This window comes from Mus musculus, chromosome 7, assembly GCF_000001635.26.
Source record: "Mus musculus strain C57BL/6J chromosome 7, GRCm38.p6 C57BL/6J".
In the NCBI taxonomy this organism is placed as follows: Eukaryota; Metazoa; Chordata; class Mammalia; order Rodentia; family Muridae; genus Mus; species Mus musculus.
Window position 1 is genome coordinate 47,331,629 of NC_000073.6, and position 72,089 is coordinate 47,403,717.

At 41.3% G+C, this 72,089-nt stretch overlaps 1 protein-coding gene across 1 annotated transcript; it reads right to left on the reverse strand.

Moving 5' to 3' along the window:
* Window positions 1-3,246: 3,246 nt before the first annotated feature.
* Mrgpra1 (MAS-related GPR, member A1) lies at window positions 3,247-22,612 on the reverse strand. Its single transcript, NM_153095.2, has 2 exons — window positions 22,569-22,612; window positions 3,247-4,290 (listed from the first exon to the last, which is right to left on the reverse strand). The coding sequence occupies exons 1-2, from the start codon at window positions 22,577-22,579 to the stop codon at window positions 3,306-3,308; spliced, it is 996 nt and encodes a 331-aa protein (NP_694735.2). The 5' UTR covers window positions 22,580-22,612; the 3' UTR covers window positions 3,247-3,305.
* Between the last annotated feature and the right edge of the window lie 49,477 nt (window positions 22,613-72,089).

Consider the following 72,089-nt stretch of genomic DNA (forward strand, 5'->3'; position numbering starts at 1 on the left):
GTCTGCACTCTCACCTGCACAGACTAGTCTCTGAGGGATCCGGGACCCAAGTTGGCTCCTCTACCTGCTCTGGCAGAGCCCTCCCGGGTGGACTCCTCTCCTCTGGTGGGGAAGGTTCCCTGATATCTGGAGCCTGAAACGGGGTCTGTCCCAGAAGCTGTGTCGATTCTGCCTATCCCAGAAGCTGTGTCAATTCTGTAGTCTGTACTCTCACCTGTGCAGACTAGTCTCTGAGGGACCTGAGACCCAAGATGGCTCCCCCAACTTGCTTTGGCAGAACCCTCCTGGGCAGACACTTCTCCTCTGGAGGAGAAGGTATGCGGATGTCTGGAGCCTGAGACAGGGTCTGTCCCAGAAGCTGTGTAGCTTCTGCCTGTCCCAGAAGCTGTGTAGCTTCTGCCTGTCCCAGAAGCTGTGTTGTTTCTCCAGTCCACACTCTCATCTGTGTAGACTAGTCTCTGAGGGATCCTGGACCCCAGGTGGTTTCCCCACCTGCTCTGGCAGAGCCCTCCCAGGCAGACACCTCTCCTCTGGCAGGGAAGGTGCCCAGATGTCTGGAGCCTGAAACGGGCTCTGTCCCAGAAGCTGTATCGCTTCTGCCTGTCCCAAAACTGTGTAGCTTCTGTAGTCCACACTCTCACCTGTGCAGACTAGTCTCTGAGGGGTCTGGGACCCAAGATGGCTTCCCCACCTGCTCTCGCAGAGCCCTCCTGGGCAGACACCTCTCCTCTGGCGGGGAAGGTGCCTGGATGTCTGGAGCCTGAAATGGGGTCTGTCCCAGAAGCTGTGTCCCTTCTGTAGTCTGCACTCTCACCTGTGCAGACTAGTCTCTCAGGGATCCAGGACCCAAGATGGCTCCTCCACCTGCTCCAGCACAGCTATTCTTTTGTTTTAGGATGAAATGTTGTATAGATATCTGTTCAATACATTTGGTCCATAACTTCTGTTAGTTTCAAGATGTCTCTGTTTGTGTTTCCATGATCTGTCCATTGCTGAGAATGGGGTCTTTAAGTCTCCCACTATCATTTTGTGAAGTGTAATGTGTGCTTTGAGCTTTAGTAATGTTTCTTTTATGAATGTGAGTGCCCTTGCTTTTGGAGCATAGATGTTCAGATTTGAGACTTCTTCTTGGTAGATTTTTCCTTTGATGAGTATGAAGTGTCCTTCCTTATCCTTTTTGATAACTTTTGATTGAGTGATGGCTTTATTTGATATTAGAATGGCTACTTCAGTTTGTTTCCTTGGACCATTTTCTTGGAAAACTGTTTTCCAGCCTTTTACTCTTTGGTAGTGTCTGTCTTTGACATTGGGGTGTACTTCCTGTATGCACAAAATGTTGGGTCCTGTTTACTTATCTAGTCTGTTAGACTTTGTCTTTTAATTTGGGATTTGAGTCTTAGTTGATGTTAAGAGATATTATATTACAGAATTGTGATTGTTGCTTCTTTTGATTTTTGATGTTATTTTTGCATTTGTGTGGCTATCTTCCTTTGTGTTTGTTGAAAGATGATCCCTTTCTTGCTTTTTCTTGGGTGTACTTTTCCTCCTTGTGTTGATGCTTGCCATCTATTATCCTTTGTAAGGCTTGATTTATGGAACTATATTGTGTAAATTTGGTTTTGTCATAGAATATCTTGGTTTCTCCATCTACAGTAATTGACAGTTTTGCTGAGTATAGTAGCCTGATCCGGCTCTGTGTTCTCTTAGCATCTGTATGGTATCTGTGTAGTTTCCTCTAGCTTTCATTGTCTCTGGTGAGAAGTCTGGTGTAATTATGATAGGTTTGCCTTTATACGCCACTTGACCTTGTCCCCTTAATGCTTAATATTCTTTCTTTTGTTTTGTGTATTTGGTGTTTTGACTGTTATGTGGTGGGAGGAATTTATTTTCTGGTCCAATGTCCTTGGATTTCTGTAGGTTTCTTATATGTTTATGGGCATCTCTTTCTTTAAGTTTAGGGAAGTTTATTATTTTTTTCTAAAATTTTGTTGAAAATAATTATTGACCCTTTAAGTTGGGAATCTTCACTCTCTTCTATACCTATTATCCTTAGGTTTGGTTTCCTCATTGTATCCTGGATTTCCTGAATGTTTTGGATTATGACATTTTTGCTTTTTCCATTTTCTTTGACTGTTATGTCAATGTTTTCTATGGTATCTTCTGCACCTGAGATTCTCTCTTCTATCTCGTGTATTCTGTTGGTGATGTTTGCATCTATTACTCTTGATCTCTTTTTAATGCATTCTAATTCCTCCGTTGTCTCCCTTTGTGATTTCTTTATTGTTTCTATTTCCATTTTTAGGTCCTGGATAGTTTTGTTCAATTTCTTCTCCTGTTTGATTGTGGTTTCCTATAATTTTTAAAGGGATTTTTTTTTGTTTCTTCTTTAAGGGCTTCTACCTGTTTACCTGTGTTTACCTCTATTTCTTTAAGGGAGTTATTTCTTTCTTAAAATCCTTTACAATCATCCTCATGAGATGTAACTTTAAATCAGAGTCTTGCTTTTCCTGTGTGTTGGAGTATCCAGGGTTCACTGTGTTGGGAAAACTCAGTTCTTTTGATGCCAAGTAGTCTTGGTTTCCATTGCTTATGTTTTTGCCCTTGCCTCTTGCCATCTGGTTATCTCTGTTGTTAGCTGGTCTTGCTGTCTCTGACTGTGGCTTGTCCCTCCTGGAAGCCTATATGTCAGTACTCCTGGTAGACCAGTTCTTTCTGGGAGGAATTTGAGTATGGAGAGCTGTAGCACAGGGTTAGCTCCAGGATGTAGATGGAAACTGGAGGGATCCTGTCCCAGGTCGCTCCTTTGTTCCTGTGTCCTGAGGGTTCCAGGCATGTCCCTTTGAGCAGAAGTGGTGGTCTTACCTGTGGTCACAGGCTTGTCTTCACTGCTGGGAGACAAGCTCTCTCTTGGTGTTTGGGTATGGAGCGCTGTGGCACAGAATAATCTTCTGGCTCCTTTGTCTTTACATCCAGGTACAGAACAATCACAGACAAAAGAGTCTTGTTTCTGGACTTGGACTATTTCCATGGCAACAAAAGTTCCAAAGAAATAGCAAGAAAACTTCAGAGGAATTTAGCATGAGAATTTGATTAATATCAAGAAGGATGCAGACATGATACTTTCTGATTAATGCTATTACCCAGGAGATGGAGAAAAAACAAGTTAGGGAAGAGTTGTTGAAGATGTTGGTGGACCACTGAGGCATGCCAAGTCGGTAAGCTGAGAGGAAAGTGGACATTGGTCAAGTGCAGCAGGGCAATGCTCACCCCAAAGCCACCTCTAAGGGCCAGGCAAAGGCTCTTCATCATGGCTCTGATTTGCTTCTTGACATCTCCACCATGATTTTGGCTGTCTCAGGAGTGTCTTGCAGTGCATTCTGGAGAACCATTTTGAGGGTCTGGTGCTTCAACCGATGCCTGAAGGATCCCACGAAGAAGTAAATGATGGGGTTGGCACAGCTATTAATAGCAGTCAGGACAACTGATGCCAGATAAAATCCAAGATCAAATACATGAAAATCATCCTTAATCTTGAATAACAGAAACCAGTGGATGCCAAAGGGCAATCCGCAAAGGAGAAAAACCAAAATGCTCAGAATAATGGTTACATACAATCTGGTAAGCTTTATCTGCCCAGTACCACAGAACAACCTGGCCACCAGAGCCAGGCTGGACAGACAGAGGACCACAAACAAAAACATCAGGTATGCAGCAGTAAAGAAGCTCAATGCCAGACACCCATTTTCATTTTTATATTGGGTATTTAAGAAACCGCAGAAATAACTATTCAGAATGCAGATCAACAGGGACAGGACCCAGATGACAGCACACATGACAGTTGATGTGTGTTCTGGGCGGTGACAGTGATACCAGATGGGGCACAGTACAGACAGGCAGCGCTCAGTGCTGATGGCACTGAGCATGCTCAGGCCTGCGATATAGAGAACCATCATGATCGTGTAAAAGCACAAGAGAAAGGTAATTGGGTAGAAAACATTGAGAAGAAGCAGTATGGAATCTATGATGTGACCTAGGAGGAAGAAGAAGTCAGCTAGAGCTAAGTTTAGGATGTAGACTGAGAAGGCGTTCCTGTGCAAACAGAAGCCCAGGAGCCAGAACACAATGCCATTTCCTGTCAGCCCGACCAGTCCGAAGATGATGATCATCAAGTTTGGGATCAGAATCGTGATGTTGATACCTCCAGGGATGGTATTGTCCATTGGATTAGTTGTTGTGGGTGCTGTTGGCGAGGCCGATGTGTTTAGGGCTAGAAACCCTGCACAGGTGCTGCTGGGAACACAAAGAAGAAATGAGGTCTTTCATATGAACTCACCTTTTGTTTTCCTTTTTTGTTGGATTTAAAAAAATTTCCTATTGCATATTTTCTTTATTTAAATTTCAAAGGTTATTTGCTTTCCCGCTTTCCCTCTTTTCCTCAATCCCCCTATCCCACCCTCCCTCTCTCAGCTTCTATTGAGGGTGTTCTTCGACCCAGCTACCCACTCCCACCTCTCTGCCCTTGATTCACCTCCACTGGGGTATCTACTGAGCCTTCATAGATCCAAGGATCTCTTCTTCCATTGATGCATGACATGGCTACCCTCTGCTACATATGCAGCTGGAGCCATGTGTGCTCCTTTGTTGATAGCTTGTTCCTGGGAGCTGGGGGATTGGTCTGGTTGGTTGATATTGCTGTTCTTCCTCTGTGGTTGCAAACCCTTTCAACTCCCTCAGTTCTTTTTCTACCTCCTATATTAGGGTCCCTGTGCTCAGTCTAATGGTTAGCTGCTAACATCTGCCTCTGTATTTGTAAGGCTCTGAAAGGGCCTCTCAAGAAATAGCCACATCAGACTCCTGTCAGCATGCACTTCTTGGAATCCACAATAGTATCTGGATTTGGTAACTGTATATGGGATGAATCCCCAGGTGGAACAGTCTCTGGGTGACCTCTCCTTTAGTCTCTGCTCTATACTTTATCTCCATATTTGCTCCTGTGAATATTTTGTTCTTCTAAGAAGCACTGAAGCACCCACACTTATGTCTTCCTTCTTCTTGGACTTCATGTGGTCTGTGAATTTTATCCTGGTTATTTGCAGTTTTTGAGCTCGTATCCTCTTAACAGAGAGTGCATACCATGTGTGTTCTTTTGTGATTGAGTTACCTTACTCAGGATGATATTTTCTAGTTCTATCCCTTTGCCTAAGAATTTCATGCATTCCTCATTTTTAATAGCTGTGTAGTGCTCCATTGTGTAAATGTACCACATTTTCTGTATCAATTCCTCTTTTTAGGAAAATCTAAGTTATTTCCAGCTCCTGGCTATTATAAATAAGGCTGCTATGAACAAATTAAGGCATGTGTCCTTATTACATGTTGGAGCATTTTCTGGGGATATGTCCAGAAGTGGTATTGCTGGATCCTCCAGTAGTACTGTGTCCAATTTTCTGAGGAACCACCAACCTGATTTCTAGAGTAGTTGTGCCAGCAGGAATTTCCACCAGCATTGGAGGAGTGTTCCTCTTTCTCCACATCCTTGTAAGCATCTGCTGTCACTCATCTGCTGCTGAGTTTTTGATTTTAGCCATTTTGACTAAATGTGAAACAACTAAATGTTGTGAGGTGGAATCTCAGGGTTGTTTTGATTGAACACACCTTTTGTTAAAGACATATTTTATTAATACATATTTGTTGGGAACAAGCAAAAGAAACCTATTCCAAGAACTACCATTTCATTTTCAAATTCCATTTAATCATAGAAACTAAATCCAAGGTCCCAGGACCCAGTGGGAGCTGGGGACTTCCAAATAGTGGAACAACTTCTACTATAAGGAAATAGTTGTCAGAGTCCAGATATCTCAGGGGCAACTTCTCCATCTTGCTGGCAGGGTCCAACTAAGTTTCTCTTCCCAGGCCTAGGAACTTACTCCTAATCTGATTGCTGAAAACTCCCTTGCTCAACTCCTCATGTCAAATCATGATTGGACAATGCTACAGCCCATTCTTCTCCCCTATCACTAAGGTTCCATTCTTTAAATAATCTGTACAACATTCCTTCAAGGTTGTAGTTTAGCTCTTGGGTCTATTCTGCAGCCCCATGGACCAGAATCAGCTTGATAACAATAAATTTTTGTCTTCTGCACTGCCATAATATTTGAGTTATGTTGGATTTATGTTGGATTCAAGCAGACCCCACGATAGACTAACTGCATAAGTTGATTAGTTTTATTATGAGATTTTCAGGTGTTGATAATGCACATTTTATGATAATTAATTAATTGTCAGGCTTAGCTTGCCTGTTAGGAATAATGAATTTTGTCTTTCAGGGGAGGTGATACAGGCTAGAGGAAGACAACTTATTAAGAAACTCAAAGCTCTGGAACCCAAGCCTTTACTTTGAGCAGTTTCTTAGAATCATCAGCTTGGTGTATTGTTTATATGTGGATGGAAAAAAGCCAGAGAAGAAATATCCAAATAAACAAAATACAGAAAGAGTGATGAGAAGAAGTTGACAAGATGAAAGGCAAATACAGTTGTCTAAGAAGAAAAATCAGAGTCTGGAAGATTTCTTTTCAGTTCAGGAATTCATATAGGGCCTCCAGGCCAAAGGAGAATGCAGACAGGCACCCACGAATGAATGCACAGCTTATTCCTTGTCCTCTTTTAAGAGACACCAGCGACTATGATCCCAACAGAATAGAAAAGGAAGTAAGTAGAAACCCAGTAATTTTTTTACTTCCAATTAGGGGTCTTAGAAATGTTCAACGCTAATTTTAGGGCCTGAGGTATTTGTCTATTATATTGATCCAGTAACCCAAGAGGAACAAGTTATATGTAGATTGTTGACTTGCATACTTGGGTTTGTAGAACCCTCATTTAACATGGCTGAATAAAACTAAGAGTTAATCAGACAGAGGAGTAATTTTCTGATCATGCCATGTCAGCTATTTTAATATTCATCCCTGATCTCTTGCACTGCTGCTCAAGGCTCTGTGTCCTCACATCTTGACAAGACCCAACTATGATGCCCTTTACCACTACATACTCTCCCCATGCTGCCTGCATCACTACACACTCCTCCTTTGGTGCTAATCATCATGACATACTCCCATTGTGATAAAATACTACAATACTTCACTCACCAACATGGAACTCTACCTCTCTACACAATCCCACCATGATGCCCTTCATCACTACACATTCGTAACATGATGCTATATATAACTACAGACTCCTAACATGATGCTAAAATAATTACAGACTTCCACTGTGATGCTCTACAACACTATACACACCAACACGGTGCTCAACATCCTTACAGAGTTCCACCATGATGCTCTCTACATCACATGGGGAACCACAGTTAACTAGATTACTACTCAAGGATTCCTCAGCCCACAGCGTGTGTGGCCCTGTTGCATCAATCATTAGTGAAGAAAATGCCTACAGACTTGCTTGCCATCTAATCTGATGGAGACATTTTCTCAATTCTCTCTTGGTTTGCTAGGTTTGTGTTGCATTGACAAAAAAACCAACAAACCCAACCATACCAAATCAATGAAACAAGATATACCATGGCCAATAAAGAGAAATATTTCTGAGGGCATTTCAAGATTCTCTGGCCAGACTCTATCCATTGCATGTTCAAGGGTGTAAACTAGAACAGTAATTTGAAAGACTTTCCTGTGAGATAAATGGCACCCAAAGATATTTTTACACTAGTGAAAATGCTTTCTCAGGTTTATTTGCTGAGATTCTCAGAGGCTATTGAAGTCATGACCCATGGGAGTCCAGGTAATGCTTGTGTTGGTATGAGATGTAGCCATTGTTCTTGTTGTGCAGACAGAATACAAAAGTTACTTGATCGTGTAATTTTCCACTGGAATTCCAAAAGAAATCTAGGAAGTGTGGGAGTGTGTATCAGAGTGGCATTCTTTACAGAGGACCATCCCCCAGAATGTGATAAGTGAACATTCAAGGTAAACCCTAAACTGCAATGTCAAGCCAAGGATGTTTGAGATGCCACAGATAGATATTTCTGCAAAGGAAAGGCATAGATACCAAGTGGAACAAGCTTCAGACGGAGGTCAAGTGGGCAACGAATGGCAAGTCTCAAGGAACTTAGCTGTCCAAGCCTGTTGGCGCTTAGATCTTGATACCATATGCCCTAGATATTGAACATGGACCACAGTGTGCTCCCTGCTTGGTTTTGTTCTTGCTGTGTTGTGATCTTTTCTCTTCATTTCTCCATTTATCCCTGTTGGAATGGCGATGTTTACTCTGTGCCACAGGTTGATGGGATTATATAATTTTTATATTTTTATAGGTAATCATGGCTGAAAGTGCATTTTCAGTTTCAGGAGCGTCTGAATTTATAATGTTGGGTCTGATAAAACTTTGGGGACTTTTGAAGTGGAATTGGGCAGTGGACTGCATGGAATTTTCGTTGTGAGAGAGACAGAAATCTTTTGAGGATCAATCATAAAACTTTGTGGTTAAAAGAGATGTTTTGGGGGTGTGGGTTTGGGAAAGAGTGGACTTTGTCACAGTTCATCTTGACTTTAAATTTGATTAGGTTGAGAAACACGCAGGAGATCCATGAAGCATAACTTTGTATATGTGTGTAAGGTCACCTCCAGAGATCAGATGATGAGAATGGATGCAATAAATATATTAAACCATTGGTGGACTTCATATGATGGTTGTGTTGCTGGGCTTTGGGGCCTCTATGGATGAAATAGGTCAGTGGCGGTGTGTTCCTTGGGTCACAGCTTTCTCTAGCATCCTGACTGTATGCTGATGTCGTTTATTTTTTCTAGTGGCCTTTGGCGGATTTAAAGCTGTTAATATAAGTCAGAGCTTGTCACCTGAAAAAGTCAGGACTGGATCTTCTCACTCTTAATTAATATTTAAATCTTTTATCTTGCCTGAACTCACCAGCAAGGTCTTTTAGTACTGTGATGGTTTGTATATGCTTGGCCCAGGATGTGAAATGATTAGGTGTGGTCATGTACATGTGTCTTTGGGGTGTGACTTATAAGACACTCAGCTGTATGGAAGTCACTACTCTGCCATCTGCATTCAGATGAAGATGTAGAACTCTCAGCTTCTCCTGCACCATGAATGCCTGCCTGGATGCTGCCATACTCCTGCCTTGATAATAATGGACTGAACCTCTGAACCTGTAAACCCACCACCAATTAAATATTGTTCTTATAAGAGTTGCCTTGGTCATGGTGTCTGTTCACAGCAACAAAACCCTAACTAAGACAACTACTAAGTTTAATAATACAGTAATAGCCCTCTTTGACTTTTCTTGTTTTATTTGAGATCTTAGGGAAAAGGCTTTCAATTTTTCCTATGATATCAGCTGGGCCTCACTGAGTATGGTGTTTATTATGTTGAGACACACTCCTTTTGGACCTATCCATTAAGTTTCATCTTTGGCATTTTGTAAGGAATAAATGTTAAGAAATGTCATTTTTTGCATCTTTTTGGATGATTGTACTTGAGTTTTGTTTTTGTGTGTGTATGTGTGGCAGCGTGTGTGTGTGTGTTTCTCTCTCTGTCTGTCTCTGTCTGTCTCTGTCTCTCTCTCTGTGAGCATTGGGGAAGGGCAGAGTCTGATGTCCATTGTTGTTTTTCTCAATTGCTTGATAGCTTAGTTTTTATGACAGAGCATCTCACTGAGCCTACAGCCTACTAATTTAGCAACAAAACCCTAACTAAGACAACTACTAAGTTTAATAATACAGTAATAGCCCTCTTTGACTTTTCTTGTTTTATTTGAGATCTTAGGGAAAAGGCTTTCAATTTTTCCTATGATATCAACTGGGCACCTAGAGATTCTAAGCAGCCTGCTCATTTACTCTAAGCTCTCAAACTTGAGGTTTGTGGTGATCTTGCTGTTGGGGGTTGTAGTCACTCTCTCACCACTAGACGGTGCACCAAGCCCAGGTTTGTCCTAAGTTGAAAGGGAAGTTTGCCTTAAAAAGAGTAATTGGCCTGCAAGCCCCAAAGGACTCTCCTGTCTTAGCTTTCTTTACTGGTATGTGCCACGCCTGGCTTTTATGTGAGATGCCAGGTGTTTTAGTTTTGGGCCTCATGCTCGTGCAGAAAGCAGTTTACCACCTGAATAATTTCCCCAAAACTCCCTTCCTTTATTTTGTTCATTAGTGAAAGTCATGATTTTTTTTTCTTCTAGTGGTGAGGACTGAAGCTGAGGCTTGTGTGTGCTAAATACACATACCACCCTCAGGCCTCCTTGAAATATCTTGAGCGTGTTGGCAAGCATACCATCTATGTATTCAAGGTATGGGCTATAGATTAGTGCTCACAATCTGACTGTGTGCACCTAGAGATTCTAAGCAGCCTGCTCATTTACTCTAAGCTCTCAAACTTGAGGTTTGTGGTGATCTTGCTGTTGGGGGTTGTAGTCACTCTCTCACCACTAGACGGTGCACCAAGCCCAGGTTTGTCCTAAGTTGAAAGGGAAGTTTGCCTTAAGAAGTCTCAGGCTGGCTCTGTGTTATATTTAGATTGTTTACTTGTATACTTGGGTTTGTAGCATCCTCATTTAACATGGCTGAAAAAAACTAAGACCTAATTGTACAAACGAGTAATTTTCTGATCATGCCATGTCAGCTATTTTAATACTGATCTCTTGCTGTGCTGCTCAAGGCTCTGTGTCCTCACATTGATACAGACCTGACTATGATGCTGTTGACCACTACACACTCTCCCCGTGGTGCCTGCATCACTACACATTCCTCTATTGGTGGTAATCATCATGACATACTCCTATTGTGATGCTCTACAACACTTCACACACCAACATGGAATTCTACCCCGTACACAATCCCACCATGATGCCCTTGATCACTAAAGACTCCTAAGATGATGCTATAAATAACTACAGACTCCTAACATGATGGTATAAATAACCACACACTCCCACTCTGATGCTCTACAACAATATACACACCAACACGGTGCTCACCATCCCTACAGAGTTCCACCATGATGCTCTACATCACATGGGGAATGACATTTAACTAGATCACTACTCAAGGATTGCTCAGCCCACAGTGTGTGTGGCCCTTTTGCATCAATCATTAGTGAAGAAAATGCCTACAGACTTGCCTGCCATCCAATTTGTTGGAGACATATTCTCAATTCTCTCCTGGTTTGTCTATGTTTGTGTTGAACTGAAAAAACTCACCCCAACACAACCAACCCAACCCAACCCAACCAAATAAGGAATCCTATGGCCAATAAGAGAAATATTTTTGAAGGCACTTCAAGATTTTCTGGCTAGACTCTTTCCATTGCTTGCTCAAGTGTGTAAACTAGAACAGTAATTTGAAAGAATTTCCTGTGAGACAAATGGCACCCAAGGACATTGTTACACCAGTGGAAATGTTTTTCAGGTTCATTTGCTGAGGTTCTCAGAGGCTATTGAAGTCATGACACTTTGAAGTTCAGATACTGCTTGAGTTGGTAGTAGACATAGCCATTGTTCTTGTGGTGCATTCAGAACACAAAAGTTACTTGATTGTGGAATTTTTCACTGAATTTCAAAGGAAAGCTAGGAAGTCTGGCAGTGTGTAGCAGGGTGCATTCTTTACAGAGTACAGCCCCAAGAGTATGATAAGTGAACCTTCAGGGCAAAGCCCAAACTGCAATGGCAATCCCAGGATGTTGGCCATGCCACAGATAGATAATTCTGCAGAGGAAATGCACAGATACCAAGTGGAACCAGCTTCAGAGTGAGGCCAAGTGGGCAATAAATGGCAAGTCTCAAGGAGCTTAGCTGTCCAAGCCTGTTGGTGCTTAGATCATGATACCATATTCCATAGATATTGGACATGGGCCGCAAAACCTGCTGGGTTTTGTTCTTGCTGTGATGCTATCCTTTCTCCCCATTCCTCCATTTATCCCGGTAGGGATGGCGATGTTTACTCTGTGTCACAGGTTGATGGGATTATATATATTTTATATATTTATAGGTAATCATGGCTGAAAGTACATCCTGCGTCTCCGGAGAGTCTGAATTTATAATGTTGAATCTGATAAAGCTTTTGGGGACTTTTGCAGTTGCATTGGGTAGAGGAATGCGTGGATATTTCATTGTGAGAGAGACAGAAATCATTTGAGGATCAACCATAAAATAAAGCCTTGTGGTTTAAAGTGAGGTTTTGTGGTGTCAGATTGGGAAGGGGTAGACTTTGTCACAGATCATCTTGACTGTAAATTTGATTAGGTTAAGAAACATGTGGAAGTTCCATGAAGCATCTCTTTCTATATGTTTGTAAGGTCACCTCCAGAGATCAGCTGATGAGAATGGACGCAATAAATATATTATACCATTGGTGGACTCCATATGATGGTTGTGTTGTTGGGAGTTGTGGCCTAGTTGGATGAAATAGTTCAGTGGCAGGGTGTTCATTGGGGTCACCACTTTCTCTAGCATCCTATCTGTATGCTGAGTTCGTTCATTAGCTCTTGTGGACTTTGAGGGACTTAGAGCTGTTGATATAAATCAAACATTGTCACCTGAAAAAGTCAGGCCTGGACCTTCTCACTCTTAATTAATATAGAAATATTTTATCTCGCCTGAACTCACTGTTAAGGGCTTCTAGTACTGTGATGATTTGTATATGGTAGGCCCAGGATGTGGCATTAATAGTGGTCCTGTGGATTAGGTGTGTCATTGTGGGTGTTGGTTATAAGACCCTCATCCAAGGCACTTGGTCTTGCAAAGATCATATGCCCCAGTACAGGGGAATGCCAGAGCTAGGAAGAGGGAGTTCATGGTTTGGGGAGCATGGTGGGGGAGGGTATAGGGGACTTTTGCATTTGAAATGTAAATGAAGAAAATATTTAATAAAAAATGAAAAGAAAGTTTAGAATCTTAAGGGATAGAGACCATGTTGTGTAGTAGAATTTGGGTAGGGTTCAATGAGATACCATTTTGACTAGAATTGTATGTTTACATATTTCATATCCTTAAAAGTAAATATTAATATTTAAATATGTATCCTCATGTCATCAATTCCAAAGAAAGATTCACACTCATATAATCATCTTATATTTATTTAAATTTATTGATTAAATATATTTTTGTCCTTCATATCAATTTTAAGTTTAAATTAATTAAGAATAAAATGATTTAGGGCAAAGTTATCAAGTTTAATTTACTTGTAATCCATTTGATATTAAGTACATGATGTGAATAACAAACCATGATCCCATGTGTGCAGAGTCTATACATAAGTAGTAAAAAGGCAAATTTTATTAAAAAAAATAAAACTATCATCCTAGCTGCATGGAAGCCAACATTCTGCTTGTTGCCTTCAGATGAAGATGTAGAACTCTCAGCTCCTCCTGTAACATGCATATCTGCCTTGATGCTGCCATGCTCCTGCCTTGATGATAATGGACTGAACCTCTGAACCTGTAAACCTACCACCAATTAAATATTGACATCATAAGAGTTGCGGTGTACATAGTATATGATCTTAGCAATAAAACCCTAACTATGACAAACAACTACTATGTTGAACAATACAGTAAAAGCCATCATTGACTTTTCTTGTTTTATTTGAGATTTAGAGAAAAGGATTTCAGCTTTTCCTATAACATCAGCTGGGCCTCACTGAGTATGGTGTTTTTTATGTTGAGATACACTCCTTTTGGACCTATCCATTAAGTTTCATTTTTTTTTTTTTGGTATTTTGAAGGGAATACATTTTAAGAAATGTCATTTTTTGCATATGTTTGGATGATTGTACTTGAGGGTTTTTTTTTTGTGTTTATGTGTGGCAATGTGTTTGTGTTTGTGTGTGTGTGTGTGTGTGTGTATGCATGGGGGCATGGCAGAGACTGATGTTCATTGTTGTTTTTCTCAATTGCTTGATAGCTTAGATTTTAAGACAGAGCATCTCACTGAGCCTACAGCTCATTCCTTTGGTCCACAAGCCCGGAAGGACTCTCTTGTCTCTGCTTTATTTTCTGGTATGTGCCAAGACTGGTTTTATGTGAGATGCCAAGTACTTGAGTTCTGGGCCTCATGCTTGTGCAAAAGGCACTTTACTAACTGAATAATCTTCCCAGAATCTCCCTTCCTTTATTTTGTTCTTTAGTAAAAGTCATAATTTATTTTCTTCTAGTGGTGAGGACTGAAGCTGAAGCTTGTGTGTGCTAAATACACACACCACCCTCAGGCCTCCTTGAAATTTCTTAAGCATGCTGGCAAGCATACCATCTATGTAATCAAGGAACGGGCTATGGATTCGGTGCTCAAAATCTAACTGTGTGCACCTAGAGATTCTAAGCAGCCTGCTCATTTACTCTGAGCTCCCAAACCTGAGGTGTGTGGAGATCTTGCTGTTGGGGGGGGGGTGTTGTTACTGTCTCACCACTAGAAGGCACACCAAGGCCAGGATTGTCCTAAGTTCAGAGGTGGTGTTAAATGAATCTAGAGGACCACATAAAGGGGAAGTTTGCCTTCAGAAGTCTCAGGCTAGCTCTGTGTTAGATGCAGGCACCTCTTCTGCTCACCAGCATGTGCTCAGGCACCGTAGCACTCTTTCTCCCTGGGGTGTACCCAGAGCTCATACACTGTTTTGGTGTCAATTTCATGTGTTTTCCTCAGTCATTACTGCCTGGGACTGGGAGAGGGATGTAGTGGGCATTGTGGTTGGAAACACTGACATCACAGAGCCCACAGAGACCATGTAGCACTTGGCAGGAACAGGACATTTCTGTTGCAGGCTTCCTTTTGTTGAGGTAAAATCATGGTTAAAAATAGCATGCTCAGATACCGGTAAGCAGGCCAGGGCAGAACCCAACCAACAGTGGGCTACTGTTCTTCCCATCTGGCATGGGGATAGTCCAGAGGCTTCACAATGGTCTCTGTCTTGGGAACAGACATCTATATGGATCACACTGAATTCTAAGGCAACACCTTGAGGATTCTACTTTGTCTTAAGTCAGTGGCTGGGACTTTATTCAGTGATGTTCCATATGAGGTTGAGAGTTGGATCCTGGGGTATACTGAAGTCATTACACCAGAGAGCTAATGGATGAAGGAATGTGCACTATATCAGTGATTCCCTAAAGTCCAGACTAAGGCTACTGCTGCAGCAAGTGGAACCAAAACCTGTCTCTTTAAGGGGACAGTCTCTGTGGCCTGTCAGGGTGGGGTTAGAGAGTCAGTATGAAAATGCTGGCCCATGGATGAAAGTTTTAGCTTTGTGTAGTGTTGGATCTCACTGAAGTGGGTCTGACATTCTGTAAGTCACATGTTCACTTTCTTGCCTCATCTTTCAGTGCCTGGAGACTTCTGTCATGGTGAGGTGTGGTAGAGATGAGAGAGACAGCCATTAGCCATGGGCTAGTGTAGTTCTAGAGGCTCAGTTCTGGGCCACTTGCCTAGGAGAAGGAAATATGAGGTTCTGACTGGCACTAGGTGTCATAGTGAAACACCTGATAGAAGAATTTAACTTTAAGATCTGGACTCAATTTACTTTACTTTCTTGATTTAATAGGGATCTCTCTGCACCAATGTGGGGAGAGGTGATACAGCCAACTTTCCCTTTCTGTTTCTAAGGTGTCTTAAAAAATACTAAATCCAGGTATTCTAGTCTTGTGCCTAGTTCTCTCAGTTCTGGTGATAATGCTGGGGTGAATATATAGGTGATCCACAATGAGGACAGATGGGGGAAGATAGCAAATCATCTGGGACCTTCCTGCATTTCCACTGATCAGCCACAACGCTGCCAGGAGAGGTGAGCCATATGAGAGGGAGGAGGAATACCACAACAATGTAGACCAAGACAAGGAAAAACCAGAAATACTGAATTTAGATTTATAGAATAAACAATAGACCCTAATATAGAATGATAAACAAAGGCATAGGAGGTGGGGCACAATTCTCTTGACCCGAGTAGGGCTGGAATCAAAGAGACAAGCTCTATAGGATGTTTCTCTGCAAAACCTAGCTTAAAGACTCTATCTGCACCCAGGTGGTTGTGTCACCTTAGATTCCAACACTTGGGAGGCAGAGGATCTCTGTGTGTTTCAGGCCAGCATGGTCTATAGCATGAGAACCAGGACAACTAGTGTTACAGAGAGAAACCCTTTATCAGAGAGAGAGAGAGAGAGAGAGAGAGAGAGAGAGAGAGAGAGAGAGAGAGAGAGAGAGAGAGAGAGAGAGACAGAGAGAGACAGAGAGACAGAGAGAGACAGAGAGAGACAGAGAGAGACAGACAGAGAGAGTCTCTGCAGCCCAGAAGCATGTACTGGGGGGAGGAGTCCCCAGCATTTCCTAGCTTGCTCACTGGTGCCAAGGAGGTGGATTATATTAGGAGAGGTGGGAAAGGCAAGCCCTTTGGCTTGGAAGACAACATCAAACATTTTATATACCTATGCCTAAATGAACCTTGCACCTCCGTTGGATGTGAATTTCTACTCTGTCAAGCAGTATGGATCTATGATGTTGATTATTTTCTTGGTCCTGGATCTACTTGGGCAGAAAGTACTCACTGCTGAAGAGGTAATAAAGCCAAACACAAGGGTCGGTTACAGCCTAAATTCTGGAGTTCAAGTTTCAGGTACAAATGCAAGGGATATGGAAAGTAAGGTGGTGTGATATATTAAAGAACTGATTAATCCCCAATAGCAGAATATAAATACACCAAAATTGTTGAAATGCCAGATATATAATTCAATAGCCCAGTGTTAAAGACTATGACCATCCTCTAGGCATATTTGAACAAACTAAGGAAGAGAGGGTGTCAGCTGAAAACAAAGGCGAGTCTGCATATGGAAGTGTTGGAAGTGTTCTCTTTTCTTGCTTGCTTGCTTTTTTTTTCTTTTTTTTTTATGAAAAAGGACTTTAGTGGGGAAAGCAGCAGTAACCATCAAGAGGAAATGGCACTTGAGATCTGTAGAAACACCAGTGACAGATGGCCCCCTGGGTTGGGGTGTAGCAATTTAGAAGTTGCCTCAGCACCTGAGCTACTTCCCATGCCACCCTCCTTACAGGCATCTCTCTATGATGCTGATGCTTGCACTGTCGAACCCACAGCTCTTTGCACTCATTGGTACTCAAGCCAGTGTCACAAAGGACCTAGAATGTGTGGAGCATCAGTCACGGCTAGAAAAGCTGAGCCCCTATGACCTGCAGAGCAAGAACAGAGACCACTGGGAAGCCTGGCTACAGGAATACAAGTAGGTGGCTCCCGAGGTCATCTGTACTGGCATCTTGACACAATGGTCACCTTAGAAGGGTGCTGCAGATGGCCCTTGGGGGCATGGGGCATGCAATTCTTTGTTGGAAAAACCAGCTAGGATTTTTATTCCAGAGACTGTCTGGACAAGGAGAAGAAAGGTGTCAGAGACACTGCTGCCTGGCAAGCAGAACGTGTACGCATCATGCGTACCAACAATCCCAAGTACGTCCTGAGGAACAATATTGCAAGAAAGCCATTGAAGCTGCTGAAAATGGAGACTTTTCAGAGGCAAGCACACACTACCTGTTATCCCTTCCTCTCATGGATATGTCATTAAATAAGCTGCTCACTTATTCTCACCTGTTCTCTAGGTGTGGCCTGTCCTGAAGCTGCTAGAGTCTCCTTACCACAGTGAAGAAGAGGCCACAGGCCCTGAAGCAGTGGCAAGGAGATCTGAGGAGCAATCTTCCTACAGTAGCAGGCCATCCCTCTAGGCAGCAGAACTCTGTGTAACATGATCTTCATAAAGGCCTCGGTGTCCTCCACTTGTCTGGAGTCTCCTGGGGCCTCCCCAGTGCTGCTGAGTTGCTGAGACTCTGCACTTTGTGAAGGTCATCCAGGGCTTCATTGCTAACCAGATCCTGAATGTCAGCTGGTGTGAGTTCAGAGCCCGTCTAGCTGTGGTGGGTGACCTGGAGAAGATTCAGTGGGCCCATGCCGAGTACCTGCACAGGGCTGTTTTCAGGGGCCTACTGACAGAGAGGGCAGCACCAGTCATGAACATCATCCATAGCATCTTCAGCCCGGTGCTCAAGTTCTGAAGCCAGCTCATCTCTCAGAACTGGGGCCCGGCCACTGGCCCCCATGGTGCCGAGCACCCCAACTTCCCCCTCATGCAGCAGTCCGACAGCACCTTCAAGTACTACTCCCACTTCTACAAAGTAGTGACCAAGCTGGTGAACCGAGGCTATCAGCCCCACCTGGAAGACTTTCTGCTTCACATCAACTTCAACAACTACTACCAGGACTCCTGAGGACAGACAGGATAATGGCTGCATTCCCATTTTACCTGGATGGAGCTAGAGCCAAGGCAGTGACCAGAGATAGACCTGAAGAAGCTGCTTTATTTAGAGGCCCGGGCGATTCAACAGGTGTGAAGCCCTGCACTTTGGGGCAAAATGCACAAACAGGCCGCAAGGCTTACTTACTTAGGCCTGTTTGCATTACTTACAAACATGAGATTGATATCTTAGCATGAAGCACTATGTGCTGAGGGCGTGTTGAATGCTAGGCCAGGGCAGTACTGCTAAGGTAATATCACACAGAGATGGGTCAGGTTTTGACTGGAGATCTCTGCCGTCATGGAGAGACTGAGGACAGGCATCCCAGTGGTCTCAGAAGTGTACTCTTTTAATCTTAGCTCTCAGGAAGCAGAGACAGGTGAATCTCTGTGAGTTCAAGTCCAGCCTGGTCTGCAAAGCTAGTTCTAGGTCCGACAGGGCTACATGGTGAGATCCTGTCTTAAAACAAATCTACAGCAGCAGAAGCCACAGCAGCAGCAACAACAACTACAAATCTTATTGAGGAAAATCAGAAACAAGAAAGAGAATATCAGCAAGAAAAATGAGACAAAAAACCAAACAAACAAAAAACAAAAAACAAAAACAAAAACACAAACTACTCAAAATCAAACCCAAACCCAAATGGAAATATTAAAATTAAAAAAAAAAACACATTAAGCTAAATAATATCCCAGCAGGAATGATGAGCAGCAGGCTACACCATGCAGAAGAGGAGCAGGAACTGAAGACAGGGTTAAGGAAATATTATGTCCATGCAGCAATAAGGAAAAGACAGGTGGATATAACTGCAACTTTTGGGAGCTCTGGGCCACTATTAAGAGATCAAACTCAAGAATCGAAGAGTTTAACCTACTTACAAAGTGAAACACATGAAAATTTTGCCTGGAATTCTAAAATGCAGAAACACATGTTCTACAGCATGCACTTGATAAAAAGAAACACAGGAAGTGTGGATGTCTCTCATGTCAACCAGATTGCTTTGTGACAACATTATTCCTTGAAAGTGACAGAGTAGTAAATAACACCCTCCCCCAGACAGGGACAACTAAGTCATTCATGGTAACCTACTGAGCACCACAGACTGCCAAATGATCCTACACCTTAGAGGAAGAAACATAGCTCCAAACACCAGAGCCCAGTAGGGAAGGATTTCACAAGAGGAATAGATGAACAGTTGGAAGCTAGTAAGAGTAATGTATTAAGTAAACCAGAAAGCTTGAAAAACAAGTCTCTCTCTCTCTCTCTCTCTCTCTCTCTCTCTCTCTCTCTCTCTCTCTCTGTGTGTGTGTGTGTGTGTGTGTGTGAGAGAGAGAGAGAGAGAGAGAGAGAGAGAGAGAGAGAGAGAGATATGATAAAGCATTAAAACCAAGCAGTAAAATGATTACATCACATTACAGGCTTCAGAATATACCCCTAAATAATAACCCAATACTAAACAGTCTTAACTCTCCTTTAGAAAGACATGGAATGGCAGTTCCCCCAGAGCTTGTATCTCTAGCTGCATATGTAGCAGAAGACGGCCTAGTTGGAAGAGAGGCCCCTTCGTATTGCAAACTTTATATGCCCCAGTACAGGGGAATGCCAGGGCCAAGAATTGGGAGCGGCTGGGTAGGGGAGCAGGGTGGAGGGAGGGTATAGGGAACTTTCGGGATAGCATTTGAAATGTATATAAAGAAAATATTTAATAAAAATAAATAAATAAAAATTAAAAAAAAAGATAGAGCATGTAGAAGACAAACATCAGTGCTTCAATGCAAGCTGAAGGAGCTGCCTCAGTCAATCAAGTCAGTCATAGGTGACACAAATGGACAAAATTCTTGTTCCATGTCAATAGAAATATTAAAAGAAAAATTTTAATAAAAAAAAAGAAATGCTGGTTGACTACAGGAAGCATCCCTCAATGCAAAAAATATAGTCTGAGAGTGAAAGGAATGAAGGACAAAGAGTCAAGAAAGTGAAGGAGGCAGGAGCAGCCATATGCATCTCCAACAGAGGAGACTTAAGTCAAAACTAGTCAGTAAAGACAAAGACTCCCATCGCGCATTAGTAAAGAGAGTGATCCAAAAGGAAGACACAAGGATCAGGGGGAAAAAAAGGGTAATTTGGAAGAGGGAATGTAAGGGAGGTGAATTTGAAGAAAATACAATATGTACATTATAAAAATGATACAGGAAAACACATTACATAGTTAATATGTTAATAAAAACCTGAAAAAAGAGAATATAAGGATTGAAAATACATATGCACTTAATGTTGGCACACACAATTTGTAAAGCAAATAACTGGATATAAAACGATTGATAGGTCCAGGATCAAAAATAGTGATTGACTTGAATACTCCACCCTCACCAATAAATACATTATCCAAAGTACTAACAACAAAAAAATTGAATTAAACTATCCCATAGATCAAAGAGACTTTACTTATAGAGAATATTCCACGTGATAGCTGTGGATTACACTCTCTTCCCAACAGACAATGGAGATCTCTCTAAGGGAGATCACAATTTAGGTAACCTGTGAAGTCTCAGTGACACAATTGCTTAAACAGGACCTCATAATGACAACATCAGTTGACACACCAGTGTGGATGTGGGAATTCTCACAAGCTGCAACTCTAGGTGAAAAGCTACAAGTAATTAGTGGCTCTTAAAAGAGGGGAGAATACTGTACCTTCCTGAGTCATTTACACCTCCACAGCTCAATTCCTTTACCAGTTAATGGGTGGGTTCAAGTATTTACCAACTAGGCTTCATGAGGTTGGGAAGGAGTAGAACTGACTGTCCCTTTGGGCCCTAACAAGTAAAATAGCCTGCCATTATTTTGGGATGGAAACTCATGTTTGGAGCACAGAAAGTGGGCTTCATGTCACTTTGGCCTGTCACTTAGATAGCTTTGGCTCTAGATTAACTCCCAAGCCCTAGTGGGTATCTGATGCAGAAATTCAGAGCCTTTGGGTATGAATTTTAGTATACACAAAGTCCAAGATTCTCTTACTCTAAGAGGCATGGGATACTCCCCTCACTCTTGCACAGTGAGGAAACTCTTTTCTTGTGTTTGTGAACCATCCTGCAGGTAAGGGACATAAACACCTAGGCATGGAAAAAAAAGAGAAAAGAATAAAGAAGAGGGGAGAATAGGTTCTCTTAAGGGGTTAGTCCCCTCATATATTATGCAATCCCACGTCGTCTGCTCTAAACACATATCCAACCAAGCAACACTAAATGACCTCAGTATGTTGTATGTATGTATGTGTATATGCATATATGCATACATATGTGTTACAGTAATAAAGAAGCACATGGATTTTATGGATTTTATGGAGAAGCACATGGGAGGAGGACACAGGAGGAGTTGGAATGGGGAGAGAAGGGGTAGAAATGACATACATGTAGTACTCATGTTTTAAGTTCTCAAAAAATTAAATAACCAAATTCTTTACGCATGCAAATAAATTGAAATAATTTCTTTTGTCTTACAAGATCATACTAGAGTAAACCAAGAAACCAATAGCAAAGAAACTATGAAAACTTAAAAATATATGGAGATAAAAACTTATCTTGGATAAAAAAATTAGGGAGGAAAATGAAGATAACATCTTCATATGGTCAGCCCTAAAACATACATATACAGCTATTTCTTTCTTTTCCTGATGGTTGAGCATTTGTGGGGACAGAAACTTTCTTTTTTTTCATTTTTCTTTGGTGGGGACACACCTCCTCTCTGCCTGGTGTCTAATTTGTGATGCTGAATGGGAAGCTACTGCTGGCCCTAAGCAGTCAGAGCATGCTCTCTGTTTCTCTAGACAGCCGGGCAATCTCTTTGCTCTGAATTTGGGTGGGGTAGCTGACTGGGCTCTTTTATTTTGACAAGACCACTGGAAGACATCTGCAACCTCACAGAGCAAGAGCATGTGCACTGAAGTTATCTCAGGTCTGCTGGAACACTGCATGCATTCTCTGGTCATAAGGGTCTGTGATTTGAGCTCATCTGTTGAGCAGGTCAGCAGTAAAAGCTCTAGAGGTAAGGATATCAGGATGGAGTCTGATGAATATTAGCTAGCAGCTTCTAACCACTCACTGTCCAGCCTGTCTGCACTAAACTCACCAAAAGGGAGTTGCACACTGTTCATCTCTTCCTCTCCTGGTCCTCATGGCAACTTGAATATGTTGCCCCAGTATGGTGTTATGTGGATATAAGCACACAAAGGATATAACAATAATAAAGAAATAAGTTGTAGATAGACTCTTACCTTTCCCCCATTCCTCTTGCTGGATGTAGCTCTCTGGCTTCTGTGCAAGGAAAGATGCAGTCAGTACAGGATATTTCTTTGTTCTGAAGCAGTGCATTTAAAAGTTGGAAGCAAGTAAAGGTTGTGAATACCCCAGACAGCCCTGTGGTTTCCTTCTCAGAGTCCTATTTGTAAGTGGGAGTATGTAGGGTCTGTTACATCATGATCCTCCTGAGACATTTCTCATTCTCTGGTTTTGCTATGCTTTTATCTCTCAACTTGCATTCATCACAACCCGACTGTGTGTTTCCTCCTGTAAGTGATTGTTGCTTGGATTTTCCTGCCACCTAGACAATAATGCCAAGCAAAGTCAGCAGTGTCCTTAAGTGCTCAGTAGGGATGGAACAAAGTTTCTGTCTTTTGCTTCATACTCCCAATGACCTGGCTTTCCTGTTATCTGCTAAAGCAGAGAAGTTGGCACATTTTGAGTTTCTTCCAAATATCACAGAAATGCATCAAAGGAAAGGCTAATGTCTCATGTCTTTAATCCCAGCACTTGGGAAGCAGAGGCAGGTGGGTTTCTGAGTTTGAGACCACCCTGGTCTACAGAGTGATTCCAGGACAGCCAGTGCTATACAAAGAAACCCTGTCTCAAAAATCAAATAATAATAATAATAATAATAATAATAATAATAATAATAATAATAATAATAAAGGCCACTTGTTCTTTGGATGCAATTGTGTGTTAAACTATTTATTCCTAAATATCTTAATAGTTAAGCTTATAGTTTTGATCAGAAAACATTCATTTTTTATTTTAGAATTTGTCTCTGTTAACAATTATACAATCCAACTCCATGAGATGTAAAAATGTTGTATGTATACTGGACATACTGAAGAGTGACTAAAAGACCCCCATCTATCTATCTATCTATCTATCTATCTATCTATCTATCTATCTATCTATCTATCTATGTACCTATCTATCTATTGAGAAGGGATCTCATGTATTCCAAGATTGCCTCAGACTTGCCATATACCTGAGAATCATTTTGAACTTCTGATTTTCAAGTCTTTTTCTTCCAATGTTGGGATAATAGACATATGCCACCACAGATAATTTAAGTGACTCTGGGAACCAACCCAAGGGATTCTTGCAGGTTAGGGAAGTGCTTTACAAGCTGAGACATATCCTCATCCCCAGCTCATGAGTGAGAGATTTAAACAGGTAGTCTGTGACTGATAAGTGAGCAGTGGTGAGTGGAGCAAGGGCACCAAGAGTGTTTGCAAGGTTTTGACTCTAACAACACACTGTGGATTCTGAATATAGCAAGCATGGACTTGACAGATATGGTTAAGAGACTGAGTTGAATGTGGGGAGGCTATTGCAGCAGAGGCTTTAGGGAAAACTGCTATACAGAGGAGGGGAGGATTGGGCAGGTGATGTGGAAATGAAAACTTTGGCAGTCCTACTGATGTGGAGTTTGACTCAATACAGAACAGGTAATTGTATGGAGTGGGTTATAAGATTAAAGAAGATTAAAATATAGAGAGTGAGGATTGACCATCTAGATGGATATGGTAGTTGCTATAAATGAGGACAGGTTTGGTGCTCAATAAATCTGTAATCCAGATAGGCCATGATCTAATAGAGTAAACAGTTACATCCCCATTAGTGACATTAAGAATGTATGTTTTAATCTTCTACCAATTTCTCTTTAAAAATAAAAAAGACCACCTATCTAACTAATGGCCTGGCTGTGCATCACTGTTTCCTCTGTGACTTTCAGATGCTGTGATTTTGTGCCTCATTGAAGGCATGTGTTTCAGTTATGTTGGAAAAACGAGCTTTTCACAGAAAGCAAGGTACTATAAAAACACTGGAAATGAATTTTATCACAGCTTACCCAATTTAATAACAAAGATGTTAAGGACACACAGTTGATAAGACACCATCAGCAGTCAAGTACAAAATAATTCAGAGTGTGGTTTTATGTGATTTAGCTTAAAGATGCATTGTTCACCCTCTCAATTTGGGGTTATTCAATAGGTCTTTGCATGGTAGGAAACAGTTTAGGAAAAACTATGTAACTGACAAAATCACAAACACCTAAGTTTTGCAATAAGCTGACCCACCCATGACATCACATCATGGCACTCTGCCTGTGCTTGAACTTACAGCATTGTTATAGAATTTCCTGATACCTGGTGGGTGTCATAAAGGCCAAACTCTCCTATAACATCTGGACAGATGCTGGGTAGATTCTGTCAACTTGACACAAACATATCTGGGAAGGGGGAATATTAAGTGATCATTTGCCTTCATCAGATTGTTCTTTGGGCAGGAACCAGCATGCTGGGGTCAACTTGTATCCCATACAGGGGTAGAAGAGTTCAACCCCAAATAGCTGGGAAAGGGGTACTTAAAGGAAAAAAACCACAACCCAAGGGGGTAGGGAGGGTGTTATTGGAAAATCCCAAAAATACCAGTGAAAAATCACAAGGGGAAACTCCCTGCTTCTCAAGATTTTTCTCAAGATTTTTATTTTTTAAATGTGGCAACATTTCTTTAATACCTAAGGTCGGAAACAACTGGTTCAACAATGGATATAATTTTTAAGACACCTCCATTCGTGTCGGGAAGCACTCTACTCCTCCAATTAATTCAAGTTTTTTCTTTTTCTTTTTTTAATTTCTTTTTTTAATTAGGTATTTTCTTCATTTACATTTCAAATGCTGTCCCAAAAGTCCCCCATGACCTCCCCCACCTCCCCTATCCACCCACTTCCACTTCTTGGCCCTGGGGTTCCCCCATACTGAGGCATATAAAGTTTGCAAGACCAAGGGACCTAATAGCCAGAAGCTGGAAAGAACCCAGATGTCCCTCAACAGAGGAATGGATACAGAAAATGTGGTACATTTACACAATGGAGTACTACTCAGCTATTAAAAAGAATGAATTTATGAAATTTCTAGGCAAATGGATGGACCTGGAGGGCATCATCCTGAGTGAGGTAACCCAATCACAAAAGAACTCACATGATATGTACTCACTGATAAGTGGATATTAGCCCAGAAACTTAGAATACCCAAGATACAAGATACAATTTGCAAAACACATAATTCAAGTTTTTAAGAACTCTAAATGCATGACCAAAGAACTCTAAATGCATGACCACTCCGCAAGTTCTCAACTGTTCTGGCGGAGGCGGAGGGCTCTAGGGTGCTATCCTGGGTGGATTGCATGTGGACCGCACACACCCATTGCTCGGACCCACAACAGCAGCATGCCTTGGAGCCTGACTTCTGTGCCCCAGTCCCTGGTGCCCCGCTGGTTCCAGAAATGGCTGGACCAGACAAATGAGTGGCCAAGGAGGGTTTAAGCTGCCCCTCACCCTTTTCAGAATACATCCTTCAAGGCAGCTGGAGCAAGGGAAACGTGGCACCCTAACATTTCGTTGGTTTTACAAACCAGTTGTGGATATTTGCTGCCCGTCTTGGGAAAAGGATGGGCCCAGGTTGGTATCTCTCCCTCTGACACCTTCTTCCAATTTCTGAAAATTAATTAACTCCAGGATTGGGCTGGGACGTCCTGGGCTGGACATAGTGGGGGGTCACCAAGGACTCTCCGTCCTCGATCCCAAAGAGGGGTGTCTGGGGGACATCGAGGAGATCAATAAGTTTCTAGATTCCCAGGGAACTGGAGGATGTGGCTTTTGTCAGGCCTGCGGAAAAAGATTTATGAGGCGCCATTGGAGTGTTGGGCCGGCTTCGCCCTGGCGGCCAGCGCACCCCGTCTAATCTTTGATTTCCATCTAATTTTTTTTTCCTGCCTTCAACTCAGTGTCCGGAGAGGCGAACAAAGGGATGAGGATGGGGGATGCGGAGGCAGGCACTGGCAGTCCCCACATAAAGTTGGAGCCCCCAGAACGTCCAAAGGCTCGAGCTCCTGTGAGTGTTCTGGGAGGCTGAGGGAGGTAACCCGATAGGAGCTGAGGCCATGGGAGACCCGCAGCAGGGCCTGGGTGGGCTTTGCAGTCCTCTGGTGCTGTTCAGAGCCAGAGCCCAGCGGGGTTTCTAGGGAAAGATCCGCAGAAAGGCCCTTACTTTGCAGTCTTCCTCAAAGAGACTGGGAGTTCTTTTCATACCATAGGGGTTTCTACCCCACCAACCACAGCCCCGTTTCTTCTTCTGAAATGGTCTTCTCATAAAGTCACCCTTAGCCATCACCTTGTAAAATCCCACTATTGGGTAAGCCAGTGGGGACGCTTCTGGCTCAGCTGCAGCTAAGTGGCTGGTCGACCTCCGCTAATTCTTCAGGAGGCAGGAGCTGGCTACCCGGCCCGCCTTTCTGGGAGTGGGATACGTTTTCTAGCGCCAGGGCCCGTGCCAACTCCCAGGCCACCTTTGGCACGCAGGGTTTCCGTAGTCCTTTGGTTCAGCAGAAAAGGGGACGAACTCTGAGCCCTCCGGGAAGAGAAGGCAGCAGCCACAGTCCAGGACCTGAGGGTCAGGAGACCTACCAGCGCCCAACGGCTGTGGCGCTCGTGTGGGTGGGGAGGGTGCCCAGACTAGGTTCTCAAGATTTTAATCTAACTTTTGTGGTCAGCCAGTTCCTGCAACAGGGTCATTGAACTGGCTAACCTACATTCTTGGTGCTAGGGGGTCTGTCTTTCCTGGTCTTTCATCTCCCCACTTCTTCTTGTACCTAGTTCTAATCATAGAACTAGATTTCAGTATCTTCATAATATTGATTTTCTTGACTTTCAAAAGCATGATGGAGTAACAACAAAATCTGAACCGTACTCACTCTTTCTCTAATAAAGGTAACTAACTTATTTAATATACATGGACCTATAATTAAAAGCAGAAGCAAAATCAAAAGGGTAGACATCAAAGTAGTCACCCAAGAAGATCTATTAAAACAATTTTCAAACCATCCTTGATGTGCCCGCCCCCTCTCTCTGTGTGTCTGTCTTTTGTCTAATCTCTCTCTAAGTTTACTCATAGAGTCTTTAATTACTCCTGAATGGTCTACATAAGAACAACACTCTTCTCTGAGGGCAGCGCATAATCCTCCATCTTTTTTTTAATTAGGTATTTTCTTATTTTACATTTCAAATGCTATCCCGAAAGTCCCCCATACCCTCCCCCCACCCCACTCCCACTTCTGGGCCCTGGTGTTCTCATTTACTGAGGCATTTAAAGTTTGCAAGACCACGGGGGCCTCTCTTCCCAATGATGGCCTACTAGGCCATCTTCTGCTACATATGCAGCTAGAGAAACGAGCTCCGGGGGGTACTTGTTAGTTCATATTGTTGTTCCATCAATAGGGTTGCAGATCCCTTTAGATCCTTATGTACTTTCTCTAGCTCCTCCATTGGAGGCCCTGTGTTCCATCCAATAGCTGACTGTAAACATCCAATTCTGTGTTTGCCAGGCACCTGCATAACCTCACAAGAGACAGCTATATCAGGGTCCTTTCAGCAAAATCTTGCTGGTGTGTGCAATGGTGTCTGTGTTTGGAGGCTGATTATGGGATGGATTTCCCGGCGTGGCAGTCTCTAGATGGTCTATCTTTTCATCTAAGCTCCAAACTTTGTCTTTGTAACTACTTCCATGGGTATTTTGTTCCCAATTCTAAGAAGGGGCAAAGTGATCACACTTTGGTCTTCATTCTTGAGTTTCATGTGTTTTGCAAATTGCATCTTGGGTATTCTAAGTTCTGGGCTAATATCCATTTCTGGCTTCTGGTTATTATAAATAAGGCTGCTATGAACATAGTGGAGCATGTGTCCTTCTTACTGGTTGGAACATCTTCTGGATATATGCCCAGGAGGGGTATTGAGAGATCCTCTGGTAGTACTATGTCCAATTTTCTGAGGAACCGCCAGACTGATTTCCAGAGTGGTTGTACCAGCTTGCAATCCCAACAACAATGGAGGAGTGTTCCTCTTTCTCCACATCCTCGCCAGCATCTGCTGTCACCTGAATTTTTATATATATATATTTTTATTATGTATTTTCCTCAATTACATTTCCAATGCTATCCCAAAAGTCTCCCACCCCCACCCCCACTCCCCTACCCACCCATTCCCATTTTTTGGCTCTGGCGTTCCCCTGTACTGGGGCATATAAAGTTTGCCTGTCCCAATGGGCCTCTCTTTCCAGTGATGGCCGACTAGGCCATCTTTTGATACATATGCAGCTAGAGTCAAGAGCTCCGGGGTACTGGTTAGTTCATAATGTTGCACCTACAGGGTTGCATATCTCTTTAGCTCCTTGGATACTTTCTCTAGCTCCTCCATTGGGGGCCCTGTGATCCATCCAATAGTTGACTGTGAGCATCCGCTTCTGTGTTTGCTAGGCCCCAGCCTAGTCTCAGAAGAGACAGCTATATCACGGTCCTTGCAACAAATGCTTGCTAGTGTATGCAATGGTGTCACCTGAAATTTTGATCTTAGTCATTCTGACAGGTGTGAGGTAGAATCTCAGGGTTGTTTTGATTTGCATTCCCCTGATGAATAAGGATGCTGAACATTTTTTCAGGTACTTCTCAGCCATTCGGTATTCCTCAGGTGAGAATTCTTTGTTTAGCTCTGTATCACATTTTTTAATGGGGTTATTTGATTTCTTGGAACCACCTTCTTGAGTTCTTTATACATATTGGATATTAGTCCCCTATCTGATTTAGGTTAGTTAAAAATCCTTTCCCAATCTGTTGGTGGCCTTTTTGTCTTATTGACAGTGTCTTTTGCCTTACAGAAGCTTTGTTGATTCTTGATCTTACAGCACAAGCCATTGATGTTCTATTCAGGAATTTTCCCCTGTGCCCACATCTTTGAGGCCTTTCCACACTTTCTCCTCTATAAGCTTCAGTGTCTCTGGTTTTATGTGGAGTTCCTTGATCCCCTAAGATTTGACCTTAGTACAAGGAGATAGGAATGGATCAATTCATATTCTTCTACATGATAACTGCCAGTTGTGCCAGCACCATTTGTTGTAAATGCTGTCTTTTTTCCACTGGTTTGTTTTAGCTCCCTTGTCAAAGATCAAGTGACCATAGGTGTGTGGCTTCATTTCTAGGTCTTCAATTCTATTCCATTGCTCTACTTTTCTGTCGCTATACCAGTATCATACAGGTTTTTATCACAATTGCTCTGTAGTACAGCTTTAGGTCAGGCATGGTGATTCCACCAGAGGTTCATTGAGAAGACTTTTTGCTATCCTAGGTTTTTTGTTATTCCAGATGAATTTGCAAATTGCCCTTTCTAATTCATTGAAGAATTGAGTTGAAATTTTGATGGGGATTGCATTGAATCTGTAGATTGCTTTTGTCAAGATAGCCATTTTTACAATGTTGATCCTGCCAATCCATGAGCATGGGAGATCTTTCCATCTTCTGAGATCTTTAATTTCTTTCTCTAGAGACTTGAAGTTCTTATCATACAGATCTTTCACTTCCTTAGTTAAGAGTCACACCAAGGTATTTTATATTATTTGTGACTATTGAGAAGGGTGTTGTTTCCCTAATTTCTTTCTCAGCCTGTTTATCCTTTGTGTAGAGAAAGGCCATTGATTTGTTTGAGTTAATTTTATACCCAGATACTTCAATGAAGCTGTTTATCAGGTTTAGGAGTTCTCTGGTGGAATTTTTAGGGTCAGTTATATATACTATCATATAATCCGCAAATAGTGATATTTTGACGTCTTCCTTTCCAATTTGTATCTCCTTGATCTCCTTTTGTTGTCTAATTGCTCTGGCTGGGATTTTAAGTACTATATTGAATAGGTAGAGGGAAAGTGGGTAGCCTTGTCTTGTCCCTGATTTTAGTGGGATTGCTTCAAGCTTCTCACCATTTACTTTGATGTTGGCTACTGGTTTGCTGTAGATTGCTTTTATCATGTTATGTATGGGCCTTGAATTCCTGATCTTTTCAAGACTTTTATCATGAAGGGGTGTTGGATTTTGTCAAGTGCTTTCTCAGCATCTAACGAGATGATCATGTGGTTTTTGTCTTTGAGTTTGTTTATATACTGGATTACGTTGATGGATTTCTGTATATTAAACCATCCCTGCATCCCTGGAATGAAACTTACTTGGTCAGGATGGATGATTGTTTTGATGTGTTCTTGTATTTGGTTAGTGAGAATTTTATTGAGTATTTTTGCATCAATATTCATAACGAACATTGGTCTGAAGTTCTCTATCTTTGTTGGGTCTTTCTGTGGTTTAGGTATCAGAGTAATTGTGGCTTCATAGAATTAATTGGGTAGAGTACCTTCTGTTTCTATTTTGTGGAATAGTTTGTGAAGACTGGAATTAGATCTTTGAAGGTCTGATAGAACTCTGAGCTAAACCCATCTAGCCTTGGGCTTTTTTTTTTTTTTGGGTTGGGAGACTATTGATGACTGCTTCTATTTCTTTAGGGGAGATAGGACTGTTTAGGTCATTAATCTGATCCTGATTTAACTTTGGTACCTGGTATCTGTTTAGAAATTCATCCATTTCATCCAGGTTTTCCAGTTTTGTTGAGTATAGCCTTTTGTAAAAGGATCTGATGGTGTTTTGGATTTCTTCAGGATCTGTTGTTATGTCTCCCTTTTCATTTCTCAGTTTTTAAATTAGGATGCTGTCCCTGTGCCCTGTAGTGAGTCTGGCTAAGGATTTATCAATCTTCTCGATTTTTTTCAAAGAACCAGCTCCTCGTTTGGTTGATCCTTTGAATCGTTCTTCTTGTTTTCACTTGGCTGATTTTTCCGTCAGTTTGATTATTTCCTGCCATATACTCCTGTTGGGTGAATTTGCTTCCCTTTGTTCTAGATCTTTTAGGTGTGTTGTCAAGTTGCTAGTGTGTGCTCTCTCTAGTTTCTTTTTGGAGGCACTCAGAGCTATGAGTTTCCCCTTAGAAATGCCTTGCTTGTGTCCCATAAGCTTGAGTATGTTGTGGCTTCATTTTCATTGAACTCTAAAAGGTCTTTAATTTCTTTATTCCTTCCTTGACCTTGAAATCCCAGCCTGACTAGGGTCACAAGTCCCTTCCTTCAGCAAGTGCACAGGGTCACCTTGGGCGCTGAGTAGGTGGACACCCCCAAGGCCCCTAGAGGACTCTTCATGCTATCTCATGACCTCTGGTGAGTGGAACACAACTTCTGTTCCAATCCAACCACTTGGGACCTGAGACAGCATTAGGTAAGCAGAAAACCCGGCCTGATCAGGGTCACAAGTCCCTTCTGGTTGGCAGCAGCACCGGATCACCTTGGGCCAGTAGTTGGCAGACACCCCCAAAATCCCTACAGGGCTCTCCACAGAGTCTTAGGATCACTGAAAAGATAGCTCCATGCTCCTCAAAGGAGACACCACTTCCAGGCATTGTACCACGCCCAGGATCTTTGACAACAGGATCACAGGATAAAAAGAGTTTGATCACACCAGTATTTCGGGTCTAAGAGGAACTTGACTGCCAAGAACTCTGACGCATCCAGAATCTCAGGTTTACAGGAGCCCACAAGCAAAGGATTACAGAGAAAGTTCGACTCTGAGGAGTCCTGAATCTACTGGGATTATAGGAAGGACAGGCTTCAATCAGATATATTGAGGACAAAAAATACTTGTGATAATCAGACGGCAGGAGGCAAGCATAAGAACCAAGCAACAGAAACCAAGGTTACTTGGCATCATCAGAAGCAAACCCTCCCACCATAACAAGTCCTGGATACACCATCACACTAGAAAAGCAAGACATGGATGTAAAGTCACTTTTTATGATGATGATGATGGAGGACCTTAAGAAGGAAATAAAGGAAGACACAGGTAAACAGCTAGAAGCCTTTGAAGAGGAAACACAAAAATGCCTTAGAGAATAACAGGAAAACAATACCAAAAAGTAGATTAAATTGAACAAAACCATCCAGGATCTAAAAAGGGAAATTGAAACAATAAAGAATACACAAAGAGAGACAACGTTGGAGATAGAAAACCTAGGAAAGAAATCAGGAACCATAGATGCTAGCATCAGCAACAGAATACAAGAAATAGAAGAGAGAATCTCAGGTGCAGAAGATTCCATCGGGAACATGGACACAACAATGAAAGAAAATGCAAAATGCAAAAAGATCCTAACTCAAAACATCCAGGAAATCCAGGACACAATGAGAAGACCAAACCTACGGATAATAGGAGTAAATGTGAATGAAGATTTTCAACTTAAAGGGCCAGCAAATATCTTCAACAAAATTATAGAAGAAAACTTCCCAAACCTAAAGAATGACATGCCCATGAACATACAAAAAGCCTACAGAACTCCAAATAGACTGGACCAGAAAAGAAATTCCTCCTGACACATAATAATCAGAACAACAAATGCACTAAATAAAGATAGAATATTAAAAGCATTTAGGGAAAAATGTCAAGTAATATATAAAGGCAGGCCTATCAGAATTACACCAAAATTTTCACCAGAGACTATGAAAGCCAGAAGATCCTGGACAGATGTTATACAGACACTAAGAGAACACAAATGCCAGCCCAGGCTACTGTACCCAGCCAAACTTTCAATTACCTTAGATGGAGAAATAAAAGTATTCCACGACAAAACCAAACCCACGCATTATCTTTGCACGAATCCAGCCTTCAAAGGATAATAACAGGAAAAAACAACAACAACAACAACAACAACAAAAAAGCAAACAAAAACAATACAAGGACGGAAACCACGCCCTAGATAAAGCAAGAAAGTAATCCTTCAACAAACTTAAAAGAAGACAGCCACAAGAACAGAATGCCAACTCTAACAACAAAAATAGTAGGAAGCAACAATTACTTTTCCTTAATATCTCCTAATACCAATGGACTCAATTCCCCAAATAAAGAGACATAGACTAACAGCCTGCCTACACAAATAGGACCTAACATTTTGCTGTTTATAGGAAACCCATCTTAGGGAAAAAGACAGACACTACCTCAGAATGAAAGGCTGGAAAACCCAATCAAACAGGTGATGGAATTGAACAAAGCCATTCAAGATCTAAAAATGGAAGTAGAAACAATGAAGAAAACCCAAAGGGAGATCACTCTGGAGATAGAAACCCTAGGAAAGAAATCAGAAACCATAGATGTGAGCATCAGCAACAGAATACAAGAGATGGAAGAGAGAATCTCAGGTGTAGAAGATTCCACAGGGAACATGGACACAACTATCAAAGAAAATGCAAAATGCAAAAAGATTCTAACTCAAAACATCCAGGAAATCCAGCACACAATGAGAAGACCAAACCTACGAAAACTAGGAGTAGATGAGAATAAAGATTTTCAACTTAAAGGGCCAGCAAATATCTTCAACAAAATTATAGAAGAAAACTTCCCATACCTAAAGAAATAGAAGCCCATTAACATACAAGAAGCCTACAGAACTCCAAATAGACTGGACATAGAAAAGAAATTCCTCCTGACACATAATAATCAGAACAAAAAATGCACTAAATAAAGACAGAATATTAAAAGCAGTAAGGGAAAAAGGTCAAGTAACATATAAAGGCAGGCCTATTAGAATTACTCCAGACTTCTCACCAGAGAATATGAAAGCCAGAAGATCCTGGACAGATGTTATACAGACACTAAGAGAGCACAAATGCCAGCCAAGGCTACAATACCCAGCAAAACTCTCATTTACTATAGATGGAGAAACCAAAGTATTTCATGATAAAACCAAATTCACATAATATCTTTCCACAAATCCAGCCCTTCAAAGGATAATAAGTGGAAAAAAACAATACAAGGACAGAAACTATGCCCTAGAAAAGGCAAGAAAATAATCATTCAACAAATCTAAAAGAAGACAGCCACAAGAACAGAATGCCAACTCTAACAACAAAAGTGATAGGAAGAAACAATTACTATTCCTTAATATCTCTTAATACCAATGGACTCAATTCCCCAAATAAAGAGATATAGACTAACAGACTGCCTACACAAACAGGACCTAACATTTTGCTGTTTATAGGAAACCCATCTCAGGGAAAAAGATAGACTACCACAGAGTGAAAGGCTGGAAAACAATTTTCCAAGCAAAATGTCTGAAGAAACAAGCTTGAGTAGCCATTTTAATATCGAATAAAATCGACTTCCAACCCAAAGTTATCAAAAAAGACAAGGAGGGGCACCTCATACTCATCAAAGGTAAAAGCTTCCAATAGGAACTTTCAATTCTGAATATCTATTCTCCAAATGCAAGGGCAGCTACATTCATTAAAGAAACTTTAGTAAAGCTCAAAGCACACGTTGCATCTCACACAATAATAGTGGAAGACTTCAACACCCCACTTCCATCAATGGACAGATCGTGGAAATAGAAACTAAACAGGGACACAGTGAAACTAACAGAAGTTATGGAACAAATGGATGTAACAGATATCTACAGAACATTTTATCCTAAAACAAAAGGATATACCTTCTTCTCAGCACCTCATGGTACCTTCTCCAAAATTGACCATATAATTGGTTACAAAACAGGCCTCAACAGATACAAAAATAGTGAAATTCTCCCATGCATCCTATCAGATCACCATGGAATAAGGCTGATCTTCAATAACAACAATAATTATAGAAAGCCAACATTCATGTGGAAACTGAATCCTCCATCTTTTAAGAATAACAAATCTAATCCCCTTCTATTCTGTAAGACTACTTCTGAGAGGGAAGTCAAAGACTCTTCAAGCTTGGAAATAGATTGTCGCAGAGCCCTCAAATCTTTATCCATGGCTATTCTTAATTCATTAAAGTACTGAGGGGCCTGTAGTAGGGCACCAATGCCTGTCCCAACACCTGAGGCTACCCCAAGACACAGGATTACTGCTAGTGTCAAAGAGACAGGCTCGCTCTGAAAATGGGTTGGGTGCTTGTCAAAGTCATCTTTAGATGGTTTCAGGGCCTGCTTCATGTGGGAGGCATGGATTTAAATGGAAATACCTTCAACCTTCATCACTGTAGGGGTCTTCAAGAGTACCAAGTATGTCCCTTTCCAGTGAGGATCCAGATTCCCCACTCGATGGCCTTGGAATAGGAAGGTGTCTCTGACCTGGAACCTGTGGGGCATGTCTGGACTCCCAGTGTCATAGGCCTCTTTTAGTTGTTCCCAGGTTTGGCATCTCATTACCTCAAAGGCTTTTAGGTGGGCAAACAAGGGTTTAGAGTGAACAGCATCAGGATCATGTACTCGAACTGACTCAGTGAGTGGTGGTGGTCCCCCACACAGGATCTCATAAGGGGTGAGTTTAAATTGCCCTGGAGTGTTCCCAACTCAGAACAGGGCAAAGGGAAGGAGGGCTGTCCATTCATTCCCTCCAGTCTCTAAGGCCAATTTTGTGAGGGTCTCTTTTAGGGTTCTATTCATCCTTTCTACCTGACCTGAGCTCTGGGGTCAGTAAGCACAATGTAATTTCCAATTGATCCCCAGCTGGGTGACCAATCCCTGACATACCTGGGAAACAAAAGCAGGTTCATTATCAGACCCGATTACCTTGGGTATCCCAAACTTTGGAAAGATTTATTCTAGGATCTTCTTGGCCACCACGTTGGCTGTCTTGTTCCTGGTAGAAAAGGCTTCTACCCATCCTGAAAAGGTGTCTGTAAACAATAATAAGTATGTGTTGCCATATCTAGCTGGCTTAATTTCTGTAAAATCTACCTCCTAGTAGGCCCCAGGCCGGTCATCCCTGAACCTCTTCCCAGGAGTATACATGGAGTGTCCTGCATTAGTCATAGCACAGGCCTTGCAGCTTTGGACTATTTCCGCTGCCCAGTCAGAGAGTCCTATAACATAGTAGTCAGAGGACCTAACCACACCTTTTAATTTCTTGGCCCCTAAGTGGGTCAGGTAATGTAAGTTGGTGATATACTTGCGTCCTTCTTCCCATTGGAGGACTAGTTTTCCTTCTTCTGTTTCTACTACTGAATACGGGGTTTCCTTTACCAGTCCTAATTTGTCTATAAGTTGATAGTCCTCAGGGGTGTATCTAAAGCTGGCCTCTCTGACATCATAATAATCTTTAGGCTCCTTGACTGCCAGGATCATTGCTCCTTGGGCTACCTGTTTGGCAGTTAGGTATGCCATCTGATTCCCTTTAGCCACAGCATATCGAGTTTTCTGGTGTCCTGGACAATGTTTAATGGCTACCTTTTTTGACAAGTGTATGGTCTTGAGGAGGCTCAAAATTTCCTCTTTATTTTTTATGTCTTTCCCTGCAGATGTCAACATAGCTGTTTTTCTGTATATTGCTCCATGTATATGGGCAGTGGCAAAAGCATACTGGCTGTCAGTGTAGATGTTGATAGACTTCCCCTCTGCCATTCGTAGAGCTTGTATCAAAGCTACAATTTCAGCTTTCTGGGCTGCAGTCCCTTCAGGGAGGTTGCTGGTACAGATCACTTGCTTCCCTTCCACTGCTGCTGCTCTCACCTTCTGCTTACCATCAACCATGAAGCTACTGTCATCCGTGTACCTTGGACTCCCTGGCCAAGGCTGATACTTCAGATCATTTCAAGTACCAGTTTCTTTTGCCAGTATGTCAGTGTAGTGATGAGTAGGTGAAGAGTCATCAGTCTTGGGCAGTAGGGTAGCGGGATTGAGGACAGCAGGAGGAGCGACGTCACCTGTTCAGTCAACAAAAGGCTCTGATAATGTGTCATAGGGGCATTGGTCATCCATTGGTCATGGGACTGTCGGATAATGCTTTCAAGAGCTTGGGGTGCCACTACAGTTATTTGCTGTCCCAGAGTGAGCTTATCAGCATCCTTGACAAGCAGGGATATGGCAGCAATAGCTTCCAAGCAAGAGGCCACCCACTGATACCAGTGTCTAACTTCTTGGATAGGTAAGCCACTGGCTTTTTTCAAGGTTCCAAAGTCTGTGCAAGGACTCCTCTGTCGACCCCTGCTCTCTCAACAGCTAAGGCTAAGGCTGGGGCCATCAGTAGGGCTTTTTAAATTTCTTCAAAGGCTTTCTGATGATCTGGGGTTCACACAAATATAACCCTTCCTTGGTTATGGGGCACCTAATGTCACAAAACCAGGTATCCAGAGCCTGCAGAAGCCAGTGGTAACCAAGAATTCTCTTACTTGCCTTGGTATAGTTGCGGTGGGGATCAGAGTTACAGTCTTTTTTCTGGCTTTTGTTAGCCACCACTTCCCATCTTGAAGGGTGTATCTCAAATAAGTGACCTCAGTCTGACACAGCTGAGCCTTCTTAGCAGAGGCTCGATATCCTAACTTGCCCAGTTCTGTGAGCACTTTCTCAGTCCCTTGTTGGTACTCGAGCTTGGTGGTCTTTGTCCAAGGGGTTCCTCTGTGCATTGTCACTCATCCTTGGTCTTCTGTTGCCCAGGTTCCTTATCTGTTTAGGTCCTGTCTTTTCTTTCTCTCCTACCACTGCAGCCAAAATTCTAGTCAAATTCCTCTCTTTTCTATGATCTCTCCTGCCTTCTCTTTCTTCTGCCTATTGCTTCTGTCTTTCTCACTTCTCTTCCCCAGTCTCCTGCTTATGAAACACTTTCTCTGCCTCCTTAACCACATGCTGCAAAGTATAATCCTGCAACCCTCCTAGCCACTGTAACTTTTTCTTAATATCTGATGCTGACTGCCCTATAAAGGCCATAGCCACAGCAGCTTGCTGACCCTCAGAGGTTGGGTCCAAGGGAGTATAACTCCGATAAGCCTCCATTAAACGTTCAAGAAACACAGACAGTGGTTCAACAGGCCCCTGAAGAACCTCTCTTACCTTAGCCAAATTGGTGGGGCATCTAGTGGCCCTTTTCAGCCCTGCCAGAAGAGCCTGATCGTCGACCTTCAGCTGCTCCCTACCTGCTGCTGTATTGAAGTCCCCATCAGGTTGGTTAAGGGGAAACCAGCATCTATTTCACTTGGAAGATTGGTTGGTGCCCCATTTGCTCTGGGGACATTTTTCTGTGCTTCCAACAGAATCCTTTCCCTCTCCTCAATAGTAAAGAGAACCTGTAAAAGCTGCTGACAATCATCCCATGTGGGTTGGTGGGAATACATCAGAGACTCCACCATTCCTGTTAGGCTAGCAGGATTTTCTGAAAAAGAAGGGTGATTACTTTTCCAGTTATAAAGATCAGCAGAGGAAAATGGCCAATACTAAAGAAGTTGGAGGTTGGGCAGTTCCACCGGAGTCCATTCTGACTCTGTGCTCTCTGGCTCCATGTACCCACAGCAGGTCTGCCTCTCACCCCTCTAAGGGGTTCGGTGTTCCCCGGTGGCGGGGGTTGAGGCTATGGATAAGGGGGAGGTAGCAGAATAGGTCACTCAGGAGGTGCCTCAATCTTGGGATAGATTTTAGGAGGAGGCGAAGGCTGAGCTGAAGGCCCCATTTAGGCAAAATCCTTCACTTTCAATTTATCCTTTGGTGTTTCACAGAGAGCCAGAACTCAGGAGCCTGGCTTTTGTTCACTCACCCAGGGTTTGACCCTAGGCGGGGGTGGTGGTGGTTCTGAGCCAGATCTTACCCCACTGTGATGTATGATTGCTGATTGGGATGGGATCTGGGTCCTTCCTGAAAGACAATGGCTTTGATCTCAAAAATTATAGTTAAGTCAAAAGTACCTTCTGGGGGCCAGCAGACATCAAACGTCGGCCACTCTGAAGAGCAAAAATTCCGCCACAGTCCTTTTTTGTTTTTTTGTTTTTGTTTTTTGTTTTTGTTTTTGTTTTTGAGACAGGGTTTACTGTATAGCCCTGGATGACCTGGAACTCACTTTGAAGACCAGACTGGCCTTGAACTCATAAATCTGCCTGCCTCTGCCTCCTGAGTGCTGGGATTAAAGGTGTATGTCACACCCTCCATCTCCTCCTGAGATATGAGCCACTGCAAAACTGAAAATACAGAACCAGAATTCAGTCAGCAGAGAAACACAAAGACACAGACAATATCTCACCTCCAAGTGGGTCTTCAGAGATGAGGGATGTCGCCAATCCCAGACGAGCCCCCAAGATGAAAGACCTCCGAATAGGGGAGACCCTCACTGAAGTCTCTGGATGATGCAACCCCACCCCCACCCCAAGAACTCAGGAGAGACCTTCCTTGCTGCAATCGCACGAGGTTTATTGACAGGAACCAGCACGCTGGGGTTGACTCGTATCCCACACAGGGGTAGAGGAGTTCGACTCCAAGTAGCTGGGAAATGGGGTATTTAAAGGAAAAAACCACAACCCAAGGGGGGTAGGGAGGGCGTTATTGAAAAATACTGAAAATACCAGTGAAACATCACAAGGAGAAACTCCCTGCTTCTCAAGATTGTTCTCAAGATTTTAATCTAACTTTTGTGGTCAGCCAGTTCCTGGAACAGGGACACTGAACCAGCTAACCTACATTCTTGGTGCTAGGGGTGTCTGAATTTTTCCTGGTCTTTCAGCTCCAGAGTCTTTCCTCCAGTTTCGGACACCAGGTTCTTTCTTGGTTTCCCCTGAGATGGACTTTAATCTGTAAGCCAAATAGAGCCTTGTCTCCCCAAAGTAGTTTTGGTCAATGTTTTATCATAGTAGCAGACAAGCAAACTAGGCCAGAACCATAGAATACAGAATCATCAGTTCTGGACTGGGGAGCACTTTGAAGCCAAGGATCCTAAATTTGCAGCATTGAACCATAAGAGACATCAAACAGGGAGTGTGTGTGTGTGTGTGTGTGTGTGTGTGTGTGTTTGTATCTCTGTGTGTGGTGAATAAATAGCCTATATGTTTTTAATAAGTGACACATGATATACTTATATGAAAATATTTATCAGACTGAATATATAGCAATAAAAAATCCATGAACATATTTGGTTGGAAAATTTGAAAACTGGATATAATTTCATAACTAATTTTGAAAAGACCATATATTTATTTTTACTTGTGTATTTGTGTGTATGTGCTTGTGTCTGTGTATGTACACATGTGTGCAGGCCCTTGTGGAGGTCAGAACAGGGCACTGTGCCTTCAAACTGGAGTTATAGTCAGTTGTGAGCTGCCTGATATGGGTACTAGAAACAAAATTCTTTGGACAGACACTAAGCACTTTTTGCCATAGAACCATTTCTTCAGATCCTCATAGCTATTTTTGAAAACTATGTTCTGAGTATTCATAGTCTACTTGCTAACCTCCTCAAAGGTATATATGTAGACTGCTGTCTACAGAGATGCTGTGTTGTTTTAGCATCTCACAGTGGTTCCTTCTGTATACATAGGTTTGTGGGATGAATAACCACTAGTACTAAATAGTCTTGACCTCTTGACATTGCTTTTTACAAATATAATAAACACAACTGTGGAAGTATTGGTTGTTTTGAAATCCACTCCCCAAGAGGACTGACCATGCAGACTGAGAAAGAGTCATAGAAAATTGGTATAAAGTCTTGAAACGTTTATGGACTCCAACCATATAATAAATCTGTGAACTATTAATAAATAGTTTCCAGAATATGCTTTGTTTTGAAATAAACACAGAGATTACAAGATTACAATGATTGAGATTGGCCTTAAATATTTGTAGGATTCACATTGATCTGGATGAAACCTAAATAGATACCGATTTTCAAGAGTAAAGACTAGTTTTCTAACCTACAGACAAGTGGCCTTTGTGTCAGGGAAAACTGTCTCCACAGGGCTTATCGCAAATTCCCCTGGGCTATTCATACTTCAGGCATGGGGGGCCATCCTCAACACATTGTATCCTGAAGATTCATTGATAAAATGAGATCCCAGAACTCATTCACTCAGAAACAACCCATTTACCTGAAGCAACTGCCAATCACAAGATGAACTAGAATTGCTCTGAGAACAGAGTCTGAGAGAAAGATAAGGAATGGCAGTTTCTACTGTCATGTGTACAACAAGTATAAACAGAACTTTGTGGTTAGGTAAGGGACTTTTCATTGCAGAAAAAGTAAAAAATGTTAAATAAGAAATGATTTAGAAAGTATAACATAGCATTCTTCCTTTGTGTAGATGGATCAAAGCATTCTATTTTTGAGAAATGCTTTCTCAAAAAAATCATGAGAATCCAGGATAAAGTTAATCCTCATTAAGGTATCCTGAGTCACCTGACCCATGTGATGTTGAGAGAAGTGCAGACAGCTGTAGAGGGCAGGGAAACACCCACTTCAAAGCCATATCAGAACCTCAGGCTAAGCTCTTCATCACTGCCACATTCTGTGATCTGACAACCCCAGAGTTCCCCAAAGAACTCTCCATGTTTATCATACTTAAGAATGTCCTGCAGAATCCTCTAGGGAAGCAGCTTGATGGTTTGTTGATTCAGCTGCTATTTCAAGTGCCAGTAAAATAATTTATGATGTCTATGCAGTGGTTATCAGGGCAGGACAAGCAATACAATGAGCTTACAGAGGAATGAGGTACAATAAGTTTGAACCTACAACCCAAGGGGCCTTGGTGTAATTTTGTGAGCTCCAAGACAGGAATATGAGGACTAGAGATGGGTGGTCAAATGGATCTTGGTCAGTTGCATAAGTGAAACACATAGTTAGGTCAGGATCTACAAAAAAAAAAAAAAAAAAACCACACCCAAAAACATAAGGAAGAACGTTAGCAATGTGCTGATGCAGAAACAAAGTGCTTGGAGACCTGCATAAGACTGCACCAGTCAACACTCCAAAAGGGGAAGGGGAGGATACCACTAGTTGAAGAACTACATGTAGTCAATGCTGTTGAGTTTTGGGGTAGGCTTTCTACAGGGACAAAGCCCCAAGATATTTTGCCCAAATATGTAAAGTGGGCCTTATACATACACTTTTTGGATTCAGTAGGTTTCATATGTAAAAAAAAAAGTGTGCAGTTTCTTCTCTGTTCTATTGCTTTGAAGAGACACCATGACCCAGGTAACTCTTAGAAAATATCTAATTGGGGGGCTCGATTAAAACTTTAGAGGATTAGTCCTTGATTATCTTACAGCAGACAGGCATGGTGCTGGAACAGTAGCTGTGAGTTTTACAATTCTTATCTGTAGGCAGGCAACAGGCAGAGAAAGAGGAGAGACAGAAACACACACACACACACACACACACACACACACACACACACAGACACAAAGAGACAGAAACAGAAAGATACATAGAGAAAGACAGAGATAAACACAGAGACAGAGATACATAGACAAAGACAGAGATAAAGAGACAAAGAAACAGATTCAGATAGAGACAAAGACACAGCAATAGAAAGAGAACAAAAAAGACAGAGACCTACAGAGAGACAGAGACAGACAGAGACATACAGAAGCAGAGACAGAAAGACACAGAGATAGAGAAATACAGACAGAAAGAGACACACAGAGACAGAAAGATAGTTACACACACACATACACACACAAACACATTCTTCTGTGGGCTTTTGAAACATCAAAATCCATACCAAAGTGACACACTTCTTCCAAAAAAGCCACACCTATTTCTTCTCAAATAGTTTCTCTGTTGACAAAACCTTAAAATATGTGAGTCTGTAGTGTCCATTCTCATTTAAACCATCACATATAGAAGATGACATGAACTTGAGATGGGAATGTGTGGTGGACACAGAATGAGTAGGAACAGTGGAGGGAACTATTTATTAATAAAAACATATTCTATTCATATATGAAATTTGCAACCTTGCCATTGCAAATAAGTGAAGTCCCTAATACAAAGAAAAATCATAACACTCAGATAGGAAGCCATAATAGTTACCTTATGAGATGTTCAGCCATAGGGATGCGGGACAGAGCAGGGTACATTGGGAGATGTGTATCTTGCTAGTATCATGGCTCTCATATTGGATGGAGCAAGACATGAAATGGTGATGAGCGTGGATGTGGAAATGGAGATGAGATAAAGAAGTTGAAAAGTTTCTCCAGGAAATTTCCACCTTGAAATCCCAAGGATAAGAATTGAAGCCTGGACAGGGTTAGGATGCAGATGGAGAAGGCATTCCTGAGTATCTAGAAGCCTACAGCCAGAACACAACTGCATTTTCTGTTAGCCCAGCCCAGGCATTGATGCTCAGCACACACCAATCAGGGTCTTTATTTCTGCTGATTCAGAGATGACTTGGTATCATTTTAAATTTTAATTAGTCATGTGCTTTTGCCATTGTCCCCATCTTACCTTTAGGAAAGTAGAGATGTAATGCAGTTCAGAAGTTGTTCTAGGCTGGCCCAGTTAGGGTTTTACTGCTGTGAACAGATACCATAAGCAAGGCAAGTCTTATAAATGACATTTCATTGGGGCCAGCTTACAGGATCAGAGGTTCAGTACATTATCATCAAGGAGGGAATATGGCAGCATCCAGGCAGGCATGGTGCAGGAGGAGCTGAGAGTTCTACATCTTCATCTGAAGGCTGCTAGAATACTAGCTTCCAGGCAGTAACCATGAGGGTCTTAAAGACCAAACCCACAGTGACATTCCTACTCAAACAAGACCACACCTACTCCAACAGGGCCATACCTTCTAATCGTGGTATTCTTGGGCGAAGCATCACATAGGACTTACCCCAAAGTTGTATAGGGTAAATTCAACCCATGAGTCTGCATCAGGGTCCATATCCTTCATCATTCCAGCAGCCATACTGCCAGGGTACTGTATGCTACACAGGGCACAGCAGAAGTAGATGATGAGATATTTACACATAGTGAATATGAAATGGCCGTTAACACACATTAGAAGAGAGAAGCTCAATTTGGAACCCATCAAGAAAATTACTGCAGGAAATAGGAACAGTGCTTGAGTGAAGAACAGTGGCAGATTTGAGGGTCTTGGATGGCTTCCTATCTTTGAAAAGCCCTGCTCAGCCCAGACTTCCCAGGCCTCAATAGAACCGAAGGCTGTGAGTGAAAGGTAGCAGGAACCTTGACCTATCAAGGCTGAATGCGTGCATCTCTCATGTGCTCCCCTGGTTCCTGCAACCCTGCTTAGCTTGAGGAGGATGTGGAGGAAAAGCCACAACTTCTGTTATTGTCTTGCAGGGAGCACTGGTCTTCTGCTTTGAGCTACTTTTGTTAGAAACTTTTCTCATTACCACGACCATACCCCTGCCAAAAAGCAACTTGTGAGTGGAAAGATTTTTTTCTTTTGGCTGGAAGTTTGAAAGAGTAGGGTCCATCATGGCTTAGATTGTGGGATTGCCTGTGTTTTCTTCTAGCCAGAGCTGTCCAGTGTCATGTAGCACTAAGAGAAGCCATGCATAAGCATGACTCTGATTCTACATCAGAACGTCCCTGTGACCCCTTAGCCTTAAGCCACAATACTTAGATTTCTTCTGGGTCTCCTCTGGCTGTGTAATGAACAGTGTGAACTGAAGTTTACCAGAAAAAAACCGCACTGACATTAGCGTCCTTGAGGCTGACTGCTTAGAACCGTGAATGTGGAAAGTACAAATGTTGTAGGTATAGATGAGAACCAAATTATGTTGGGCTACACTTATCTTTCCTATTAACCATTCATCGCACATCTCTGAACCTGACTTAACCTCCTTAACATTAGGTCTTAATATCCAAACAGGCTGTCTTAGTCAGGGTTTCTATTCCTGAGCAAAATATCATGACCAGGAAGCAAGTTGGGGAGGAAAGGGTTTTTCAGCTTACACTTCCATACTGCTGTGAGGAAGGAAGTCAGGACTGGAACTCAAGCAGGACAGAAAGCAGGATCTGATGCAGAGGCCCTGGAGGGATGTTACTTACTGGCTTGCTTCCTCTGACTGGTATAGCTTGCTTTCTTATAGAACCCAATACTACCAGCCCAGGGATGCCCCCCCCCCCCACAAGGGGCCTTTCCCCCTTGATCACTAATTGAGAAGATGCTCCACAGCTGAATTGCATGGAGGCACTTCCCCAACTGAAGCTCCTTTCTCGGTGATAATTCCAGCCTGCTTCAAGTTGAAACACAAAACCAGCCAGTACAATTGACCTCTTGTCAACTTGACACACAAACACATCACTATTAAGCCTCAACCCTTACCTTTCTATTAATTCTCAAGATCCAAGTAACTTTAAAAGTCCCATAGTCTTTACATATTAAAACTTCAATCCCTTTAAAATGTCCAATATCTTTTAAAATTCAAATGCTCTTAACTGTGGGCTCCACTAAAAATAGTTTCTTCCTTCAAGAGGGAAAAATATCAGGGCACAGTCACAATCAAAAGCAAAAATCAATCTCCAACCATCCAATGTCTGGGATCCAACTTACGGTCTGGGCTCCTCCAAGGGCTTGGGTCACTTCTCCAGCCTTGCCCTTTGTAGCACACACATTATCCTCTAGGCTCCAGCTTCCTGTACTCCACTGTTGCTGCTGTTCTTGGTGGTCATCTCATGGTACTGGCATCTCCAAAACACTGCATGGCCCCTTCAGTTCTGGGCCATTAATTGCAACTGAGGCTGCACTTTCACCAATGGCCTTCCATGGCCTCTCACAGTGTCAAGCCTTAGCTGCTCTGCATGACTCCTTCATGCTTTCAAAACCAGTACCACCTGTGTGACTCTCACACATTACCAAGTCCTGCTGCTGCATGAGGTACAACTTTGGATATCTCTGGAACACAGCCTCTTTGTGCTCTCAGAAAATACTTCCCAGAAGATTTCACCTCAATGATGCTGGTCTCTTCTTAATCACAGCTAAATTCTTAGCTCCAGATAACCAGCATCAATAGTCCCAGTAATGCAAAGTTTTTGCTTTAGTCGTTCTGGTATCTTGTTATTCACAACTTATTATTCAACCCCAGCGAACCAGAACCACAGAATCTTCACAATCAAAATAGCAATGGCCCTGAAAAAGAGTCTTTAATCTTCCCTGTGAAATTTCACAAGCCAGTCCTCCACCTTCTGCACTGTTTTCAACATTATCTTCCAACCTCCTACACAACATCCCACAGAGCTCTTAACACCCAATGGATCCTCTAGCTCAAAGTTCCAAATTATTCCACAGTCCTACCCAAAATATAGTCATGTTGTCACAAGAATACCCCACTGTGCTGGTACCAATTTGTGTTAGTCAGGGTTTCTATTCCTGCACAAACATCATGACCAAGAAGCAAGTTGGGGAGGAAAGGGTTTATTCAGCTTACACTTTCCACATTGCTGTTCACCAAAGGATGTCAGGACTGGAACTCAAGCAGGTCAGGAAGCAGGATCTGATGCAGAGGCCCTGGAGGGATGTTACTTACTGGCTTGCTTCTTCTGGCTGGCTCAGCTTGCTTTCTTATAGAACCCAAGACTACCAGCCCAGGGATGGTCCCACCCTCAAGGGGTCTTTCCCCCTTGATCACTAAATGAGAAGAGGCTCCACAGCTGGATCTCATGGAGGCACTTCTCCAACTGAAGCTCCTTTCTCAGTGATAATTCCAGCCATCTTCAAGTTGACACATAAAACCAACCAGTACACAGGCCATGAACGTCCACCAAGGTAAAGGCTAAAAATGCTATCAGAAAACATCTGAGGCCTATAGCAGTGATTTCCTGTTGGGATGAAACCTGCCTAACTGAGGTTTCCATTGGCATGTTTAAAATTTACTTATGGCTCCCCCCACTGTAATTCTGTTACTGTAGAAATTTCATGAAGCTGTTACTAAATTGGAACTTGGTATTTGGGGCAATTTCAACCTGTGTTCTTGAGCCATAGATTTCATATGTGACTCAGAATAAGCTCTCTCATGTTCCTTTGATGTGAGAGTGGTATTTTGTGTGATTGATGGAAGGAGCTGTCTTTATCTATACTTGTTACTAGATGCAGTATGACTGGTATATATTCTCTTGGTAATTTTTCTTCTTAAAATAGTTTGTTGTACATATGGAGCAAACCATGGCTTCAGCCATGTAGTAGAGAATGGCCTCTTTGGCCATTAACAGGAGGAGAGGCCCTTGTTCCTGTGAAGGCTCCATGCCCCAGTATAGGGGAATGCCAGGGTGGGGAGGTGGGAGTGGGTGTGTGGGTGGGGAAGCACCCCTATAGAATTAGGGCAGGGGGATGGATAGGGAGATTCTGGAGGGGAAACCAGGAAAGGAGATAACATTTGAAATGTAAATAAATAGAATATCCAATAAAAAACAAAAAACAAAAAGAATAAAAATAGTTTATTGTAGAAAGGGTTTGTGCCAGGGACTAAATAACTTTAAATTGCCTTCCAATGGGACAGGCATGAAGGATCCCGAAATTTAAAGAACACACTCACTTTCTGGAGATTCATGTAAAATCTGAAAGGATTTTTCTGCGATTAGCAAATACAGTATTTAGTAAATCCTGCCCCATGTAACCCACAACTTCAGATGAAAATAAGAATAAATGTGTAGGGCTGGGTGTGGTGTTGCACACCTTTAATTCCAGCACTTTGAAGGCAGAGGCAGGCAGATTTCTGAGTTTGAGGCCAGCCTGGTCTACAATGTGAGTTCCAGGACAGTCAGGGCTATACAGAGAAACCCTGTCTCAAACAAACAAACAAACAAACAAACAAACAAACAAACAAACACACAAACAAAAAGAATAAATATGTAAAGTAAGGTACAAAGTAAGTATGAATGGGGAGGCAAATGTCTTTGGAGCTTGTGATCTTGGCTTGCAGTTGGAATTTGCTCTCTTGGCTTGTCTACCTCTCTGCTCCTTGGTTTCTGATTTGGTCTTCTGCTAGTGTCATAGTCAGCTGTTTTGTGTAGTGATAAAGCACTGACCAAAAGCAACCTGGACAGGAAAAGGTATATTTCACTTTATAGGTTGAGTCTATATTCAATGAAGCCAGGGAAGGAGCCCAAGTAGGGATCCAGAAATAGGAATGGAAGCAGAAACCAAGACAGGGGTGTTGTTCACTGGCTTACTCTCTGTAGCTTGCTGTGCTTGCTTTCTTATACACCCCTGGACTGCTTGCTCAGGGGGAGGGGCACCACTCACAGTGGGTATGGCTTTACCACATCATTCATTGATTAAGAAAATTCCCCACAAGCAAGCCCACATATCAATTTGGTGGAGAGAATTCCTCAATCAAGGTTTCCTCTTCCCAGATGACCCTAGTTTGTGTCAACTTGACAAAAGCTAACAAGAACAGCTAGAGAATGTATTAAGATTAACACTGTTCTTTGCATGATATGTAGCATCTTAGTGAAACAACAGACTGTGATGATTTAGTGAGCAATCAACTGTCAAACAGACCTTTGTGGTTAGAGATTCAGAAACAGATGACCCATCAATTCTTGAGAGTGCTCTAAAATGTAGGGGTAAGGTTGGGTGCACTCTCTAAGAGACAGGTATTCACTGAGTACCTGCTATGCTCCACAAAGTATCTTCAGTGATACAGTGCAGAACTGTGAACCAAACTTTTGAGAGGCTACATTTTATTGGAGGAAAACTGGCAATTCCTGCAATTCTCTCCAGTTTATCCATTTCTGGTTCTCCTGGCTTTCTGATCCATGACTACTGTGTTTCAAGTCTCTGACATGTTTTCCATCTGTCTCATCGCATCTGACTCTCTTCAGTAAGACAACAGAAACAGTTGGGGGAAGGTAAATGTCTTCTTATAGCTCCACTTCTCTTTATAGCATCCCATAGCATAATTTACTATGTTCTCTGCCTTTGCTCTTGCCATTCTACACGAAGCACCCCTGCTTCCATTAAAGCCATTCTTATAAGACAGCAGCACATAAGAGCCTCATTTAGAGGAAATTGCAGGTTTGGCACAGGCTAAAGTTACCCACATTAAAGTGTTATACTACTTGACGCTTTAGATGAGTGAAAGAATTAACATTTGAGCAGTCTTCTCATTTCCTGATTTCTTCTGTTACCTTTCATTTGCTGGGTATGCATGTACTCAGCAAATGATGGTTACTTGACACACAAAGATAAACAAGTATACACAGATAGGATTGGAGAGAGCAGACAATGATGAACACAAAGATGACCCATAATCATGATTTCCAAATTTTTATCTCTAACAGCACACTTCTTTAGTCCCAGATGAGCTTGTTTCTCCCTGGTTCTGTCTGCTTTTCAATTCTTTCATAGCAAGTTACTAGGAATGTAGGGGCTCTAACAACAGTTATTGTCTATGTTTTCTATATGTCAGGAGTCAGATTCCATCTTAACTAGGGCTTCTGCTCAAGGACTTACAAGGATATAGTCAATGAGCTGACAGGGACCATGTGTCTCATTTTAATCTTAGGGTCTTTTATTACCTTACTGATTATCATCAGGACCCATTTCACAACATAGCCCCCTGCTCCTGAAAGACAATAGCCAAGTGTCTCTGGGACTTTCTGTCTTACAGCCAGACTTTCTGGAAGTCCACTTTTCAGGCTCTATTTTCTTCCTGCTGTCCTTTCTCACTATTCTTTAGCTCAATCCACTGCAGCCACAATGGTCTCCCTGTTACTCTTCATACCCTCTGAACATGTGCTCTTCCCTCCCATCTTTACAGGATTCAGTTTCTGTCTTTGCCCTGCTCAGTCTCAGCTTTTGCTGAGAGATCAGCCACTTGCTGATCCCATACTTTTCCATCTATTGCACTGATCATTGACCTAATCATTGCCTAATGTTTTACTCAACATTTTGTGTTCATTTTATTGGTTCTATGTGTGGGAGTTGCTTTTCTGAGTTTTTATGAGGAAAGCCACTTTAATCAGTCTTGTACAATGATAAATTGTATGAACACAAATTTTAATATCTCTGGGGCATACACTTATCTTTAAGATTACTAACTTATATAATGAGTATACATCTAACTTAAAATTATTTTTTTTCTATTTTTAAGTGTGTGCCTGTGTTTGGGTATGCATACATATGAGCAGGTTCCTAAAGAGGTCAGAAGATTTGCATACCCATGAATTTGGAGTTACATGGGTGCTGGACCAACAGGAGTCTTACCCATTTTGGGAGAGTAATCTGTTTTTACTCAGTCTACTGATTTTAAATATTGATCATTTCTAGAAAGAGCAGTAGACACTTTTTTCTCATTTTTTATTGGATATTTTCTTTATTTACATTTCAAAACTTATCCCCTTTCCCACCCCCCTGAAACTTCCTATTTCATCCCCCTCCCCCTTCTTCTATGAGAGTGTTCCCCCAACCACCCACCCACTCCTGCCTTCCCACCCTGGCATTCCCCTACACTGGGGCATTGAGCCTTCACAGGATCAAAGGCCTCTTGTCCCACCGATTCCCTACAAGGACATCCCTTGCTACATATGCATTTGGAGCCATGGGTCCCTCCATGTGTACTCTTTGGTTGGTGGTTTAGTCCTTGGGAGTTCTGGGGGTCTGGTTGGTAGATATTGTTGTTCTTCCTATGGGGTTGCAAACCCCTTCAGCTCCTTTAGTCCTTTCTCTATCTATTCCATTGATGATCCCCTGCTCAGTCCAATGTTTGGCTGTGAGCATCTGCCTTGTATATGTCGCCCAAGAGGCTCTCGAATAGCCTCTAAGGAGACAGATATATCAGGAAGCATTTCTTGGCATCCACAGTAGTGTCTGGGTTTGCTGTCTGTATATGTGATGGATCCTCAGTGGGGCAGTCTCTGGATGGTCTCTCCATATTTCCTCCCGTGAATATTTTTTTCCCTCTTCTAAGAAGAACTGAAGTATCCACCGTTTGGTTTTCCTTCTTCTTAACTTTCATGTGGTCTGTGAACTGTATCTTAGGTATTCTGAGCTTTTGGGCTAATATCCACTTATCAGTGAGTGCATACCCCGTGTGTTATTTTGTAATTGCTGCTTCATGTGATAGTACGCAAGCAACTGTACTTTTTATATCTTAATGATATTGAACATCTTTTGTGAGATGATTTACATCATAAATATATGAAGTATATTCATTGATACTGAACATCTTCCTTTTGTGCTAATTCATTTTATGTATTCTGGATGTAAACTATCAGAGAGGTGCCTTGATGTGTAATTTTATGTGTCAGCAGGGTTAAGTTATGTCGTAAAGTTGTATTGGTTAAAGACTTGTCTAGATGCTGCTTTCTGAAGTGATTTGCATTTAAAATCAGTGAATTTAGGAAAAGCTTATTGCCCTCCAAACAAGGGTGAGCCAATAAAGTAAAGGCTTTAAGAGAAAGAATCCCTGTCTGTCTCTCCTTCTGTCTGTCTGTCTGTCTGTCTGTCTGTCTGCCTGCCTGTCTGTCTGTCTGTCTGTCTGTCTTTCTGTCTATCTGTCTCAGATGCAAAACACACTCAGACAATTGGTTGTTTTTATGGAGAACTCAAATACATATGGTTTTCAATTTTTAAAATTGGAAAATATATTAGATACCCAACATTTTACTAGATTACAATTGCTTTTAAAAACTTAGAATCTGAGGCGGCGCCATTTTCGGCTCCAGACAACCGGCCACCTTCCTGGTCAGAGCACAGGTGTCCGCCTGGCTCTGCCTCAGGTTCCGTGGGAGCCAGCTTGGTTCGGGGACTCCGAGGAGGGCAGTCTGCACAGGTGAGATTACCAGATGGCGAAAGGTAAACTTAAGAATCTTACTAACAGAAATCAGGACCACTCACCATCATCAGAACCCAGCACTCCCACTTCACCCAGTCCAGGGCACCCCAACACACCTGAAAAGCTAGACCTGGATTTAAAAGCATATCTCATAATGATGGTAGAGGACATCAAGAAGGACTTAAATAACTCACTTAAAGAAATACAGGAGAACACTACTAAACAAGTAGAAGACATTAAAGAGGAAACACAAAAATCCCTTAAAGAATTGCAGAAAACATAACCAAACAGGTAGAAGACATTAAAGAGGAAACACAAAAATCCCTTAAAGAATTGCAGGAAAACACAACCAATCAGGTGATGGAATTGAATAAAACCATCCAAGACCTAAAAAGGGAAGTAGACACAATAAAGAAAACCCAAAGTGAGGCAACACTGGAGATAGAAACCCTAGGAAAGAAATCTGGAATCATAGATGCCAGCATCAGCAACAGAATACAAGAGAAGGAAGAGAGAATCTCAGGTGCAGAAGATTCCATAGAGAACATGGGCACAACAATCAAAGAAAATACAAACTGCAAAAAGATCCTAACTCAAAACATCCAGGAAATCCAGGACACAATGAGAAGACCAAACCTACGGATAATAGGAGTGGATGAGAATGAAGATTTTCAACTCAAAGGACCAGCAAACATCTTCAACAAAATTATTGAAGAAAACTTCCCAAATATAAAGAAAGAGATACCTATGAACATACAAGAAGCCTACAGAACTCCAAATAGACTGGACCAGAAAAGAAATTCCTCCCGACACATAATAGTCAGAACAACAAATGCACTAAATAAAGATAGAATACTAAAAGCAGAAAGGGAAAAAGGTCAAGTAACATATAAAGGCAAGCCTATCAGAATTACACCAGATTTTTTATCAGAGACTATGAAAGCCAGAAGAGCCTGGACAGATGTTATACAGACACTAAGAGAACACAAATTCCAGCCCAGTCTACTATACCCAGCCAAACTCTCAATTACCATAGATGGAGAAACCAAAGTATTCCACAACAAAACCAAATTCACACATTATCTCTCCACGAATCCAGCCCTTCAAAGGATAATAACAGAAAAAAACAATACAAGGACGGGAACCACGCCCTACAAAAAACAAGAAGGTAATCCCTCAACAAACCTAAAAGAAGACAGCCACAAGAACAGAATGCCAACTTTAACAACAAAAATAACAGGAAGCAACAATTACTTTTCCTTAATATCTCTTAATATCAATGGACTCAACTCCCCAATAAAAAGACATAGACTAACAACCTGGCTACACAAACAAGACCCAACATTTTGCTGCTTACAGGAAACTCATCTCAGAGAAAAATATAGACACTACCTCAGAATGAAAGGCTGGAAAACAATTTTCCAAGCAAATGGTATGAAGAAACAAGCTGGAGTAGCCATTCTAATATCTAACAAAATCGACTTCCAACCCAAAATAATCAAAAAAGACAAGGAGGAGCACTTCATACTCATCAAAGGTAAAATCCTCCAAGAGGAACTCTCAATTCTGAATATCTATGCTCCAAATACAAAACACCATCAGATCCTTCTAAAAAAGGCTATACTCAACAAAACTGGAAAACCAGGATGAAATGGACAAGTTTCTAGACAGATACCAGGTACCAAAGCTAAATCAAGATCAGGTTAATGATCTAAACAGTCCTATATCCCCTAAAGAAATAGAGGCAGTCATTAATAGTCTCCCAACCAAAAAAAGCCCAGGACCAGATGGGTTTAGTGCAGAGTTCTAACAGACCTTCAAAGAAGACCTAATTCCAGTTCTTCACAAACTATTCCACAAAATAGAAACGGAAGGTACTCTACCCAACTCATTCTATGAAGCCACAATTACTCTGATACCTAAACCACAAAAAGACCCAAACAAGATAGAGAACTTCAAACCAATTTCCCTTATGAATATCGATGCAAAAATCCTTAATAAAGTTCTTGCTAACTGAATCCAAGAAAACATCAAAGCAATCATCCATCCTGACCAAGTAGGTTTCATCCCAGGGATGCAGGGATGGTTCAATATACGGAAATCCATCAACGTAATCCAGTATATAAACAAACTCAAAGACAAAAACCACATGATCATCTCGTTAGATGCTGAGAAAGCATTTGACAAAATCCAACACCCATTCATGATAAAAGTCTTGGAAAGATCAGGAATTCAAGGCCCGTACCTAAACATGATAAAAGCAATCTACAGCAAACCAGTAGCCAACATCAAAGTAAATGGTGAGAAGCTGGAAGCAATCCCACTAAAATCAGGGACTATACAAGGTTGTCCACTCTCGCCCTACCTATTCAACATTGTACTTGAAGTCCTAGCCAGAGCAATTAGACAACAAAAGGAGATCAAGGAGATACAAATCGGAAAAGAGGAAGTCAAAATATCACTTTTTGCAGATGATATGATAGTATATATAAGTGACCCTAAAAATTCCACCAGAGAACTCCTAAGCCTGATAAACAGCTTCAATGAAGTAGCTGGATATAAAATCAACTCAAACAAGTCAATGGCCTTTCTGTACACAAAAAATAAACAGGCTGATGAAGAAATTAGGGAAACAACACCCATCTCAATAGTCACAAATAATATAAAATACCTTGGCGATACTCTAACTAAGGAAGTGAAAGATCTATATCATAAGAACTTCAAGTCTCTGAAGAAAGAAATTAAAGAAGATCTCAGAAGATGGAAAGATCTCCCATGCTCATGGATTGGCAGGATCAATACAGTCAAAATGGCTATCTTGCCAAAAGCAATCTATAGAGTCAATGCAATCCCCATCAAAGTTCCAACTGAATTATTCAACGAATTAGAAAGGGCAATCAGCAGATTCATCTGGATTAACAAAAAACCTAGGATAGCAAAAACTCTTCTCAAGGATAAAAGAGCCTCTGGTGGAATCACCAAGCCGGGCCTTAAGCTGTACTATAGAGCAATTGTGATAAAAACTGCATGGTATTGATATAGTGACAGACAAGTAGACCAATGGAATAGAATTGAAGACCCAGAAATGAACCCACACACCTATGGTCACTTGATCTTTGACAAGGGAGCTAAAACAAGCCAGTGGAAAAAAGACAGCATTTTCAACAAATGGTGCTGGCACAACTGGTTGTTATCATGTAGAAGAATAAGAATTGATCCATTTCTATCTCCTTGTACTAAGGTCAAATCTAAGTGGATTAAGGAACTCCACATAAAACCAGAGACACTGAAACTTATAGAGGAGAAAGTAGGGAAAAGTCTCGAAGATATGGGTACAGGGGAAAAATTCTTGAATAGAACAGCAATGGCTTGTGCTGTAAGATCGAGAATCGATAAATGGGACCTCATAAAATTGCAAAGCTTCTGCAAAGCAAAAGACACCGTCAATAAGACAAAAAGGCCACCAACAGATTGGGAAAGTATCTTTACCTATCCCTAATCGGATAGGGGACTAATATCCAATATATATAAAGAACTCAAGAAGGTGGACTCCAGAAAATCAAATAACCCCATTGAAAAATGGAGCTCAGAGCTGAACAAAGAATTCTCACCTGAGGAATACGGAATGGCTGAGAAGCACCTGAAAAAATGTTCAACATCCGTAATCATCAGGGAAATGCAAATCAAAACAATCCCGAGATTCCACTTCACTCCAGTCAGAATGGCTAAGATCAAAAATTCAGGTGACAGCAGATGCTGGCGAGGATGTGGAGAAAGAGGAACACTCCTCCATTGTTGGTGGGATTGCAAGATTGTACAACCACTCTGGAAATCAGTCTGGCAGTTCCTGAGAATATTGGACACAGTACTACCGGATGATCCAACAATACCTCTCCTGGGCATATATCCAGAAGATGTCCCAACTGGTAAGTAGGACACATGCTCCACTATGTTCATAGCAGCCTTATTTATAATAGCCAGAAGCTGGGAAGAACTCAGATGCCCCTCAACAGAGGAATGGATACAGAAAATGTGGTACATTTACACAATGGAGTACTACTCAGGTATTAAAAATAATGAATTTATGAAATTCCTAGGCAAATGGATGGACCTGGAAGGAATCATCCTGAGTGAGGTAACCCAATCACAAAGGAACTCACACAATATGTACTCACTGATAAGTGGATATTAGCCCAGAAACTTAGGATACTCAAGATAAAAGATACAATTTGCTAAAAGCATGAAATTCAAGTAGAACGAAGACCAAAGTGTGAACACTTTGCCCCTTCTTAGAAATGGGAACAAAACACCCATGGAAGGAGTTACAGAGAGAAAATTTGGAAGTGTGACGAAAGGATGGACCATCTAGTGATTGTCATATGCAGGGATCCATCCCATAATCAGCTTCCAAACGTTGACACCATGGCATACACTAGCAAGATTTTGCTGAATGGACCCAGATATAGCTCTCTCTTGTGAGACTATGCCGGGCCTAGCAAACACAGAAGTGGATGATCACAGTCAGCTATTGAATGGACCACAGGGCCCCCAATGGAGGAGGTAGAGAAATTACCCAATGAGCTAAAGGGAACTGCAACCCTATATGTGGAACAACAATATGAACTAACCAGTACCCCGGAGCTCTTGTCTCTAGCTGCATATGTATCAAAAGATGGCCTAGTCGGCCATTACTGCAAAGAGAGGCCCATTGGACTTGCAAACTTTATATGTCCCAGTACAGGGGAACGCCAGAGCCAAAATGTGGCAGTGGGTCGGTAGGGGAGTGGGGAGGAGGGTATGGGGGCCTTTTGGGATAGCATTGGAAATGTAATTGAGGAAAGTACCTAATAAACAACAACAAAAAAGAACTTAGAATCTTAGAAATAATGAATATATATTTAAAAATCATGAGTTTATACTGATAATTCTAAGCTTACGTTTTTTGCTTAACCTCCTTGATTTTATATTCGTGTACCTTGCATAATATTGGCCTTCGTTGATTTATATTATTCTGTAATGTATAAAATAAGTATACAGTAATAGTGCTACTTTTGGTAAAATTATAAATAAAGTTGTAGATTAGTTTACTATTATCCTGCTGAGGTTATATAAATTTCCATGTACTAAATTAATTTGATATTTTTTGAGAAATAGTTTCTTATTTTGTATATTTAGTTAATTATATTTCAAGTTTATATTAATTTAGAGGTATTTTTTTACCATTTTAAGTTTAATTTGCTATTTGTATATGTAAGCAATTCATGTCTGTTCAAAAGTGCTAACTGTATAGAAATATATTCCCAGAAACGTTTGGTCTCTAGATTATTCTTAGTTCCATTTTCAAACTTTTATTTCATCTTAGATGTGATGTGGTTTTCAAAGAAGACCAAATATGTAACATATTCTTTTCCTTTTATTTAAAAAGCATTTTATGTATATGAGTGTTTTGCCTGCATGAATGTAAGTGCATCATAGGTGTGCAGTACCCTAGAGCTGGAGTTACAGATGGTTTTGAATCACCTGGTGTAGGTGCTGGGTCCTTTGTAAGCACAGGAAATGCTGCTAACCACTAGCCACTGAGTAACCTCTCCAACTCCTTTTCTCCTCTCCCATTCACTCCCCCTTTATTCTTCCTTTCCATGAGCTAATTTTTGAAAAGTTGATATGGCATAAATCAAATATATATTGAATTGCCATCAATAAAGAGCTTTGTGACCTGAAAAAAATGTTCAACATCCTTAACTATCAGGGAAATGCAAATCAAAACAACCCTGAGATTCCACCTCACTCCAGTCAGAATGGCTAAGATCAAAAATTCAGGTGACAGCAGATGCTGGTGAGGATGTGGAGAAAGAGGAACACTCCTCTATTGTTGGTGGGATTGCAAGCTTGTACAACCACTCTGGAAATCAGTCTGGCGGTTCCTCAGAAAATTGGACATAGTACTACCAGAGGATCCTGCAATACCTCTCCTGGGCATATATCCAGAAGATGTCCCACTATGTTCATAGCAGCCTTATTTATAATAGCCAGAAGCTGGAAAGAGCCCAGATGCCCCTCAACAGAGGAATGGATACAGAAAATGTGGTACATTTACACACTGGAGTACTACTTAGCTATTAAAAAGAATGAATTTATCAAATTCCTAGGTAAATGGATGGACCTGGAGGGCATCATCCTGAGTGAGGTAACACATTCACAAAGGAACTCACACAATATGTACTCACTGATAAGTGGATATTAGCCCAAAACCTAGGATACCCAAGATATAAGATACAATTTGCTAAACACATGAAACTCAAGAAGAATGAAGACTGAAGTGTGGACACTTTGCCCCTCCTTAGAATTGGGAACAAAACACCCATTGAAGGAGTTACAGAGACAAAGTTTGGAGCTGAGACAAAAGGATGGACCATCTAGAGACTGCCATATCCGGGGATCCATCCCATAATCAGCTTCCAAACGCTGACACCATTGCATACACTAGCAAGATTTTATCGAAAGGACCCAGATGTAGCTGTCTCTTGTGAGAATATGCCAGGGCCTAGCAAACACAGAAGTGGATGCTCACAGTCAGCTATTGGATGGATTACAGGGCCCCCAATGAAGGAGCTAGAGAAAGTATCCAAGGAGCTAAAGGGATCTGCAACCCTATAGGTGGAACAACAATATGAAGTAATCAGTACCCCCCGGAGCTCTTGTCACTAGCTGCATATGGATCAGAATATGGCCTAGTCGGCCATCAGTGGAAAGAGAGGCCCATTGGTCATGCAAACTTTATATGACTCAGTGCAGGGGAACACCAGGGCCAAGAAGTAGGAGTCGGTTGGTGGGGTAGGGGGTTGGAGAGCGTGTGGGAGACTTTTTGGATAGCATTGGAAATGTAAATGATATAAATACCTAATTAAAAATATTGACTATATAAGTAGACACACATACACACACACACACACACACACACACACACACACACACACACACACACACAAAGGACAGAACCCAGATTAGGGCACATATTCTAGCTGACATGTTTCTTGGGAGGTGGCAGTGGTACCAGATTGGCCACAATACAGACAGGCAGCGCTCCATGCTAATAGCACTGAGCATGCTGTGCCCTGCCATATAGGGAATGATTGCTGCATTGCCTAAGATATCTTTGCTTAATTTATGGGCATAGATGCCATAGAAGTCAATGATCCATAGCAGAGAGTCAATGAAATGGCAGCAGAGGAAGAAGGAGTCTGCCAGAGCCAGGTTGAGGACATAGACTGAGATGGGTTTCCTGTGCATGCGGAATCCCAGGAGACAGAGATCAATGGTGTTTCCTGCCAGTTCCACCAGGACAGTGATGAGGACCAGAAAGGACGGAGTCAGGATTGGACTGCAGTTGGGATGACCAGTTTCATTGAGTGGTATGATCCTGTGTTGTGTGATGAGATGATTGGGTCCATGCTCACAAATCTTCCAGTGGTGTCCCTGAGTAAACAGGCCATATTTGAGCACCTTAACATTGATCTTTTTCTGGTGATCCTAATGTAATAGAGACATTGTTGTCAACATGGCTTAATAAAATCATTTATAAATAAAAAGAGAGTAACATGACCACATGGATCAAGAATTCTGGACTCTGGATTCAAATTCAGAGCTCGTGTGTCTTGGTCATTCTTCCTGTGTATAACTCAGGACCTTTAAACCACATGGAAAAGATTCCCTTCTCTCATGGTCAGGGTTTCATCCATTTCCTGCTCCCCTGTATCCCTTAGAAAGGGAACCATCACATATGCCTCCCCCGGACTTAAAATAACACAGAAGAGATGAAGATATCAGGGTTTTGTTGAGGTACAATAAGGGAAAGATACATCTGCATGGTCAAAGAAATGGATTCTGAGTTCTACCCATAACTTTGGGTTGAGATTTGACTTTGGTTGGTGCAACAGATTACAGATCACATGCATTTACCTCCTCCCTCAAGTTGACCATGTTGCACCTGTCAGTCACCTGGCCAGGGGATTGCTAAGGTGGCAGAAGGAATGACAATTCACTCATCCTTCATAGGAGTGTCACCCTCTATGCAGCCATCTCTGACCTTCCCTCAGGGGGTACAGTTAAGCCTGTGTGCTTCTCTGAATTCATGCTAACTCAGAAAAGTGTAACATTCTTTTTTCTTTCTTTTCTTTTAAACATGGGCCAAAAGCCCAAGCAAGATTTTCCTGACACTCTGGACTCTCGCCATCTTTTCTGAAACCCACATCCCTTTCCACCATGGAGTTTCTTCCCAACTTCCATTGCTGGACATGCCAGCTTTCTTGGGATGTCAAAAAGCATGGCTTTTTCTCTTCCCCTTCTCCATCTCCTTCCTTCTGGCAGCTGCCCAGATTTACAGCTTGCTTACTCTGTTGTTTCACTCTGAAATTTTAGTAAAACTGTGATTGAGCTTCCTTCTGAATCTGTTTTTACAATATTTTGTTTTTGTGGGGGGTGTTTTTAAATGCTTCCATTACAGAGGGAACCCTGATTTCTACCATTACACAGGACTCATTGTGGCTTGAATGAGCATGTAGATTTATTTTTGTACACAGATTTTGTGTGTATGGGTAGACTGGGTTGGAGGAGATTGGCAGAGGGTTATATATGAGTCTGGATTGAATTTCCCAGCACCATAAAGAACAGAAGAAGGAGAGTGAAGTCTCAACAACAGGAAAAGTGGGAGAGAAATTAAAACAGAACAACAAGAGGAAGACTTAATTGGCATTGTGTAAAGTAAGCCACATGAATGGATTCTATTCTTTCTCCCAGAAGGTCTTTAGTGGTATTTACTTTGCAGGAAAAAGCCTTAGCTTGATAGGAGCTTTTGAAAGGAAATGGAAGTGTAGGACTTAAAATGTAAAGAAAGAACAATAACACACACACACATACACAGATACATACACACAGACACACAGACACACAGACACACAGACACACACACACACACACACACACAAATCCTAGTTATAAAAATAGCAATGAATCTACTGCAGAATGAAATCTACTGCTATTTTCTCTTTCAGTTCTTCCAGTAGTTGAAGTGGTAAAAATTAAAATTATTCTTTTTAAAATTTAGAAATGAGAAAGGGAAGCAAGTGAAGAGGAAGAGAGATAAGTGTATAGGCCGATTAAGGACAGATGCCCCACTCTAGCATCTCTCTTCTGCCTCACTAACTAGACATGACTCCCTTCAGAGTATATATCTAGAAATTTGGCTGCCAATGGTCAACAGAGGGTCAGTCCATTCTCCAATCAGGAAGAAAATATAGTATGTATGTATGTATGTATGTATGTATGTATGTATGTATTTATTTATTATTTATTTATAGTCCAAGCTTTCAAAACCTTAGTTGGCTGGAGGGTATGGGAAGCAAAGTAGCATCATTGTAGTCTGGACACAGCGCCTTTCACTTTGAGCATGTGGTTTTAGAGTTACTGGGAGACATCACTAGGAGACTGGAGGTGGTGGTAAGTAGTGAATTTTTGGCTTCTAGCTCTTGACCTGAGAAGTTGTGAGTTCACAAAAACAGTGACTCTCCACTTGCATGACTGTGCTTTTCTGCTACTACAACTATAGCTAGGATTTATTCTCTTCTGGGAAAAGCTTCTTCTCTGGCTATGTATAGGGTTACATACCGTGCTCAAATATTGCATGCCTTATGGTGATAAATCATGCATTATCAGTATTCCTCAGTCTTGTCTATGATTGTAAATGTCATGTATTTTTTTTTGAGAAATGTAAACGAGGAACATTTCTCAAGTATTTCAGTATGTGCTAACATTTTTCTTTTGAAACCTCTTCAGGTCTCAGAAGTACAAAGTAGATTAACACTGAAAGGCAAATAAAACAATGAGACCTGGTTAGTAGGAGTCAGTCTGGGGAACAAGGTCTGAATGTGATCCTGACCTATTCCTCTCCTTCCTTCCTTCCTTCCTTCCTTCCTTCCTTCCTTCCTTCCTTCCTTCCTTTCTTTCTTTCTTTCTTTCTTTCTTTCTTTCTTTCTTTCTTTCTTTCTTTCTTTCTTTCTGAGACAGTCTTCCCATGTCACCCAGGCTTGACTGTAGCCTTCTTTGTAGCCCAGGCTGACTTCAAGTGAATGTAATCATCCTTCCTCATTCTCTAAATCCTGAGATCAAGGAAGTGTGTGACCACATTAGCTTTCACCTTGCCTCTTAAATGAATGTAAGACACCATTCTCCCCATGGCAACACAATGGAATAACTGGGATAAAAGAAGGGTCAATGGTCTCAGTAATCTTACTGACATTCCTCCCATATTTAAGGTTGCCAACACTCCTTTTAAAGGAAGCCTCATGTCTCCATCCTTTCCTTGAAGGAAATACAATGTAGCAGTTCCCACATTCAGCTTCTCAGTATATGACCATAGACAAATATTTTATTAAACTGTGGAAACAAACATATCTGGACACAAATCCTTACCTTTCTTTCAACGCTCAGTCAGGAGTTGAGGAGCTGACTTGTGCTGAATTTGAAGTCTTCTGGGGTTGTGGATGCTAAAACATCCTTTTACCTCCCTCAAGAAATACCGGTAGAGTGTTAGTAAGACCTGGTGACCAAGTGCGACTTACTGAGATGCTGGGCAGCCCATGTGATTTCTTGGGCTGTGGATTAATAAGATACCAAATTGATATGAGACAGAATTCTTCACAGAGATATTTATGGATAACTTCTCAGTTTCCACTCATGTATGAGCTTCTCCTACCCTACCTTATCTGGTATCCCCCACCTCTGAAAGTAAGTGCCATTGTGAAGCTTTAATTGCCAACTATGGGCCTAGGCAGTAATGATGTTACCTAAAGTGAGCTGCATGTGAGATTTATAGCTAAAGTACATTGTGGTATGGCTAGAGCATTCTCATGGCCTGCCTTTTTTCTTTTCTATTTTTCCCCTGATAACTGACTCGTAGGTACTTGTATTGCAACTGACAGACAAGTGCACACTGAGTGAACTTCTCACTGAGCCCATTGTCCAGATGTCATGCTTGTACTTTCTCTTTACATTGATTTTTTAAAAATTCTCTGATTAGAAAAGTTATACTTCTGTTTTTAGTATTTATGTTGAAAGGTGAATCAACTGAATATTCATTATAAACTAGAGTTCAACCTGTGTAGTGTATACTGTCTCCTCCCTCCATACATTAAATTTAATACTTACCTTTTTTTCCTGCAATATAAACAGTAATATTTACAAAGGTTATTTATCTCCTATGGCTCATTTGTCTTTTTCTTTCCTTTTAAAATAATTATTCAGAGGAAAAGTTTTTATTGGATATTTTCTTTATTTACATTTCAAATATTTTCCCCTTTCCCAGTCTCCCCTTTGGAAGCTCCCTATACTATCCCACTCCCCCTGCCTCTATGAGAGTGTTCCTTCAACTACCCATCCACTCCCATCTTCCTGCCCTGGTATTCCCCTACACTGATGAATCAAACACCCTCAGACTCAAGGGCTGCTCCTCCCACTGATGTCCAACAAGGCCATCCTATGCCACAAATGTATACTCTTTGTTTTGTGGTTCAGTCCCTGCGGGCTCTGGAGTGTCTGGCATGTTGACACTTTTGCTCCCCTCATGGGGCTGCAAACCCCCTCAGATCCGTCAGTCTCTTCCTTAACTCCTCCATTCCAGAACACACATGCTCAGTCCAGTGATTGGAATTGAGCATCCACCTCTGTATTTGTTAGGCTCTGGAAGAGCCTATCATGAGACAGTCATTTCAGGCTTCTGTAAGCAAGCACTTGTTGGCATTCACAACACTGTCCAGAATTGGTGATTGTTTATGGGTTGGATCCCCAGGTAGGGCAGACTCTGGATGGCCTTTCCTTCAGTCTCTGCTCCACACTTTGTCTCCATATTTCTTGTGAGTATTTTGTTCTTCTTTCTAAGAAGCACTAAAGCATTCACACTTTGGTCTTCCTTCTTCTTGGACTCCATAGGATCTGTGAATTGAATCTTGGGTATTCTGAACTTTTGTGCTAATGTCCACTTCTCAGTGAGTGTGTAATGTGTGTGTTCTTTTGTTACTGAGTTAACTCACTCAGAAAGATATTTTCAAGTTCTGTTCATTTGCCTGGGAATTTCATGAAATCATTGTTTTTGATGGCTGAGTAGTATTTCATTGTGTAAATGTACCACATTTTCTGTATCCATTCCTTTGTTGAGGGACATTTGGGTTTTTTCCAGCTCCTGGTTTTGTTGATTCTTTGTATAGTTCTTTTTGGTTCTACTTGGTTGATTTAATATCTGAGTTTATTTATTTCCTGCCATCTACTCCCCTTAGGTATGTTTGCTTCTTTTTGTTCTAGAGCATTTAGGTATGTGGTCAAGATGCTAGTATATGCTCTCTCCAGTTTCTTTTTTGGAGGCACTCAGAGCTATGAGCTTCCTTCTTAGGACCACTTTCATTGTGTCCCATAAGTTTGGGTATGTTGTGCCCTCACATTCACTAAATTCTAAAAAGTCTTGAATTTCTTCCTTGACCAAGTTATCATTTAGTAGGGTGTTTTTCAGTTCCCATGTATATGCTGGCTTTCTGTTGTTTTTATTACTATTGTAGACCAACCTTAGTCTGAGTTGATATGAAAGGATGCATGGCATTATTTCAATCTTCTTGTATCTGTTGAGGTCTGTTTTGTGACCAATTATATGGTCAGTTTTGGAGAAGGTATCATGCTATGCTGAGAAAAAGGTATATTCTTTTGTTTTAGAATGAAATGTTCTATAGACATCTGTTCAATCCATTTGGACCATAACTTCTGTTAGTTTCACTCTGTTTAGTTCAGTTTGTGTTTCCATGATCTGTCCATTGCTGAGAATGGGGTCTTGAAGTCTCCCACTATTGTTTTGTGAGGTGCACTATATGCTTTGAGCTTTGGTAAAGTTTCTTTTATGAATGTGGTGCCCTTCTATTTGGAACATAGATGTTCAGAAGTGAGAATTCTTCTTGGTAGATTTTTCCTTTGATGAGTATGAAGCATTCTTCCTCATTCTTTTTGATAAGTTTTGGTTGAATGATGACTTTATTTGATATTAGAATGGCTATTCCAACTTGTTCCTGGGACCATTTTCTTGGAATACTGTTTTCCAGCCTTTTACTGTGAGGTAGTGTCTGTCTTTGACGCTGAGGTGCATTTCCTGTATACACAAAATGCTGGGTCCTGTTTATGTATGCAGTTTGTGTCTTTTTTCTTTTGAGGATTTGAGTCCCCATTTGATGTTAAGAGATATGAAAGAATAGTGATTGTTGCTTCTTGTTATTTCTGTGTTTGTGTGGCTATCTTCTTTTGGGTTGGTTGATAGAAGATTCCTTCCTTGTTTATTCTAGGGTGTAGTTTTCCTCCTTGTGTTGGCCTTTTCCATTTATTATCCTTTGCAGAGCTGGATTTATGGAAAGACCTTGTGTAAATTTGGTTTTGTCATGGAATATCATGGTTTCTCCATATGTAGTAATCGACAGTTTAGCTTGGTATAGTAGCCTGCTTTGGCTTTGCCTTCTTTTAGCATATTTATGGTATCTGTTCAGTTTCTTCTAGTTTTCATAGTCTCTGGTGAGAAGTCTGATGTAATTCTGATTGGTATGCCTTTATAAATTATTATAAATTATTTGATATTTTTCCATTAATGCTTAATATTCTTTTATTTTTTTGGTGCATTTGGTGTTTTGCCTATTATGTAGTAGTTGGAATTTATTTTCTGATCTAATCTACTTGGCTTTCTGTAGGCTTCTTTTATGTTTAAGGGCATCTCTTTCTGGAAATTAGGAAAATTTTCTTCTATAATTTTGTTGAATATAATTATTGACCCGTCTGGGATTCCACTGAGACTAGTCTGCGCAGGTGAGAGTGTGGACTACAGAAGCTAACAGCTAAGAATTTCATGAATTCCTCATTTTTAATAGCTAAACACCACTTCATTTTGTAAATGTTCCATATTTTCTGTATCCATTCCTTTGTTGAGGGAAATCTAGGTTCTTTCCATCTCCTGACTAATATAAATAAGGCTGTTATAAACACATTAGTGCATGTGTCCTTATTACATGTTGGAGGATCTTCTGGGTATATGCCCAGGAGTGGTATTGCTGGATCCTCCGGTACTACTATGTCCAATTTTCCGAGGAACCACCAAACTGATTTCTAGAGTAGTTGTACCAGCAGAAATTCCCACCAGCAATGGAAGATTGTTTCTCTTTCTACACATCCTCACCAGAATATGCTCTCACTCATCTGCTGATAAAATTTTGATTTCAGCTATTCTGAATGGTGTGAGGCAGAATCTTAGGGTTGCTTTGATTGAACACACCTTTTGTTAAAGACATATTTTATTAATACATATTTGTTGGGAACAAGCAAAAGAAACCAATTCTAAGAGCTACCATTTCATTTTCAAACGCCATGTAATCATAGAAACTAAATCCAAGGTTCCTGGAACCAGAGGGAGCTGGGGACTTCCAAGTAGCTGAACAACTTCTTTTATAAGTAAATAATTGTCGGAGTTTAAATATCTCAGGGGCAACTTCTCCTTCTTGTTGGCAGGATCAAATTAAGTTTCTCTTCCCAGGACTAGGAACTTATTCCTAATCTGATTGGTGAAAACTCCCTTGCTCAGCCCCTCATGTCAAAACATGATTGGACAATGGTACAGCCCATTCTTCTCCCCTATCTAAGGTTCCATTTCTTAAATAATATGTACAACATTCCTTTAGGGTCATAGTTCAGCTCTTGGGTCTGTTATGTGGCCCCATGGGCTAGAATCAGCTTGATAACAATAATGTTTTGTCATCTGCACTGCCACAATATTTGGGTTATGTTGCATTCATGTTGGATTTAAGCAGACCCCTTGACATACTATGTAAGTTGATGAGTTTTGTTATGATATTTTCAGGTATTTGTAATGTACTTTTTATGTTCATTAATTATTGTCAGGCCTAGCTTGCTTGTTAGGAATAATGGTTTTTGTGTTTCAGGTGACGTGATACAGGCTGAAAGAAGTCAGGCAAATTATTAAGAACTCCACAGCTCCGGAACCCAACCCTTGCCTTTGAGGAGTCCTTTAGAATCATCAGCTCAGTGTATTGATTATATGTGAATGGGAGAAAAGCCAGAGAAAAATATACAAATCCAGAAAATATCCAACTTTGAAATGGCAGTCAATACTGTAGATTAAGAAAGCATCCAGCTTAAACAAAGTACAGAGTGAGGACTAGAAGTTGACAACATAGAAGGGAATAGCAGTTGTCTAGGAAGAAAAATCAGAGACTGGAAGATTTCTTTTTAGTTTAGGAATTTATACAGGTCCTCCAGACCAAAGGAGGATTTAGACAGGCACCCAGGTTTGAATGCAAGGCTTCCTCCTTATACTCTTTTAAGAGACACCAGCCACTATGGTCCCAACAGAATAGAAATGGAAGTAAGTGGAAACCCAGTAAATCTTTTACTTCCAATTATGGGGGTTAGTAATGTTCAAAGCTAATTTCAGGGCAGGAGGTATTTGTCTGCTATATTGAACCAGTAATTCCAAAAGGAACTAGTTATATTTAGGCTGTTGACTTTCCTACTTGGGTTTGTAGAATCCTCCTTTAACATTGGTGAAAATAAGTAAGACATAATCAGACAGAGGAGTAATTTTCTGATCATGCATGTGGACCATTTTCATACTCATCCATGATTTATTGCAGTGCTGCTCAAGGCTCTGTCTCCTCACATCACTACAAGACTCGAGTATGATGCTGTTCACCACTACACACTTTCCTCATGATGCCTGCAACACTACACAGTCCTCCCTTGGTGCCAATCATCATGACACACTCCCAATGTGATGCTCTGCAATATTTCACACACCAACATGAAGCTCTACCCAATCCCAACATGATGCTCTTCATCACTACACACTCCTAACATGATGCTATAAATAACTACACCCCCCCCCCACCGTGATGCTTTACAGCACTTTACACATGAACACGGTGCTCAACATCCCTACAGAGTTCCACCATGATGCTCTATATCACATGGGGTGGAACCACAGTTGACTAGATCACTACTAAAGGATTGCTCAGCCCTCAGTGTGTGTGGCCCTTTTACATCAATCATTAGTGAAGAAAAAGCCTACTGACTTGCCCTCCATTCAGTCTGATGGAGATATTTTCTCAGTTCTTTCTTGGTTTGTCTAGGTTTTTTGGTGCATTGACAAAGTTCCCAACCCAACCCAAGCAAACCAATCAACCAAATAAGATATACCATGGACAATAAAGAGAAATATTTCTGAGGTCATTTCAAGATTCTCTGGCCAGACTGTATATATTGCATGCTAAAGGGTATAAACTCGAACAGTAATTTGAAAGACTTTCCCGTGAGACAAATGGCACCCAAAGATATTATTATACCAGTGGAAATGCTTTCTCAGGTTTATTTGCTGAGGTTCTCAGAGGCTATTGAAGTCATGACCCTTGTGAGTCCAGGTATTGCTTGAGTTGGTATTATACATAGCCATTGTTCTTGTGGTACATCCAGAATACAAAAGTTACTGGATCATGGAATTTTCCACTGGAATTCCAACAGAAACCTAGGAAGTCTGTCAGTGTGTAGCAGGGTGGCATTCTTTATAGAGGACCCCACCCCCACCCCAATAGTGTGATAAGTGAACCTTAATAGTAAACTCTTAACTCCAATGCTGAGCACAGGATGTTGGAGATGCCACAGGTAAAGAATTCTCCAGTGGAAAGACACAGAAACCAAGTGGAATCAGTTTCAGAGAGAGGCCAACTTGCCTACAAATGGCAAGTCGCTAGAAGCTTAGCTGCCCAAGGCTGTTGGTACTTAGATCATGATATCATATGCCCTAGATATTGGACATGGGCCACAGTGAGCTTCCTGCTGGGTTTTGTTATTGATGTGATACAATCCTTTCTCTCCATTTCTCCATTTATCCCTGCTGGAATGGCAGTATTTACTCTCTGTCACAGTTTGATGGGATTATATATTTTTTATATTTTTATTTGTGATCATGGCTTAAAGTGCTTCCTGAGTCTCAGGAGATTCTGAATTTATAATGTTGAATCTGCTAAAGCTTTGGGGAGTTTTGCATTTGTCATGGGTAGAGGACTGTGTGGATTTTTTGCTGGGAGAGACAGAAGTCATTTGAGGATCAACCATAAAACCTTGTGGTTTGAAGTGATGTTTTGGGATGTCAGTTCATCTTGACTGTAAATTTGATTAGGTTAAGAAACATGTGGGAGATCCATGAAGCATATCTTTCTATATGTGTGTAAGGTCATCTCCAGAGATCAGCTGATGAGAATGGATTTAATAAATATATTAAACCATTGGTGGACTCCATATCATGGTTATGTTGTTGGCAGTTGGGGTCTACTTGGATGTAATAGGTCAGTGGCAGCGTGTTCCTTGGGGCATCACAGCTTTCTTTAGCCTCCTCTCCATATGCTAAGTTTGATCATTATTTCTAGGGGCCATTGGGGGACTTTGAGATGCTGATATAAATCAGACTTTGTCACCTGAAAACTCAGGACTGGACCTTTTCACTCTTAATTAATATTTAAATCTTTTATCTTGTCTAAACTCACCAGCAAGGACTTCTAGTACTATGTTGGTTTGTACATGCTTGGCCCAGGATGTGGCATGATTAGTTGTGGTCATGTTGGATTAGCTGTGTCATTGTGGGTGTGGGTTATAAGAACCTCATCTGAGGCCCTTGGTCTTGTGAAGATTATGCCCCAGTAAAGGGGAATGCCAGAGCAAGGAAGTGGGAGTGGGTGGGTTAAGGAGCAGGGCAGGGGGATGATATAGGGGATTTTGGGGATAGCATTTGAAATGTAAAAGAAGAAAATATCTAATCAAATAAGGAAAAAAAGTAATTTAGAATCTTAAGGGATAGAGACCCTGTTGTGTAGTAGAATTGGGATAGGGTTCAAAGAGATACCATTGTGACCAGAATTGTATGTTTACAATATCATATCCTTAAAAGTAGATATTAATATTTAAATATGTATCCTCATGTCACCTATTCCATAGAAAGATTCAGACTCATATTATCATTTTATATTCATGTGGATTTATTGCCTAAATATATTTCTGTCCTTCATATCAATTTTTAAGTTTAATTTTATTAGGAACAAAATGAATTAGGGCAAAATTATCAACTTTAATTTACTTGTAATCCATTTGCTATTAAGTACATGATGTGAATAACAAACCATGATCCCATGTGTACAGAGTCTTTACATAAGTAATAAAAAGGCAAATTTTAATAAAAAAAATAAGACCCTCATCTTAGCTGCATGGAAGCCAACATTCTGCTAACAGCCTTCAGATGAAGATGTAGAACTCTCAGAACCTCCTGCACTGTGTATGCCAGCCTTAGAAGAGTTGCCTTGTACATAGTGTACGTTAGTAGCAATAAAACCCTAACTAAGACAACTACTATGTTGAATAATACAGTAAAATCCATCTTTGACATTTCTTGTATTATTTGAGATCTTAGAGACAAGGTTTTCAGCTTTCCTATGATATCAGCTGGGCCACACTGAGTGTGGTGTTTATTATGTTAAGACACACTCCTTTTGGACCTATCCATTAAGTTTCATTTTTGGCATTTTGAAAGGAATACATTTTTAAAAATGTCATTTTTTTGCATCTTTTTGGATAACTGTACTTTAGGTTTTTTTTAAATGTGTGGCAATCTGTGTGTGTGTGTGTGTGTGTGTGTTTGTGTGTGTGTGTGTGTGTGTTTGGGTGTATGTGTGTATATTCATGTGGGCAGGGCAGAAACTGATGTAAATTGTTGTTGTTCTCAATTGCTTGATAGGTTAGTTTTTAAGACAGAGCATCTCACTGAGCCTATAGCTCACTCATTTAGTCAGACTAATTGGCCCGCAAGCCCCCAAGGACTTTCCTGTCTCTCCTTTATTTTCTGTTATGTGCCATGCCTGGTTTTATGTGAGATGCCAAGTGTTTGAGTTCTGGGCCTCATGCTTGTGTAAAAGACACTTTACCAACTGAATAATCTTCCCAGAATCTCCCTTCCTTTATTTTGTTCATTAGTGAAGGTCATGATCTCTTTTCTTCTAATGGTAAGGACTGACACTGAGGCTTGTGTGTGCTAAATACCCATATCACCCTCAGGCCTCCTTGAAATCTCTTGAGTGTGTTGGCAAGCATACAATCTATGTATTCAAGGAATAGGTTATAGATTTAGTGCTCACAATCTGACTGTGTGCACCTAGAGATTCTAAGCAGCTTGCTCATGTACTCAGAGCTCCTAAACTTGAAGTTTGTGGTGATCTTCCGGTTGGGGGGATGTTGTCACTGTCTCACCAATAGGGGATAAACAAAGCACAGGTTTGTCCTAAGTTCAAAGGTGGTGTTAACACACATGATATGCACTCACTGATAAGTGGATATTTGCCCAGAAACTTAGAATATCCAAGATACAATTTGCAAAACACATGAAACTCATGAAGAAGGAAGACCAAAGTGTGGATACTTCACTCCTTCTTAGAATGGGGAATAAAACACCCATGGAAGAAGTTACAGAGACAAAGTTCAGAACTGAGATGAAAGGAAAGACCATCCAGCCAAACAAACCTAAAGTGACAGAGATAAGACTGAATTAATTTAGAGACTAAAGAAAGGATTACTAAGGAATATTTTTTTTTGTTTGTTTTTTGGCTTTTTGAGACAGGGTTTCTCTGTATAGCACTGGCTGTCCTGGAAATCACTTTATAGGCCAGGGTGGCCTCGAACTCAGAAATCTGCCTGCCTCTGCCTCCCGAGTGCTGGGATTAAAGGCATGTTTCACCATGCCTGGCTGAATATTTTTGAAAAGTTGTTACCTGATAAATTGGAAAATTCTAGAAGAAATAGATACAGTTCCAGAAATATTAAAATTGCAGTAGTATTCTTTTTTAAATATTTTTTATTATTACGTATTTTCCTCAATTACATTTAGAATGCTGTCCCAAAAGTCCCCCATAACCTCCCCCCTACTTCCCTACCCACCCATTTCCATTTTTTGCCCTGGCATTCCCCTGTACTGGGG